The following is a 71,875-nucleotide window of genomic DNA, read 5'->3' on the forward strand; positions in this document are numbered from 1 at the left end:
CAGAGTACATGGGCCTAGCTAAGGCCCCAGCCCCCACCTGCAAGGAGGAAGCTTCAGTAGTGTTACAGGTCTCTCTTTCTCTCTCTCCCTATCTCCTTCTTTCCTTTTTAATTTATCTCCATCTCTATCAAAAGGAAGAGGAGGAGGAGAAAGACAAGTAGAAGAGAAAAAGAAAAGAAATGGTGTTCAGGAATGAGCTCTTCAAAGGAAACTGAGAGATTCCATTAAAGGCACATTCAAAAATGCATTCTCTTTCAGCAAAGAGTGAGTCCCAGCAACCTCATTCACACCTGCTGGTCCTTTAGGGCTATTCCTCTCTAACACAGGTGTGTTTTCTCCGCCTCTGCTCGTGGTAGGTTGTGGACATGCTGATAAAAGTGAGGGGGCAGGTGGAGAAGGTTCTCTGGCTTGCAGACAGAGAAGGGCCCCAGGAAGCCACTCCAGCATCCACCCCAAACAGCCACACTGTCTGCAGGCTTTGCAGGCTTCCCCTGCTCTAGAAGAAGGAGCCCAGCACAGCCTTGTCTCTTGTCCCGTTCCTGCCCCACATGAGGTTCTAAGGCCAGACAGTGCTGCAGGCTGAATTCTGAGCTGGGTGGTGGCTAGGAGCCCAGCAGAAGCCTAGGATTATGGGAGGAAAATAACAGGGAGGGGCCCTCCTAAAAAAAAAAAAAAAAAAAAAAAAAAAAGAAGGAGAAGGAGGAGGAGGAGGAGAAGAAGGAAGAAAAAAGAAAAACACAGCAAAAGGGCAGCTCAGGAAGTAGAGCAGTGACCCTGCCAGCTGCTGATTTTTATGTTCGTGTGCACCCATCGTTTCCCATGAGTCTCTGTTTCAAGAGCTAAATATGCAGTGGGAACATAACTGAAGACAGAAAAGAGAGGCACAGATATAACTGCACGGACACACAGATTCAAGACTTCAGGGACGCTTGAGTTGTGGCTCTAAAGCCGGACTCCAGGTTACTCTAAATCTGATAGGAAGCTTTACGTAGAGCCAAATGAATTCTCCTTCAAGCCAGAAGCAGGGCAGACAAAATAATTCCCCTGGATAGTGCACTGTTTTGCCATGTGCATGGCCCAGCTTCAAGCCTTGCCCCCTCTACTACCCACCCACCACCTAACTGAAGGAAGCCTGGTGTTGTGGGGTCTTATCTATCTACCTATTTATCTGAAAAAGTCAACCCGGAGCAATGAGGCCCTGCCTGGAGATGACTCAAAATAATAACAACATATATCTTGAAAGAGAGAACAAGAAGAGAAGAGGAAAAGGGAATGGGGAGGGGGGGAGAGGGCTATCAGAAGAAGAGCAGAGGAGAGGTGGTCTGGAATCTCACAGGAGCAGCCTCACATGCACGGCACACTGACCTTTGAGCAGTCAAAATAGGTCAGAGGGTTTACAGAGCCTTCCAGAAAATTCAACATGTTCATTTGCTTAGTCTGCTGCCCCACTGGTTTAGTGATCCAAGTCTTATGTTTAGCACAAGCTGGGGGTGTGAACATGCTGTGCTTATGCACTGGGGGTGGGGAGCACAGAGAGCGTGCTCTCTGCTCCAAACCCAGTTCCTCGGATTCTGAGTGTGTGTGTTGCGCTGTGCATGCGTGGGCTTGCATTTCCTGAAAAGAATCTCTTAAACATTGAGGGGGGGAGTGTCCCCTGCCCCACTCAATACACAGCATTTAGAAATAGAGTAAAATAGTCTAGATCCTGGGCGGCCCTGCTTCCTCTGTCTTACAGAAATAGAACAGAAGATATTGGCACCTACAAATTATAGTAATGACTTGGACAAAAGGGAGGGCAGGGCTTGCCTGCTCCCAGTACTCAGGGCTTCACAGCAGACAGCAGCTTTTCCCTTCCCTGGATAGAAAGCCACAGGGGAGCCCCAAGACTGTTCCAGGCACTTGATTCCCAAGATTTGTGGGGAAACCTTTGGCCTCACAGATGGAGTTTTCTACCTGGGTCCTCAGTTGCCTTGGGAAAAGCTAGTTCTCCAAAGTGAATTCTCTAATTTTTTCATTTTAAATATCTAATTTATATTGCATCGAGACAGATCAACTGAGAGGGGAGGGAGAGGTTGAGAGAGGAGAGACATACCTATAGCACTACTTCACCACGTGTGAAGCTTCCTCCTGCCTAAAGTTGAGGACTGGGGGCTTGAACCCAGGTCTTATAACATGTGCACTTAACCAGGCCTGCTGCCATGCAGCCCCTTACTTTTTTCTTTCTTTTTCTTTTCTTTTCTCTTCTTCTTCTTTTTTTTTTTTTAACCTATCAGGCCAGTTTCAGGCTCTTTGAAGCCCTTTCTTTTTGAGTTTCCAGTGCCTTTTCTTACCCATTTCATTTGACTCATTTAAAATAATAATAATAATTGGGGCCATGCAGTGGCATACTAGGCTAAGCACACATAGTACAAAGTGTCGCTGTCGGCCCGCAACAACGACACGGACACCAGAGTCTTCTTCCTCAATTCCCTTTATTTCCTTCTTATGGCCACCTTAAGTACCTTTCACTGTTACATAGTCAGCCAATGGGCATTAAGCAAGCATACAGCATTCATAGATCATGCAGCCTTCTACCAATCATAAAACAGTTCACGTGTATAGCACGCAGTCTGTGAAGTTGGATCGTCCAACTTCCACAAAGTTGTTTACCACTTTACTGGTTTAGCCACCACGTGGCCGGTGCCATCTTAGGGGCATGATGTGCAGTGTCATTATGGCTCCCGACACAAAGCACAAGGATACCAATACAAGTCCCCCAGTTCCCCACCTGCAAGGGGAATTGCTTCACAAGTAGTGAAGCAAGTCCGCAGGTGTTTGTCTATCTTTCTCTATCTCCCCTGCCCCTCTCAATTTCTCTCTGTCATATCCAATAAAAGGGGAGGAGGGTAGCCACCAGGAGCAGTGGGTTCATAGTGCAGGCACAAAGCCCTAACAATAACCCTGGAGATAAAATAAATAGGTTAAAATAAAATAAATAAAAAAATAACAATGTCAAGGACAAATTTAGCGTTATAATGTGGAAGAAATACCTTAATGGAATGAACTTTAAAAATAAAAACACTGAGAACACTCAAGATCAGTCTAATGCCTTAGCAAAAGATGCCTAAGGTATCAAAACACTTAAGAAGCAACTAATATACACATATATGAAAGTCAGCCATGTGTTCCTGATCTTCAAAACAGGAATTTTAGACAAATAGCCTTTTTAGCTGAACTGCCTTGAGATCAGTTTCCCAGAGGAGTCTGCACTCTCTTTTAATGAAGACGCTTCCTGTTGACCATTGGGATCCTCACTACCTCCTCCACTGTCCTGTTGTTTCTTTCCATTCATTAAATTACTTACTGACTCACTTGGTCAAGCACCTGCTGTGTAACAAGCACTGTATATAGAAACATTGAGCAGACCCAACAGAAAAAACAAGGGATTTGGGGTAAGACCCACAGACATGAGAACACACAGTGTATGGGAGGGGTGGCCTTCCTGGAGGTGGTGATGCCCAAACAAATTGTTGAAGGATAACAGAGAGGTCTGCTGGCGAAGTGTGAGAGAACTGTGTTGCAGATAAAGAAGCACAGCCTCCCCTCACTCAATTCCAGTTGTAAAACTGCAAATAATTGAGGGTGGCTGGGAATGTGGAGCCGATGATTAAGGGAGTGTAGTGGCACAAGGATGGGGCGTGGAGTGGCGTGCAGCCATCAGATTCCAAGGTCCTGGAATGCTGTCTAAAGGGGCTGGGCTTATCAAAGGACAGGGAGGAGGATTTGAAGCCTTTAAGTAGCACCATCAGATTTACTCTCCCAGAAGATGGCTCTGGCAGCTTGATCACTCTGCCAGTGTGGCTGTGAGCTGAACAGAGGCAATGCCACAGCAAGGAGGAAAAGGAGAAGGAAAATGATAAGAGCTGTGACCATCCATCTCAACCCTCTCTAGGGTCTGTCTCTGTGCTAAATATGTTACTTATCTCTTTTTTTAAACTTTTTTAAAAGTATTTTATTTATTTTGTTTTTGAGAGAAATGCAGAGAGAAAAAGGCACAGAGAGAAACATGGCAAACGCTAGAAGAAGAGAGAAACATCAGAGCACTGCTCAGCTCTGGCTTATGGTGGTGCGGGGGATAGAACCTGGGTCTTCGGAGCCTCAGACATGACAGTCTCTTGGCAGAGCCATTATGCTGTCCATCCCTGCCTGTTACTTGTCGCTTCACATTCAATCTTCATAGTGATCATGTGAGTGATCATAGCAATCAGAAGTGGAGCTTCAGAGTGATTCAGCAACCAGAGACTCTGTCTGGCAAGTGGTCCAACTGGGGTCTGACTCAGTATGGACACACCTGAGCTTGAGCTCCTAACCTCTACTGCCTGAGAGAAAGTCCTTGGTGTCAGCCCTGCTGTCCTCAGTGACCACAAGAGAAGTAACTGCCTAAGGGCATCAGGCCCCTTAGGCTCCATGGGGCTCCCGAGGGTCTGTGAGGCTGCTTGCTTGGGAATGCCATTCAGACTTGGTGTGGAAGACCCTAAGGGATAGAAGCTCTCTCTAGAGCTGCCTGTTTAGATGGCGTCTACTCTGTGTGCAGATAATAACATCATGATAACAGTGCTTGGGGAAGGGGCTGTTTTGCCCAGAACCAGACGAAAGTGACCCAAAAAGGCATGTGGATGCTGGAGCCAACCTTTCTGGGCTGGAATCCTAACTCAGTCTCTCACTGCTGTGTGTCCTTGAGCAAGTGACCTAACTTTTTACTACTCTCCTCTGCAAACCAGAGATAATAAATGTACCTGTTGTACAAAGCTGTTCTGAAATTTCAATGGATATGTAATGAGATCATATCCAGTGCCTGGCAGAGCATAAGGACCAGTACATATTAGGGGAGGTGTTAGCATTATCATCATTATGATGGGTTTTGATGCCCCTCCCCACAGAAGATGGGACCAGGTCCATATGAGGCCATTAGGGTGAGTGATAATCCAATGTGATTGTGTCCTTGGAGAGTGGGGATCTTTGGACAGGAGACACACACATAGAGGGAGAACATTGTGAAGACACAAGGAAGCTAAAAGAGACACATGGAACAGACTGCTCCTTATAACCCTTAAAAGGAACCACTGGATTTGGTCATTCTTTGTGACCATTGATTAAAAGTTGAGTAGCATCTAGGACCCAGTGGCACTCAAGGGTGCCACCTTCTGCCTTTTTCACTACAGTAGCGCACTCTGTGCTCCCCTCAAGAAATTAATTCCATTTCTTTTCTCATCTGCTAGTAGCTAATTAGCTTCTCTAATCGTCTACCTTGTGTTCGTCCCTCCTGTTAGGTACTAGTGCTGTCCACACGCCTCCTGAAGCCACTGAACATTCCTGAGCTGCTGTTCACAGCTGATCGGCTTCATCCAGACCTGGGATTCTGAGGATCTCCTGAGATGAGAACCACCTGAGCTGGGATCACCTCGACCCTTGTTTGTCATCATTCAGAACTTACCTCCAAATCCAGCATCTGTGTTCACAGCTTCAGGTTTTGATTGAATTCTACCCAAAGGGTTTTGGTGACTGTACAATGAAGGACTGTCCTTGGATTGCTGTGATTCTTTGAAAAATATATATATTTTTGTTTTTCTAAAGGAGCCAAACTGCTTTTCAGTTAGCAAGACTTCTCATCTACCCTGAACCCTCTGTGATTTTCCTAACTGTGCCTAGAAGTTCATTCATTTTAAATCGATGTGTATTGGTGAGAATGGCTGGATTGCAAGCCCTTTGATCTGCCCCTGCTCAAGGGCTCAGATGTGCTTTAGGATTATGAGTATGAGGAAAGTTTGACCGGCGTAAGGATCCCGGTTCGAGCCCAGGCTCCCCACCTGCAGGGGAGTCGCTTCACAAGCGGTGAAGCAGGCCTGCAGGTGTCTGTCTTTCTCTTCCCCTCTCTGTCTTCCCCTCCTCTCTCCACTTCTCTGTCCTATCCAACAATGACAACATCAATAACAATAACAATAATAACTATGACAATAAAGCGAGGGCAACAAAAGGGAATAATAAATAAATTAATTAATTAAATATTTGAAAAAAAAGGAAAGTTCGGTGTGTCTTGAGATTGTATGACAGAGGAGGGACCATTGCAAGTAGAATATACAGCTTTCTCTCCCTTCCTTTGAGATGTTTCTAGCATAGCACTCGTAATTAGCCTGCCTGGGAAATGGCCCTCCCCTGACACAGCTTGAATTCACTCACCAGCCCACTGGATGGTGGCGTGAGAGAGAGATGGGTTACAGGGCTATCACCGCCCATAGAAGGTGTCCTCTCCCAAAGGGAAGCATCACTAAGGATATCTGTTCCCTAGATATCTAGATGGGAACTCCAGCCCCTCTTGACTTCCTCAATTTAGTTTCTACTGAAATATGAAATTTTCTTTAAGTCTCTTATACCTTCCTTCTGGCCAAAGCAGAAACATTTGCCCCCCCTCCCACCTAATGATAACATATAGGAACACCAGCAACTGTTCAGTACTTAGAGCTCAGGCACTCATAGGTGTGTGGTAGGTGGAAAATTCTAGCATCTCTAAAAGATGATTGTAACAATTAAGTTAGAAAAAGGTGTCTAGCGTGAATTAAACAAACAGAGAAAATAAAGTGCAAACCAACACATACACATGTCTCTTTTTTAGTTGACTACACAGCTCTATCACATGATGACAAACAAAAAACCTCTAAAGCTGGAAATCATTCTGTAACATGATAAAAGCAGGTTTTGTAAGATGCCAACATTCCATTTCTTGGCCAAGTATATTTCTCACTCAATACCAGTTCTGCCTTGGTACAAATGATTACAGATCTCAAGGGCTTGTTTCATGCCCCTAATCTAGAAATCTTGGACTTGAATAAGGAAGAAAATGGCAGTAACCTCCCCTCACGATAACCAAAGCAAATGTGGCTTTTTAAAAAATAAAGAAGTCATGTTGTATGTTTCAAATCCACGTTCATCCATTTCCAGATATCCAGTGAGTAGGGTACGTTCCAGGCCGTCTGCTAAGCTCCAGGTCACGGCATTACAGGAGCCATACTTGCATGTCAACTCTGTGGCTCTCACAGGAGGAGAAGCTGCCACCTCTCCTAGTGCTCAAATAAGGCTTAAACTATATGTTTAAGAGAAAAATATTCAAAAAGGTCTTCATCTGAAATGATACAAAGAGGGACTTCCTGTAAATGCTAATCTTTAAGCAGTGATTATATCCCCAAATGACCCAGATACTGTGTTACACAGGAAGTTTCTTGGGGTGGGGGGGGGGAGGGAGCAATATCAAAAGTTTGATTCACAATTTTTGTCCAATTGCTGGCCACTGATTGGAGGAACTGAACTAAGCAGACAGTGTGATGAGGTCATGGAAGGGTCTGGAGAAAAAGTGCGTTGGAAGAAGTTGATGGTGTCTAGGGTTTGGTTTGAGTAGGAAGGTAGGAGACACAGGACAGAGCACAGTCCCTTGACAGGGAACATCATAGAAACTTGATAAAAACTTTGCAGAGGACCTTTAACAAACACAGGGAAAGATAGGGCTCAGGAGATAGGAACATGGTGGTGGTGTGTGTGGTAGAGCACACACATCACATTGTGCAAGGACCCAGGTTCAAATCCCTGTTCTCCACCTGCAGGGAGGAAGAAGCTTCACTCTCAGTGAAGCAGTGCTGGGGGTGTCTCTTTTTTTCTCACTCTATCTCCCCGTTCCTTCTCCATTTCTCTCTGCCTCTACCCAATAATGTTTTTCTTCTCTTAAAGAACACTGTCTCCTTGGGAGTATGGCTCAATCTGCCAACATCCATTGGAGAAGCATTTACTAAAGCCAGAACTCCCACCTTTTGCACCTCATAAAGAATTTTGGTCCATACTCCCAGATGGGGTAAATGTTAGGGGAAGACTACCAGAGAACTCTGAATGCCAATTCCATCAGGACCTGGAGAGAGAAGAGAAAAAAAGGAGGAACATTCAGAATGAGCAATCGGTGTAGGTGTGACTTAGAAAGGAAGGGAATATAGACCCATAGGAAAAAAAATGTATATATATGTAAACCTGTATCTGTGACCTTAACTACTTCAGTTTTGCAGTGGAGGGAATAGGGACACAGAACTCTGGTAGTAGTGTGTAATTATAGCCCTGTTATCTCACAATTTTATAAATCAATATTAAGTCACTAATGAAAAGATCAGGACAGGATTAGATCTCACGGGGGGGGGGAACACAGTCTATTAAAAAGGAGGGCAAGAAAGCAGGGGAGAAAGAAAGAGAGATACTTGCATCATTGCTTCACCTTTCATGGAGCTTCCCCTCTGCACGTGGGAGCCAGGAGCTTAAACCCAGGTCCTTGGTCATGTAAATATGTGCACTTTATTGGTGTGTTGCTGCTTGAATGCTATATATTTTTTCTTTTTGTATATGCTTTTGTGTCTTATATGAGAACTCTTTGCTTAGCCTGAAGTTACAAAGATGTTTTTTAGTTAGAGACAGAGTGTAAAAGAGACACAACACTGAAACTTCCAAATAAGATAAAATAAAAAGAGCACTATCTTTTGACAGTACCTCCTGAAGTCTTTTGGATAACCAGTTTTCTTGAGACAACAAGAGCACTACTCTGGAACATGCAGTGTCAGGAATAGAAGCGGGAATCTTAGGCATGAATGATACAATGGAACCATTTGCTTAGCTTCAAAGAATTAGAATGTATAGAGAGTTTAAATGTGCCAGATGGTACATTAGCTCAGCTGATCTGAAGACTCCTGTAAGGAAGGTAATTACTAACACCTCATCAGTTGAAAGATGAGAAAATGGAGTCTCAGATTAAATTACCCATGGAAGGCCACAGGAAGTGACAACTGTTGTTTCTACTTATTGGAGACCTACATGAGGCTGTAGGAGTCATCTAAAATAACTCACATTCTGCATACCCATCCTGCAACCCATCTTTAGTTCCTTCTACAGATGGGTAGAAAGGAGACTTCCAAGAATGAATGAACTGGCCCAGCTCCCAACTGACAGGCTCAGGACTCCACCCAAGATATCTGATGCCACAGAGACATTCAGGGACCCAGCCTGCAGCCTCTCAGGCCCACTCCTCCAAGCAGAGCCCCTCTTTGGGGCTTTCTTTGGCTTTGTCTTGCAAAGACATCATCCACCTCCTGCCTTGGCCCATGTGCATTTTCCCCAGTCTCCCTTTTGCTTCTGTGGGCTCCTGGCTCCTCCGGGCCCCGCCCGCCCGCCCAGCTGCCTGGGTCACATCTGCTGTTGCCATCAGCTGGCCGCTCGCAGGCCTTCGGTCCCAGCTCAGTAGTAAAGATGTCCGGTGGGGCGGGGTCCGCAGCCCACGGGTCTGCTTAGAACCGGATCCATGTCTGTGGTGATGTCTGGCTCTCTAGTTTCCTCCCTGCTGCAAATCAAAACCATTCAGAACACCCTGGCCTAGCTTGAGACTGTCTCTCCCACCCTCCCAGTCCTGAAGCTGTGGGTGTGTTTCTAGTGAACCCCATTCTGATGAAAAATGGGATTTTGACATTCATCTTACATTTCAAGAAGGAGAAGGCATTTTGGGAGCAAGTGAACTAGCTTATGGGCAAATCCCTCACTGCTGAGCAGTTGGGTTACTCCTGGTCTTGCCCCTCCTCTTATGACATACTAGGCTTTGGGGTTCATGGGGCTGCTCTCTTTGTGGGTAACTTAACCCAGGGCCTCAGAGAATGCTCCAGATGGAATTACAGGACTTTATTATAATAAATAATCCAGGAAAAGGGATGTTTTCTGGACTCCTTCAGAGACTTCCAGAAAATTAGTCTCCTTCTGATAGGAAGCAAGGAGGCAGAGTGAAAGAGGACATAGTTACTAAGCTTCCTTCAGAGCTGTGGGGGCTGGGCTTGAATTTGGGTCACTCAGGTGGCAAAGCAGCCCTCTTTCCAGAAAATTCTTATTGCCCTACCTATTCTAACTTGGAAGAAAAACACGATTGGGGTTTATCCTTGATGACGGCAAGACCCCAGTTGCCACCCTCCACCCTCACTTCTCAACTATCTATGCTTCACAGTCTGCTTTTACCTTATAACATTCTTTTTAAAATAGAGGGGGAGTTTCTGGTGTTTTCTGGTCCCAGACACTCAATTAACATTTGTAATACTGGACTGTTTGTTGTTGAGATCCTATGTCTGGTAACTAGGGTAAATAAATAAAGTGGTCTTGGGGGAGCTTGTGGAATTCTTTGTTGTTGGGATGAGATTGTAATGGAGGGCCCTGGTATAAACAGAGTCACAGAGCCACTTCCACAGGCCCTGGCCCTCTGAGGACAACCCTTAGCTGACGCAGTTCCTGAAGCACTTCCAAACACTTTGTTGTGCCTACTCTGTTTGCAGGGAAGTGGACTCCAGAAGGAAGACTTAGAAGGAAGAAGTCAATTGCTGCAGAGTATTTACACCTCTGTCAATTGTGTTTATAATTGTGAAGTCCTTGGCAGATGATTTGCATTTGTATGTGCTTGTTTTGGCTCTGACCAGCCAGAGTTTAGATGGCAAACACTCAGACCTGGGATCAAGAGCAGAAAATCAAGCATTACCATTCAGCTCAATCTTTTAAACTACTTTGAGATGGCCGGGAAGAAGGAAATCCCTTTAGAGTTGGTGCACTGGAGGAGGTAGAAATGGTAAGTCTAGGATGTCAACTTCAAAAACTACATGGCTACTTTGAGGCTTACATAAATGATATGGAAAGTTCTATCAAAGACAACCACCAGATGTTTGCTCCCCGCAGTGCTCCTTCTTATATGCTCTTGGCCCATTTGTCACGTGCCATGTTCGAAATGTTTTACACATATCAACTACTTTCATTCTCACAACCACCTGGTATGGTAGTGAAATAATAGGCAACTTTGTCCTATCATTCTCCAATTTCAAAGTCACCTGAGGCCAGGAGGCCTCACTATAGTGAGGGAGATGGGGAACCCATGTTAGCCAATTAGGCCCCAGATCCTGCTCCTTGTCTCTGGGATTGACTACCCTGGAAATATTTGGAAACAGCCTATTATTTCTCCTCTATTTGCTCATCTCCCTGTGAACCCCAGGAATGCCTCTGAACTTTCTTCCAGTTGACTTTATTCCCCTGTTGACACTATCATTCTGTAAGGGAATTTCTTTTGGCATCTTCATTAGTAGAAACCATATTCCTCGGTGCCATATGCTAGCACTGTACTAGAGGGGGTTCCCCTTAGGACACCCTCCTCCTGGGCTGGTGCAACTCATTATCCTCTGTGTTTTGCAGATGTGCACACTTTGCAATGCAGAGAGGTCTCTGCATCCACTTATCTTTACAGGGAGCAGGACAAGTACTTCTTGCCCTCTCCCCCCCAAACCTGGGCAATAAGCCTTTCTCCATTTCATGTGAAACTCTCATATGTAATAAATCTTAAAAATGCTAGAGCCAGGCAGGAGAGACAGCATAATGAGGACTTCATATCTGAGGCTCCAAAGTCCCAGGTTCAATCATCTGCACCACAATAAACCAGAGCTGAGCAGTGCTCTGGTCTTAGTCTCTGTCTTTCTTATTAAAATAAAACAAATAAAATATGTTGAAAAAATGCTAAGGCTGGCAAAGCACGTCACTTGGATAGTGTGCTGCTTTGCCATGTGCACAACCCAGGTTCAAGCCCTGGCCCCCACTGGAGGATTTAGAGGAAACTTCAGCTGTGGTCTCTTTCTCTTTCTCTCTGCCTGTTTGTTTCTGTCTCTGAGGGGGAGAAGGGGGACCTTTTTCCTTTCTTCACTACCCTGACCTACACCACACACACATCCACCCCTCCATTTATGCTCCTGTGGAGTATCTCCAACCCAGCTTAGGGAGATGAGGACTGTTCCTCAGTGCCACAGGACTTGAGTTCCAAAATATAAAAAGAGAGGGTGAATTAGTAAGGAATACAGTTGTTAAAAGCATGAGCAAAAGAAATGAAACAGGAAGCTGAATTCAGAGGGGGAAATTGATGGCATATTCAAGAACAATAAACATAAGTCAGCCTGGGACAGTGGACAGAACTGAAACTTGGGTGGTTTCCAGTAGGACTCTCTCCCTGTGGCCTTGAACAAACTATCCCACTGAATGGAGTGGAGCTCCAGACTAAATGTCTAAGGTGAAGTATGAGCAGTTGAATGAAAAAGTGAGGGGCAGCCCTGTAATGCTGGTATGTCGAGGAGCTGAGAGGAAAGGGATTTAAGTCAGTCTGCTCAGCACCTTGACAAGATAAAGCCTGCAGGAAAGCTCTTTCTCTTGTTTAATTCCAGAACCTGGATCGAGACCATTGCTAAGCACATAGAGGATAACCCCTCATTCACTGGACAGTACTAATGCAACTACAGTGAATGAAGAGAATCAATGTGAGCTGAGTCTAGTCTGGAAAGCCGGTCACTCCCATCGAAATGGCACGCTCTGTAGAGTCCTGAGTTAGCGCCCTTTCCCACCCTGCCCCCAGCACACATACGTTCTTAGAGGTTAGGCTGGGCTTGAACTACAGACAATTGTCCCTCCACAAAAGGAAGATTGGACAACCCCAGGAACCCTGTCAAAATTAGGCTCCATAGGGAGGAAACCTTTCAAAGTCTGCCTTGATATCCCACTAGACCCTCAGCAGCTATTCATGTGGCGTGCTCCCTCGGGTCCCCCAGCCCTCTGTATGCAACACTATCTCACACATGAAATATAAAGACGAAAGGACAGTGAATGTATACAGGAGTCCTTTGTGTGAATTTGAGAACATCACTCAAACCTCAGCACCTGTTTTTCTCCTCTGCAAAGTGGTAGCATTCCCTCCCCCACCCTCACCCTCCTCCCAGGGTTCTCCTGAGGATTAAATGAGATCAGATATGTGAAAGCAGAGCTCAAACAAATAGGTGTGATTATTTGCCCATAAAGATGGTGACTCACTGAGCTTGCATGAAAGGTCCAGGTGGGGGCAGGAGAATGGCCTGGCAGCTTCAGTGCAGACACTTGTGGCTGAAGCTCCCTGAGAAGGGTCCTTGTCAGCCCCAGATCAAAGGTTACAAGTCTCTACCACGAATGGAGAACACACTTTTTGAAAGCAGCAATGGCCCCACAAAGAGACTTGCCAAATAAAGCATGTGTGTTTTTGTGCCGAAGCAGTAATCTTGGGTGGAAGCTGTCATATTTTCAAAGCTTAACAGAGAGATCTCTGAACAGCATAATGCAGAGGCAGACATCCACCCCACGTTTGCCTGCAGGATCAGGAAGGAAATGAGCAGAAGAGATGTTCCTCTTGAAGTCAAAGCTGCGAATTACAAGTCATCGCACCCACTGGCTGCAGCCTATGGAAACCCATTTGAGTGGTTTGTAGCCCTATTTCCCCCTCTGTAAAAGGGGAATCATAATAGAAGGCACCTCGCTGACTGACTGTGAGGTGAAGGATGGTGTAATCCCTGACTCAACATGCCCAATAACCATAAAATACTGAGTAATACATTTGTCTACAGGACACAAGGTGAACCCTACAATACAGGCCAACTCAGACATCTGTGCTTTCAAAATGAGATTTATTGTACATAAAATAAATTAATTACAGTTCATGCCAAAGCATGAGTGGCTTTGTAAAGTGCATCTGTGTAGGGGTTTGGGCAGGGCCCTCCTCATCCGGTCACTTGCTGGAACATAGTGTTTTCCTATCTCAGCCACCCACAACTCCACGACTCAGCCGGGCCTAGGGAGCAACCCAACGTCACTGCCATGTGCCGTTTACACAAATCACACCCAAATCAATGGATACTTTTTTTTTCTTTTTCCTGTACCTGCTATAAGTTTTTGTTTTTTGTTAAGACACAGTAGCATAAATACTTAAAGTCTAGGGCTAAGGAATTTAAGTTCTTAACCACTCAGCATATGCCCAACTAAGTATTCTCATGCTGAGTCAGAAGCCTATGAGCTTCCAGATGTCTGTACCCACATCTGGGCCCACAAACTCCACTCTTCGTGTATGGGGTGGTGGAGGAGGGTAGCTTCTCCCTTGATCTTTAAAAATATATATGGATACCCTTTAGGTTAGAAACATTCTTTAAGGAATAGTCTTCCAGAGATGCGAATCAAACTTCTCAGAAAAAAGCAATTCTTCCTCTTGGGGTGTGGGGGAGGGGAAGGAGAAAGGGAGGGTAGCCTTGAGAGTCTCATCTGATCTTTCATTCCCACTCACATCACATCAGTATATTTGGTGAAACTACAAACGGACCACAATTTACATGGAAGTAAAGAACAAAACCCAAAGCAACAGACTCCCCCCTCTGCATCCCAGAAAAAAACAACTGTGAGGTATATTTCACAGATTCAGAGTGACAGTGGGGACTCCTTCAAGCCTCCTCAGTTCTGTCCCCCTGCTCAGATCAGCCCTTCTGTGGCTGCAGCAGTTCCGCAGGCCCTCCTGGCCCTGTGCTCCAGCCCTTTCTGGAACAAGAATCACTGCCAGCATTCAGAGTTCCTGCACTGGAAGAACCCTAGGCCCTCTCCCTGGGAAAACCAAGCCCCCTGGAGTGCCCCTGCTTCAAACTGAAGTGACAGTCCGCACTTTGGCAGACAGGGCTTGCTTGAACCGCCTCTTCAGGTCCTGCATGTTGGGGGACTTGGGCCTGGGGATGAGTGAGGTCCTGCGCTTCTCTGGTGTACTGCTGGGCTGCTGCTTGTGACTCACTTCCTTGCAGAGGACGTGGAAGGCATTGTAGACGTCGTTGTAGTTCTCGCTGACGGACACTTCATAGAATGAGCAGCCCAGCATGCTGGCCAGCTGCAGTCCAAGCTGGGGGTCCACCTGCTTGACGTGAAGCAGGTCAGCTTTGTTGGCCACAACCACCACTGGCAGCCGAGTGCCCAGATGGAGCTGCTGCACGTGTTGGTGGAGCTGGCTGATGAGTTCATAGCTCTTGTAGTCTGTGATGGAGAACACGATGACCACAGCGTCAGCCCAGCGGATACACCGGTTCAGCTGTTCCGTGCAGCTCAAGCCATTCTCGTGGACCTGAAAAGAAGGGGTGGTGGCAAGGTGAATGGAGGGTGCAGCCAGAGGGCCCTGACTGGGCAGTGAGAAAATTCAAAAGAAGCCTTGACAAGCAGGCCAGGTTGCCAGTCATAAACAAGATCTATCCACACACACACCAGCTTTCTTGACAATATGTTGATCCAGCTGCACAGACTTGGAATAAATAACAGTGCAGCTCACCACACTCAAGTGGAAAATTGACCTGCAAAGAACTCCATGCGGAGTGACTTTGTAGTTGCACAAAATGGGAAATTAACTGGCTAGACAGTAAGTCTGGGGAAGTAAAGATAGGAGCTGGAAGCATTTAAACCTGGATAACTGCCCAGTTCAAGAATGGGGGGAAACCCACACACACTAGCATTGGCTCTTTTGTCTATAGAGTAACTTTCCACAATGTTAAAGCGATTCCAAGAATTTGGAGACTATACCTAGATGTCTGATTTTTGAAAGCCAAAAATGCAAATGTACAAACTGCCCCCTTTTAGCCATATCAAAATCCAGTATGTCTGGTTTGTTCTTTCCTCCAGATAGAACAATCCTAAGAGATTTCTGCCAAATTGCCCAAATTAAGCTAAGCTCAGACTAACCAATAGATATAATTGAGGTATCAAATAGCATATAAAAACCCTGGGCTTTCTCTCCTTCGTGAGATAATCTGAGAAGAACTGAACAATTCCAAGGGCAAACAGACTCTGCTCTCACAAAGTCACAAATCTCAGAGCTCACCTGAATACCTGGAGTATCTTGGACCTGAATAGCCAGTGTTTCACCTTCAATTTGAACTTGTCTGGTATAGAGATTACCTGCAAGAACACACATAAAAAGATTATGCTCTTCTTTTTGTTAGGACTGTTAGAATGCTGTTGTTTATTTTTAACTTAGAAAATAAGCTGTAGAACAACCTAGTTTATGGGCTTATTCAGATTTTTAAACTACTCTAAACTTAACCCCATGTTTCTGGATTTATCAAACAAAGGTAAATTGGTGTGTCTGATTTTAAAGGCGCTTCCATATTTACAGTATTTCCATAAAGCAAATTTTCTTAGCATGTGTGAGATTTCTATTTCATTTTAGGACAAGACCAGTCTCTGTCATAAATTTATACATTACCCATTAGAGATGACTCAGTAGGCAAATACTGTCAGTAAATGTACAGCCAAGATTATTTGCACTAATAAAAATGGGACATGAAAGCCAACTCTACATCAAAGCAGGCAGTTGCCAGGATGGGATGGTTTATTTAATGCATTTAAATAATCCCCTATAGGTGCCTCATATGGTCTAAGGAATTAAGCAATTTGCTAACAGAGCATAGGTAGGAAGCCCTTAAACCTGTCCTGTGTCTACTCTTAATCAGAGAGACTGAAATGTGTCCTCTCTTTATTCATGGGCTTTCCTCCTAAAATTCAACCACCTAGTTATTTTTCTTTGTTGAGAACTTTAGGTTTACAACTGCTCTGTTTTGCCCTTTGCTTTAAAAGGTCATCCCTGAAAGGCAGCCAACAGTGAGGCGGGGGAGGAGCTGGCCACTTTTTTTTTTTTAATGCCTTTTGCGGGAATGTTTTGAAGGGAGAGGCTCTAGAGTACAAAGGGTGCTTCCAACTGGGGTCCCTATAGTTAAAACATACCAAGGAGAATACTTTCAGGCACTTGATCAAATGATGAATGGGCCTGGAATGGCGTGAAGCCAGATGGCAATTATGGGGGGTGTCATGGGAGGGGCCCAAGCCAAGTTGGGAGTGGCAGAGTACAAGAACCTGCCCCAGAGATGTAGGGGACCCAGGGATAGCAGAACTGGAGCAAGATGACAGCCTTTTCCTCACCTGCATTTCTTTCATAATCGCCAATGAACCGTTTGGTGAGGAAGCGGACCACCAGAGCTGTCAGGACAAGAGAGAAACAGTGGGTTAAAAAGCTGGTGAAAGAGGTTACATTAGTGTCCCTCACCGCACCCCAACCTGGAAAACAGCACTTCCAGACAAAATCAGTCTGGTCAGCGAGTAAATTCCTACCCTACTCCTCTTTGACCCTTCTTCCAGACACAATGGGGAGAAGGGGCAGAAGGTATGGAAGGCCTGTGAGTTAGGGCTCCGTCCAGAGCTGTAGGGGGCCATGAGCCCACTCTCTTCCACTGAGCCATAAGACTTCCAGCAGACCTCCAGGAAGGGGGTGCCAGGTTCTACTGGAGGCTCAAGAATCCCAAAGTTCTAATCCCAGATCACCCTGGACCCCAGTTTTTGTCATCTGTTTGAAGGTGGGGGTGGAGGCAATGCCGGCTAAGGTCTTTCCCGGGTACAGTGGGTCAATGGTGGTGGTTGGGGGTGGGGGGTGGCCCTGCTACAGCTGCACGTCTTTCTTCCCCACGCCTCGTTCAGCCGCCACTCCGGGCGGGGGAGCCCACCGCCACCCGGAGATGAGCAGCTTGTCTCCGCAGCGCCAGGACTCACCGGTCTTGCCCACACCGCTGGCCCCCACCACCGCGATTTTGACCAGACGGCGACCCGCCGCTCCCAGACAGCACTCTGCTCCCGCGGCGCTGCCCGAGGCAGGGTACTCGGCAATGGTGCACATGTTCTGAATGAGGCGCATCGTCGCTCCAGTCGGGGTTGGACCTGGGTGTGTACGGAGGCCTGCTCTGAGCCGGAGGCTCCGCGGTTTAAAAAAAAAAAAAAAAAAAAAAAAACACCGCAGAGCTGAGCCGCACCAGCTGAAAGGTCGAGCTCCGGGCTGGGCACCCAGCTTGCGAGCGCGCTGTTTTCTCCCGGGCTCGTCCCGCCCCTGGCCTATTGCGGCCAATCCAGGGGCTCCCTGAGCGAGGCCCCGCCCCCGGCGCCAGGCTGCGCGCGCCGCGCCCCCAAAGCGCCCAGAGCCAATGCGGGCCTGGGTGAGACTCGCGGAAAGTGGGGCAACAGGCTGGAGGGTGGGGGCCGTATGTGGGCTGGAGCCCACGGGCGCAGCCGCTGGTGGGCACCCGGGAGGCCAGCGCTGTGCACCTCGCTTGGATCCTGCTGCGCGGGCACGGGGCAGATGCTGTGGATGCCAGGGTGCAGGGCTGGGGACCCAGCAGGCTCCAGGGAACGCGGCAGGCAGGTATAGGGGCTGCCTGTGTCCAAAGAACGGCTCCCAGACATATATCGCCGCCCGGGTCCTCGTGCACCCGCTCTCTGCTTGCAATCGCTGACCTCTTGGCCACGGCCCACCCCACCCTCACGGACCTAAGCCAAGACCACTCCAGGTCCCGAGCTTCTGTCTTGCTGCCTTGGCTTCGTGCTCGTTACTTTGTTTGTACTAAGTTGGGTGCATCCAGCAGGGTATCCTGGATCATGGATTTGGTCTCAGGCAATCAAACAAAGGCCTTCCCATAAACCACTACAAGGAAAAGTGATGTTAAATTTTGGGGTAAAATAATGTCAGCCTCTAGACCCACGTTCTCGGGCTCTAATGGACTGCCTGGTAGATCACTCACTCTTAACAAGCTCACACAGGGTCGGGAGCAAGCATAGCACACTCGGAGGCAAATTATAGAACAAGCTTTCTAGCGCCTTACATAGTCACACCTCCTCCAAGAGCTGTGAAATTGAAAGAAAACAGTTACCCCAGCTGTCTCTAGATTCCGCCTAAATTGAGAGGCAGACGCTGGACTCTCGGTCTCTCTGGTCATAAGGAATAGCTTGAGTTACTGACGTAACTTAATACGAAGAAGACGTGAGATTGCACTCATAAAATCCCAGCCTCCTGCCCCTGACATTTGCTTCCGGGAAAGGCGTCGTTGATAGTAGGCTAAACTCCCTGTCCAAGCAGCATTCCAACTGGAACTGACTGCAAAGCCTCACTGAACACTCGGGCAAGTCACTTTCCGGCACCAGTCCCCACCCCCAACCCCCTCTCCAATCTTCTAACACTGTAGCCCCTACACTGTACCAGAGGCTTTTAGGGGGGGGGGGGGCTTAGGCAACAAACACTGTGACTTTGTGACCCCCGTACATTAAAAGTTGAAATATAAAACTAAAATAAACCAATACCCTTATCTACACATCAGGCTTCTAGTTTGACTCTCCTTCCACTTAATTGATCACGTATTTGACAGGACTTTATGATTCTGACCCCATTCAGACGCTGAGATAAACCCTCTGCTAATTATAGATTAGATGTGTGCAGGAATTCATGAAGAAAAACAGAAAGATAATAGCAAAATGCCTTGGTGGCAAGTTTTCTAGGATAACCAACATAATGAGCAAGATATACAGCCTTTGCAATAAAAAGTAATAAGCTGATGACTTCTAGGGAGTTTATTAGAATGAAATAAATTCAGTCATTTGCGTCAGATGTCAAAAGAGCATTTCCACTATGTGCCATGTCTTTCTGCATGGTTTCAATCAAACTTGAATTTTACTGTTCTATAAAATCAAACTGAGCAAGACTATAATTACAGGTAACTGTACTTTTCAAGTCTCTTCCCTACACTCAAAAGAAAAGCTTATGTGCTTACATGGTGAAATAAATGTGTAGTCTAAAGTTTTTGTTTAATTGTATTCTGTTTAAATGTACATGCACACAGGTACACACAGTCACACACACACACACACACACACACACACACACAATTGTCAATAAAATTTTTGCTTTGAATCATTTAGTGTCTGAGATTTGTTTTTTATTTTTATTTCCATAAATCTGTACCAAGCCTATGCTTTTTCTGTCTGAAAGACAGAAGCTGAATCTGGTATTCTTATTTTAAGCCTTGAAGATCTGGCCATGCTTTAAAGGAAAAGAAAGAAACGAGAAAGATGGAGACAAGAAAAGGGAGCTATTCCCATTGTGAGTCTCTAATAGCTCCTCCACACACTGCCTCCAGTGATGACAGTTACCCTGTTACCATACTATGAAGAAAAGGAAAGGGGAAGGAGGGCCAGCAAGATAGCTCACCTGGATAGTTTTATGCTTTGCCAAGTGTACTACCCAGTTTCAAGCCCAGCCCCTACCCACTGCACTGGAGGAAGCTTTGGTGCTGTGGTCTCTTTCACTCTCTACCTCTCTGCTTCAAGTGTCTCTTTCTCTCTCTCTCTCTCTTCCTCTTCCCCTTTTAATTTTTCTCTGTCTCTATCCAATAAAATAAAATAAGTAAATAAAAATAGTGACATTAAAAAATTTCCCCCAAGTCACACATCCCATAAGGGACATGGACTTCTAAAGGTAAATAACAAAAAGAGCATAGCATGCACAATAAGATGGGATTCAAGGATGAAATGCCTCAAAGTAAATTGAACTGTGCTCTCCCTTCTCCCCCCACCCTGCCTTAAGTTAAAAGATGTGAACTTGGAGGCCTAAAAATGTGTCAAACATTGAGAAGGAAGAAAGATTTTTGCCAAGTTCCTATTTTGCCTCAGCACCTGGAGTTTCAATCACTTTCTTTAATCTCCAGAGCTGATCTTTGATCTGAGACCCTCCAGAGACCACCTGAGTTTCTAGAAGCCCTTAAGACACTAGCATATGAAGTCAGTAGGTATTTATTGACTGCGTCCTAGGTATACCAGGCTCTACACTGACAAGCCAGAGTGACACACCCTGGGCCATCACTGTAGCTCCAACTAGCATGGGAGACAGAAATGAATAAGTGATTTTAATTCAGCATGTGAACATGCTGGTAGGAGAAATCCACAAACTCTGGCACAACATGGTAGGACTTGAAACCCAGATGTCAAGGAAGAAAGTTTATGTGGTTATGTACAGGCATGTGTGTGTGTGCGTGTGTGTGCGCACACACGCACACACATATATCTGAGTATGAAGTAGGAACTATGGAGATCCAGAGGGTGGACTGAGGTAGAAGTTGCACTTGCCATAAACAGCAGGTACTCAGTAGATAGTTGTGGACTGTGAATGGATGAGTGCCTGAAAGCAAAGACCTCAGCCTGAAAAAATGAATTTAAAGAGCAAGAGGACACTTCCCAATGGGTGGACAGAGGGAAGATGTGATCATTCCTCAGAAAGGACACACACATGGACAAACTAAGTCCCCAAAGCTGTGTAGTTCCACTTTTTTCATTGCAGATCATGGTCCATGGAAACAAAACCAGCTTCTCCTACACACACACAAAAAAAAAACCACACCTTTTTGTTTAAGTTTTTATCAGTCCTGCCTATTTAGAACCAGCAAACAGACACTTCTTTAGCTATTTTATTTTATTTTATTTTACATTGATAGAGACAAAAGGGCAGATAAAGAATGAAAGAAGCGGGGCTGGGTGGTGATACACCTGGCTGAGAGCATATGTTACAACGCTCAAGGACCCAGGTTCCAGAAATTATCCTCATGGAGGAATATAATTTGGAATCGACCAAGTGGACATGGGGGCTACGGAACCATACTGGGGCACAGTATTCTGCAGTGGAATAGCATAATGCCAGAGATGATGATCGTAGTGTGGAAGCGCTCGCGCCCCATGAGGAGCTGGCCAGTCTTGCAATGATGTTATTCCTCGCGCCCACCTTTGCTGCAGTTTTTATGAGATGTTCGTGAAATGACAGAGTGCGATCGAGAGTAACGCCAAGATAGACTGGCTGGGCTTCATGCCGGATTCTCATATCGTCAAGCTGCACATTAAGCTCACGCGAGGCCGAGGCATGGTGTAGATGGAAAACAGATGATACCGTTTTTGCAGTGCTAGGGATTAGTCGCCATTTTTTACAGTAATCAGATATCAGAGACATGTCTTTCGTGAGTGTTTCCTCGAGGATGTCAGCTCCTCATGGGGCGCGAGCGCTTCCACACTACGATCATCATCTCTGGCATTATGCTATTCCACTGCAGAATACTGTGCCCCGGTATGGTTCCGCAGCCCCCATGTCCACTTGGTCGATTCCAAATTATATTCCTCCATGAGGATAATTTCTGGAACCATCCGTTCCACCCCGGTTCCATGGCTGCCAGTTCTTAGCAACATCGCCCCGCCAGATATTCGTCGGGATGCGGCATCATCTAAGTTCATTTCCCACGTCTACGCTCGACCGGACCTGCCAATATACGCGGATATCTTCGCCCACCCTGTCCAACGCTTGACGTCTCGTCATCCAATCTGGTCCCCTACACCTACACTGAACTTCTCTGTTCCAGTCTCTTGGAAACAGAGTTGGCAGTCAGCTGAGGTAAAGAACAAACACCTCATCACAGACCCCTGCAAGCGTCAACCCGGCTTTGACCTAGCACGTTATGATTGGGCCCTCCTCAATCGCTATCGAACAGGCCATGGCCGGTGCGCCGCTATGTTCCATCGCTGGGGAGCCAGAGACGACCCGAACTGCCCCTGCGGCTACAGACTATGACCCACATAGTCAACGACTGCCACCTCTCCAGATTCAAAGGAGGTCTCGAAACTTGACATCAGGCTCAACCTGATGCTGTTGACTGGCTACGGAAGAAGGGCAAACGCTAGGAGAAGAAGGACCCAGGTTCAAATCCTGGCCCCTACCTGTAGAGGGAAAGCTTTGCGGGTGTGAAGTAGTGTTGCAGGTGTCTCACTGTCTCTCCCTCCCTATTTCCCCTTTCCCTATCTATTTCTGGCTGTCTCTATCTAATAAATAAAGATAGTACAAAATTTTTTTAAAAGAGTGAAAGAGGCCACAGCGCTGAAACTACCTGCAGTTCAGTGGGAGCCAGGCTTGAACCTGGATAGCAGACACGGCAAATCAGCACACTAAGTGAGCTATTTTACTAACCCTCTTTAGCTACTTTAAACTAAAAACTATTTAATATATGGAATAACCTGTACTTAATATTGTTAGAAGGGATGGAGCAATGGGCTCTAGGCTGATCTACTAAAATTACTCCCAGAGGTATGGAACTGGTCTACCCAGGAAGTTTCTGCTTCTATTTATTTGCTTATTTATTTATTGGATAGAAATGTGTGAGATCAAACTTGGAGCATCACACATGCCAAGAACATGCTTACCTACTTAGCCACTTCCTTCACCAGTAGAAAATAGCTGGTTTGCTCAGGAATGCTAAGATTTATCCTATATAGCAATGTCCACTTCTCTTACATTTTTTTTTCTATTCGGTGCCAGGGATGGAACCACCTCTCTGAGCCACCTTCTCTGTTAAACACATGTCACTATACATTTGTTCAGACCTACAGAACGCACACTTCTAAGGGTGAATGCTGGTGTGAACTATGCAAGCCGAGTGACACAGGGCAGCAAAAGTACCACTCTCGTGGGAGAAAGTAATGCTTGCGTGGGAGCAGGTGAAGTAAAGAAAGTGACATACCTTCCTCTCAATTCCACTGTGAGTCTAGGACCACTATAAAGACAGTCTCTTCAACTACTTCTGGTTTCAATCACATGTGAAATCTAGAGAACGGAAACACGTGAACTTGCCACAACAAAACAAAAAACCAGAAGTAACCAAACTTTGTGAGAACCATGGTGGTTACAGTTGGGAGGATGGGGACACAGAACTTTGGTAGTGGAGGCCGTGTGGAAATCTATACCCTGTAATCTTACAAGCTCGTAAACCACTATTAACCACATGTTTTTAAAAAAATGGCTTAAAAAAAAGATAGTCTGCTGTTCAAGTATATTATATTTAGAAGGAGTGCTGTAGGACATCTGGTCTAATTCCTCCTCTGAGTTTTGAATCCCTGATACCATGTCCCTGCTAAGAGGCTGCCCAGCCTGGTGTGTGTATGTGTGTGTGTGTGTATGTGTGTGTGTGTGTGTGTGTGTGTGTGTGTGTGTGTGTGTGTGTGTAGGTGGGTTGCTCCACCCCTCCAGCCACAGTGCCACACTCACAATGAGCTGGTATCTGTTCTCTGCTAGCCTCCTTCCCAGAAGACAGAAGCAAGGTGACTTGGCAGCTTTCTGAAGAGTGGATCCATTGCTGTTTGCCTTTTTTGGGAGTTGAGGAAGGATAGAACTGGTGAGGGCAGGGAGGGGTGACTACCTGTGATATGGAATGGTGGCAATATAGGCAGAAGGCCTGTTCATAGCACCTGTATCAAGGATGACTTATAACAGCATTTTTGACATTCCACTTTAGAAAATTAAAAATAAATGGACAGTGGAAAACCTGGTTGAGTTTACACATTACTATGCATAAGGACCGAGGTTCACAACCCCAAGCCCTACCTGCAGGGGGGAAGCTTCATAAGCAGTAAAGTAGATCTGTAGGTGTCTCTCTGTCTCTTTCCTTCTCTCTGTCTCCCACCCCCCTCAATTTCTCTCTGTCCTATCAAATAGTAATAATTGAAATAAAAAGTGAAGAGATTAAAAAAAGAAAGAAATTTTAAAAAGAAACATGGGGTCAGCCAGACAGCTGTCCCGGGAGAGCTCCAGCTTTCCTATGCGCGCAACCCATATTCTAACTCCAGGTACACAATGTGGAGGTGGGAAGACTACAGTGCTTGGGAAAGCTTTGGTATTGCGGTCTCTCTGTCTCTCTTCCCCTTCCTTTCAAAAAAGTAAAAATAAAAAGTTGGCTCATAGTGGCAGAGCCCTAGAGATGAAAAAATAAATAGAGCCATAGCTGAGAAGTAGGGAGGACATCTCATTTTGGGCTGTCTATTTTCTAAGAGATCTCGGAGGTTAGAAGTAGGGATAGACAGATCTAACAAAGCATAATACAATAGAGGGTTTCCAGCCAGTGGCTCTGTGCAATGTGTGTTAGATGTTGTGCAGTTCTGTGCATTCCTCTACAGGGAGCTGTGTCTGCTACACAGTGAGTGCTCAATGAATTTTGTCTTGTCAACCTTTTTATTTGAGGCTGAATTGGAAAAAAAAAAAAAATCATTAAAGGTTGAAGACAAAATAGGAGGGAGAGCAGATTGAAACTTCAACATTCACACACGTGTACACACACACACCTTGTCATTTAAAAGACTGCCTATTAAACAGAACACTTAACTTTGAAAAACGTTCAGATTTCTAAATTCCCCCAGTGGGCCCTGCCCCCCTCTCCCACATACCTTGGCTGGTTTCTATGGAAGCAAATGGCCCACTTTCCCCCCTCTCCACACTCAAGGAGAAAGAAAGACTAGTATTCTGCAATGATATTCCCTTGCCACTCTGTCAGATTTTATCTTTCTTCTTTTGGAAGATTTTCTCCATGTTCATTCTCCATTTTGATGTAGTATATAAACTGAAGGTAAGAGAAAAGTGAAAGGTTTCATTCAAGGTAGAATCTGGCTTCTTGATGAATGATTTGAGTCTTAATAACCCAAGTCATATTTTTCTGAGAACATAGAATACCTATTTAATGAGCTATCTGTTGACAATACTCAGAATAAATTCAAGTGTTAAACATTATTTTGGAACAGCTTGTGAATTTCCACTTTGTTTTCATTGACAGGAGAAAAGCTCATGATGCTTGTTTTCCTAGAGCCTTTCAGAACACTGAACATTAAAAACTGACCTTGCTGCATTATTAATAAAGCCATTGCTGGGTGTTCCCTTAGTTACATGAAAGGCATAACAACACTACAGTTGGATAGTACTAATATTCCTTTAGGTCATTCACTTCTTTCCTTCAGCAAGAAGAATCTAGGTTCCTGATTATTAAACAAATTGTCCTGCTTTATGTCTGTCTTCTTTCCAGTTGCAGATACTACCATGAGGCCAGCCTGACTTCCCTGGGCAGACGACCTCACCAGTGTGTCCTGGAACCTTGTCTCCCCAAGAGCCCTTTCTGATACAGGCTGGGAGTATGGATTGACCTGTCAACATCCGTGTCCAGTGAAGAAGCAATTATAGAAGCCAGACCTTCACCTTTTGTACCCCATAATGATCCTGGGTCCATACTCCCAGACAGATAAAAAATAGGAAACCTTCCAATGGAGAAGATGGGTTGTGGTACTCTGGTGGTGGGAATTGTATGGACTTGTACCCCTCTTATCATATAAATCTTGTCAATCATTATTAAATCACTAATAAAGAAAATATGAAGAGAGAAAAAAGAATCTAGCAGCCCTGTCCACCTGTCCCTTCTCCCTCTAGTACACTGTTTGCATAGAAGAGAAAAGAGCAGAGAAAATAAGTATTGTCCTTGTTCCCCTTGGAATGAGTGCTCTTGGGATAAAGTATACAAGTAGAGAAGGTTCAGGAGCTTTCAAACAAGTGAGCCAAATAGTTAACAGAAGAAGCCTTCAGCTTCAAATTCCTGAGCAGATTGTACACACCTATTTGCCCTCTAGTTTGCCCTGGAGGATGCCTGAAAGGTCCCCTGAGGATGTTTCAGGCATCCTTGATGTCTGCATGGAAGGCAAAGTCTCAGCTCCTTAGCATGAAGTACTGTTAAACTAAAAAGAAATCAAAGTTCTTCATTAACATTTCCCTATGATAACTTTACTCCCCCACCCCCATCCCTCAAGTCAGTCTTATTTGAAGTCAGAACAATTGATTTTATTTTCTTCTTTAATTTTTTATTTATAAAAAGGACACATTGACAAAACCATAGGATAAGAGGGGTACAACTTCGCACAATTCCCACCACCAGAACTCCATATCCCATCCCATCCCCTCCCCTGATAGCTTTCCTATTCTTTAATCCTCTGGGAGTATGGAACCCAAGATCACTGTGGGATACAGAAGGTTGAAGGTCTGGCTTCTGTAGTTGCTTCCCCACATTGACATGGGCATTGACAGGTTGATCCATACTCCCAGCCTGTCTCTCTCTTTCCCTAGTAGGGAGGGCTCTGGGGAAGCGAAGCTCCAAGGCCCATTGGTGGGGTTGTCTGTCCAGGGAAGTCTGGTAGGCATCATGCTAGCATCTGGAACCTGGTGGCTGAAAAGAGAGTTAACATACAAAGCCAAACAAATTGTTGAACAATCATGGACCTAAAGGCTGGAATAGTGCAGATGAAGTGTTGGGGGGGGGGGTCCTCCATTTTGTAGATAGCTAGTAGGCATATTTTAGTTATATTTCAAAGGGCCTGTAACTATACTACTGGTTTGTTTGTTTGTTTTTTGCCTGAACCTGAAATCTGATATGCAGGTGGATCCTAATTATTGTCTGGGGAGATGATATCATGGCTGGAAAAAGGACCAGAAAGTTGGATCAGGGAAGAGAGTAGCTCCTTAATATGGGAAAGGGGTATAAATATTGTTGATTGTAAACACCATCGATTTGATGTGATCTGGGGCCCATAATTAGCTTAGAAGCCTGTGTGACCTCTGCATCCCTCTAGATCTGAGCTCACATTCTGTAGTCATGAGTAGGAAGGAACATTCCATGCTGTCCCAATATCAACCCATCTTTCATTGTTTTATCTGGCTCTCAAAATTATAATAGCTATCCAATACTAATTGCACATCAACTACTAAGCCAAAAATGCATTAATAGGAAGTCCTAATTAGCACCACTGTCCCCAGATCATTCAGTAGTGCACAAAGTACCATAGATTGGTGTTGGGTGGTGGCACACTTAGTAGAACACACATATTACAATGTACTAGGACCCCAGTTCAAGCTTTCTCCCCACCTGCAGGGGAGAAAGCTTCACGAGTAATGCTGTATATGTGTGTCTCTCTCTCTCTCTCCGTCTCCTCCTTCAATCTCAATTTCTATATCTATCCACAAATACACAGATAAAGAAAAGTGTGAAATAAAACACCATTGGTAATAATATGAATTGTCAAAAGTTCCAAGTACACAGGGGCATGCGCATTACTTGGTGAGTGAAAATGGAAATGGCCCCTGTGCTGTTTTTGAAACACATAGGAAATTCAGTCATTACCAAACAACATTGTCTTTGTACCAGCTGTCTATAACAAATTAAGATTTTCATTGAGTTACATGCATTGTCAGTGTATTTTCTTCCTGATTAAAAAATATAACAAAAGAGGGGAAAAATGATGTGATGGCTTTTAAGAAATGCACAAATGACTAATGTACTCACTTGATTTGACAAGAGTGCTGGCTTCTATATTTAGAAACAACTTAGGCCCAAAATAGAAGTCACACAGAACAAAATGCAGTTTGAAGAGGAATCACACATTCCAGGCCTGAGTAAGATGGAGCTTGGTATGCTGGGGCATCTCTGCTGGGAGGCTTATGTGTAGTCCATTATTCATTCACATGGAATGTAAGGCTGTCCACTCCAAGACCTCAAGTGTTTCAACGTAAGAAAGCTCTTAAGGAGTTTGAGATCATTCTTAACTGGCTTTAAAACCAACCACAACAACAAACCCTTAATTCTTTGCAAAGAATCTGTACCCTGTGCTAACTTGGAAATATATTTACATCAAGGGTAAATAAACCATCTAGCCTACTTCACTCCATACAATACATCAACTATGCACTTCTTCTTCTAGCGTTTGCCCTTCTTCCGTAGCCAGTCAACAGCATCAGGTTGAGCCTGATGTCTGCTTGTTGCTGGCTTTGAAAGTGACTGGGATCCATGTGGATTCAGTCGGCTAAGAAGGATCGTCAGTTTCCCCAATAAATGGGTACTCACGGGATGCACCATGAGAAGGTCGATCCAATGCATCCCATCTATGCACTGAGATCAGGCATGGGAAAGATTCTGTAACTATTAAATATTGACTACTTTTATTTAATTTTTTTAATATTTATTTTATTTGACAGAAAGAGAGAGAAATTGAGAGGTGAGAGAGAGAAAAAGAGACACCTGCAGCATTGCTTCACTGCTTGTGAAGCTTGACCCCTGCAGATGGGGACTAAAGGCTTGAACCCCGTCTCTCACATAAGGTAACTTGTGTGCCCAACTTGTGTACACCACTGCCCTAGTCTCCCCCCCCCCCCATAGAACTGCTAAATTCTTGCTTATGGAGGGGTGGGAGATTGAACCTGAGACTCTAGAACCTCAGGCATGAACGTTTTTTTGCATAACCAATATGCTATCTCCCCTACCTCTAAGATTAATTCTTTTGTTTTTCATTTTATTTATTATTTGATAGGACAGAGAGAAATTGAGAGGGACAGGGGAGACAGAGAATGACGGAGAGAGTCCTGCAGTAATACTTAACCACGCATAAAAACTATCTCTCTTCATGTGGAGACTGGGGGTTTGAACTACTATCATTGCTCTTAGTAATATGTTCACTCAATCTGCAGTGATACTGCCTGCCCCTAAGGTTAATGCCTTTATATATCTTTATAATGAGAGCGAAGAAAAGAGTTTCTTTTCTAACCTAGGTTGTCCCTATCAAATATTAATAAATGGTATATTTAACTTGGGGTAGATAGCATAATGGTTATGCAAAGAGACTTTCATGCCTGAGGCTGCAAAGTCCCAGGTTCAATCCCCTGCACCACCATAAGCCAGAGCTGAATAGTGCTCTGGTAAAAACAAACAAATGAAAAAAGAAAATAAAGAAAGAAATGTTATGTTTATAACATAATCAAATTCTCTCCCAAAGTACTCCTTACCTGGGTCTTGATAAGCTGTGAAGACCACTCAGAAGTCTTTCTTGTGTTCATCTGCCAAAACACACAATAGAGCCAAGAGCCAAGGCATTTCTCTCTTCCCTATCCACAAGCATGAGATAAAATCACATCTTTTGGACAATGTACTGCACCATGTTATCAACCAAACTGAGTGGTTTCAGGGCTGAATGCAGCAGGCTCCCTGCAATTACATGTAAGCAGGAAACAAGATGGAGAACAACATCCCGACTGCTGTGTCATGTGGCTGCAGGTTCTGTGAGTTTCTCAACAAGTTGGCCAAGCAACAGGGCACTTGCAGCTGCTCCCTCACTGTTAGAAAACAACTAGACTCCCAGGAGACCCACACCTGGACAAGGCAATCACCAGTAAACACACACACACACACACACACACACACACACACACACACACCACTTCACCACCAGGCCCAGACTCCTAGTTTGAGATTTTCCACTTTTCACCATTTGATTACTACACTGATTATGGTTCAAGTCTCCACACTAATGTGGACCCCAGAAGAATAAAAGCTTGTTTTCTTCCCCTTCACTGCTGTAGCTCCAAAAACTAGAAGAGTACTTAGCACGTAATAATACTTCGAGGCTTTTTTTAAAAAGTGTTTTCTTCCCTTTTTAAAAAACTTTATTTTATTTGATAGAACGAAGAGAAATTGAGAGGGAGGAGAAATAGAGAGGGAGAGACAGAGAGGCTGCAGCATGGCTTCACCACTCATGAAGTGTCTTCTCTGTAGAAGGGGATTGGGAGCTTGAACCTGGGTAATACATGCACTTAGCCATCCCTGGCCCTGCACACAGTAGCACTTAACAAATGTTTGTGGAATGGATGAATGGATGAATGAATGAATTCTCTATTCATTAAGAAAGGAGGCAGTGAAGAGAGCTTAGGAAGCTGGAATTGTGGAAAGGGGTGGCTGGAGAAGCTAGGTCTGACTGGAGTGGAGGAAAGGATGGGGAGAATGCAGTCTGACTTGGAAGGTGAGAATTGCTGGCTGCTTCCATCACCAGCTTAACCTTGGCCCAGGCTTTGCACCAAAGCTTATCAAAGAATAAGGTTTCTCTAAGATGGATTTGCAGTCCAGTGACTGAAAGAAGGAAAAGGTGAAGAGAGAGCTGCTGGTGACTGGTGGCTGTTTCAGGGAAGTAGAATGGAGTTCAGCTACCCAGAATAGAAATAGAACTCTAGGGCATGGGGGCCAGGAGGTGACTCACCTCACAGAGTGCACGCTTCCAAGTCCCTGGCCCCCACATGGGAGCATATGCTAACGGGAAGCTTCACAAGTGGTGGAGCAGTGCCATAGTGTCGCCCCTTCTTTTTCTGTTGTTTCTCTACCTCCTACGCGCCAACTGAAATAAATAAATAAATAAATAAATCCACCAGGAGTGGTGGGATCATGCAGGTACAAAGCACTACTGAAGCCCTGGAAGAAAAACAAACAAACAAACAAAATAATAAAGACAAAACCAAAAAACAAAACCTTAGGGGATACAAGTGAGAATGGCTTGCAGAGAACAGACCAGCTATTCGCTTTCACTAAATGTGCTTCAAAGAACTAATGAGGCAAAAGGAATGTGGTGTTGGCTCAAGCTGACTGCACAGTGAACTCACAAGGACAAGGAAGTTACGGTTTTTGTCTCCCTCTATATTCTCAGCTTCCAGCAAGAGTCTGATACATACTAGGTCCTCAATAAACAGTTGCTGAGTTCAACTAAAAAAAAACAAAAAAACCCAGATTTGCTTCTGTGAGCAAACTGGCTAGAGGCTTGTGTTGTTCACAGTTTTCCGTGGGCTGTGCTCTGGCTGTTGGGGGACTGACATGCCTTCCCCAGTAATGAAAACTGACCCTAGGTAGGCTCCTAATGTATCCCTGGCACTCTTCCAACTGTTTTACACATACACACTCATTTCACTGTCATCCCCAAACCTATAAGACAAGGCTAATAGTTTTAGCTTCCCTGTTTACAGATCCTGAATCCAGGTCTAGAGAAGTCACACCATTTTTCCTCAATAATACAACTGGAAGTGGGAAAGACAGCATTTGAACCCCAACAGTTCGGCTCTAGAGATCCCCAGCTCAAACCTGCTGCCCACTTGGTTGCTAGGCTCGGGTGCCTAGCAACGGGGGCAAGGTCTCCTTTATCCTTGGCCTTTATCTCCCTCTTCATCTTTCATGCAACCTGCAGGTGGAGGTTTGTACTTGGAATGGAATGTGTGAAATGCAAGGATGAAGAGGGCAGCAGATTGAGAAGAAACCTGGAGTTCCAAGATCGTGTGTGTGTGTGTGTGTGTGTGTGTGTGTGTGTGTGTGTGTGTGTGTGTGTGTGTGGTGAAAGGGGCAGCAGTTGCGAAAAAAATAACTTCTTTTGTACCTGCCCCAGGGATAAGAACATTTTCCCCCCAGAGTTGTGTTGGTCACAGCTAGAAGACAGTATTTCACCAGGATATGCTCATTCTTGCTTTTATAAAACCCAGAAAGTCTAAAATTTGTTGCCCCTCCCCACAAAAAAACCAGCACCAAAACCAGGCTTTCCAACCTGCTTCCAGTAGAAGAGTAAGAAAGGATGTTGCTTCTTGCATTTAACTTAAAACAGTTCAGCCACCACTTTAGTTTACCCAAGAGTCCTAGAGCCTGAAAAAAGAAATCACTTAGAATTGAGTCTGGAGTGGAATTCAATTTAATAACAACCATGAGCAAGTCACTCTTCAAGGTGCTTGAAAATAGGAAAAGTGGCTTGCGTGCATGTTACGATGTTTGTTTTCTTCTACCTTCTGTCCTGTTACATAATACCAACCCCATTCAGAGTCTTTCTAGTAGGTGATGCCAGCCCCATTCAGAGGAAGACAAAGCTTCACAATAGACCCCGGGCTTGGTGATCGGAGGTACATTTGCTGAGTGCCAGTGGCTGTTGACAAATGTCACAGTTCCACTTAAGCATTTAATTATCCTCAGAACCTATGACTGCATCATATGCTCCGTCCATGTGACTGTTATGTACGAGGGACAGACTCAGCTGGTTGGGGGCTGGTGGAGAGGCTTTTGTTTCTTTCTTGAATAGAAACTTCTATCTATTTTCCTGGCAAACAACAAATATGCTTACCTGGAATCATCATCCTCACTGTGATATTGAAAAGTTGGTGCTTTTTAAATGTTAATATATATATAGGCTGAGTGGTGGCATACTCAGCTGAGTGCATGTTACCATGCATGAAAGACCCAGATTCAAGCCCCTGGTCCCCAGTTGCAGGAGACAAGTTTCATGAGCAGTGAAGCAGTGCTGCAGGTGATTCTCTTTCTCCCTCTTCTCCTTCCATCTCAGTTTCATTCTGTCTCTATCCAATAAATGAATGAATAAATAATTTTTTATTTCTTTTCTTTATTTTGCCTCCAGGGCTATTGCTCATACTTGGTACCTGCACTATGAATCTATTGCTCCCGGAGGTCATTTTTTTCTTTTGTTGCCCTTGTTGTTTATTGTTGTTGTTGTTGTTATTGTTGTTGTCATTGTTGTTTGATAGGACAGAGAGAAGTCAAGAGAGGACGGGAAGACAGAGAGGGGGAAAGAAAGATAGACACCTACAGGCCTCCTTCACCGCTTGTGAAGTGACCCTTCCTGCAGGTGGGGAACCGGGGGTCAAACTGGGATCCTTGTGCTTGGCGCCATGTGTGCTTAACCCATTGCGCTACTGTCCAGCCCCCATAAATAAATATTTTTAAATGTTAAAAAGCAACAAATTTAACAGTTGCATAAACCAACAGACTTGCATGCTTGAAGTTTCATTTTGATCACGGTAACTGCATGAAACAGAGTAGTATGCTCTGACTACTCTCTCTCTACATAAATCTCTCTCTCTCTATATATATATATATACATACATATATGTATATTTATAGTTGTATCTCCACATATGTAACCATATACATATATATATTGAGCTTTCTCATACAATAAGTAAAATGAATCTTAATAAAAATAAAACGGTACTCCAGAAATACTAGGAATTTAGCTAGCAAGACCAATCAGGTTTATTTGTTTAAATCCCTGTGCATGTGTGAGGCAAGGTGAAAGCCACTGAAATAACCAGATCCCTATCTCTAAGGGATTTATAGTCTTATAAGGAAGGCAGACTCTACAGAAGAAAAGAGGATATGCAAAGATATAACATGACATGATATGCATAAACAATATGTCAAAAGCTGGTGAAATAGTTTTCTTGGAGAGTGAGCTGCTTTGCCATGTGCATAAGCTAGGTTTGAGCCAGGCTTCCATTGCATTGAAAGATGCTTTCATGTTCTCTCCCTGCCCCCTTTCTTCCCTTCCTCCCTATCACTCTCCCTCTCTGTCATGATCTAAAACACACACACACACACACACACACACACACACACACACACACACACACACACAAACACTATGTCAGATTGTACTAGGGAGGAAAAGGAGGATCAACAAGGATGGTGCGGTCAAAAAAAGGCTACTGGGAGGAGCTGGAGGTTTAGCTGGACCTTGAGGGATAAGTGAGCTTTGGATAGTACATTTGAAGGAGGAATGAACATAACATTGGAGAGGGGTGGAGAGGGCAGCATTGGCTAAAGGAATTGTGTTTTGAGAACACAATTTAGATAAGCATGTTGCCAGATTACAAAAGGACTTACATGTTATAAGGCTTAGGCCAAACTTGACCAGAAACTAGAACAAGGATTCAAACAGCCTTAACAGTAGGTAGATAGAACTGGAAACAGAATCCATCAAGAGGCTGAGAGCATCCTGCTGATATTTATGATGAGGATTTTAGAAGAAAGCTAGTAAAAAGGAGAATCCTGAGTATCCAAAGACAGAAGCCAAACTATGATCAGCCAGGATGTCAGTTATTCATTTATTTATTTATTCATTCATTCATTCAAATATACACTTATCTGTTCATTTGTCTATTTACCAACAAAATACATTAAGTGCAGAGACTGAAGTATCCAATTACAGCAAATCCTACTGGCACTGTATATATAAATGAGATGCCCCACCCCTCAGGCCACTGTGTGGAATAACTGACTGTTGCCTTATGTACTAAGCACTATTGCAGGTGTGAATAAATCTAGATTCAGGAGCAAGGTCAAGAGTAGGAACCAGGTAACTAGTCAAGGTTGGAGTTGGGAATAGCAAAGATAGGCAGAAGAGGAGCTGTGTATGCACACAGCCCAAAGCAAAGCCTCCAGACCCCAGCTCTTGTTTGTACCTGCTCATATCCACCCTTCCATTTATAGAGTAGATGTGAAAAACAGCAGAAGGTGGAGGAGAGGTACTAAAGAGAGAGAGAGAGGGTGGCAAATTAAAGCGTGTTCAGACAAATGTTAGATTTATAAGTCAAAGCCCCCTTTCAGGCTGGCTTCCTTCCATGATTAAAGGTCAGCATGAGCACAAACAGCACTAACATCTCTGGAGGCAGCCCTGACTGATGCCCCAAATGGTTGGATTCACAGTTGGCAATGCTGCGGAAGAGAGAAAGGGCTCCAACCCCTTTGGAAAGCTGATGGTGGAACGTGTAATGGCAAAGGTGTGATGACACCTTTCTACCTCATTAAACACTTGCTTGAGTAAAGAAGGTGAAGTCAGTCGAAATTGATGGACTGCCTTGGTCCAGTTTCTGCAGAATTTCAGCTTTTCCTACATGTTGGCTGGATGGGTGGCTGCGCATGCGCTCAGGGAGGTTTTGCAGAAGTTGAAGCTGATGTCACACTGGTGATAATAAACTCACCACAGTGTCATTGCAGGTATCTAGGAGAAAGAAAAGAGAGAAAGAGAGAGACAGACAGACAGAGAGAGAGAAAAGAAATTCAGGGAGTCAGGTGGTAGCACAGTGGGTTAAGCGCAGGTGGTGCAAAGAGCAAGGACCAGCTAAGAATTCCGGTTCGAGCCCCAGCTCCCCACCTGCAGGCGGTGAAGCAGGTCTGCAGGTGTCTATCTTTCTCGCCCCCTCTCTGTCTTCCCCTCCTCTCTCCATTTCTCTCTGTCCTATCTAACAACGACGACATCAATAACAATAATAACTACAACAACAATGAAAAACAACAAGGGCAACAAAAGGGAAAATAAATATTAAAAAATTAAAAAAAAAGAAACTCAGAGAAAGAAAAGGAGAAAAGAAGAGAAAGGGAGAGAGAAAAGGGTCAGGTGGTGGAACACTCAGTTGAGTGCCCACGACAGCAAGATTAAGGACCCAAGTTCAAGTCCCTGGTCCCCACCTACAGGGAGGAAGCTTCATGAGCAGTGAAGCAAAGCTACAGGAGTCTCTCTTTCTCTCTGTCTTCCCATCCCCTCTCAATTTCTCTCTGTCTCTAACCAAAATAAATAAATAAAATATTTTCATAAAAAGGAGTTTTCACACAAATACAACAGTCCAGCAAATGAAAGCCTGAGTCTTTTCCATAGGAAAACCTCTACTTGTGACTGTCACCCACCTAAGCTGTAATTCCTCCATCCTTGAGGGATTGTTGGAGGCAGGGAAAACTTTGATGCTGAAGAAGAATCTACAATATGTCAGCATAAGAGACGGGACCTGTGTTCACCCTGAGCTGAGAAGCAGAGGAGCAATGCTGGCTTTGGTGGCATGTGTTTCACCTAGGAAGAATAGGAAAGGAACGTTTTTTTTTTTTATTTCAAATTAGAATATTACCTGAAGAAGAAAAAATAAACTCAATCTAAAGTGGTGTAAGGATCAAATGGGCATAATGGGTTTGTATCAGTGGCATATCCAGAGGTAGATGTGGTAGGATTGAGCCTGGCAGAGTTTGTAGATCCCAGTGGAGTCTGTAAGTCAACAAGTCTGAACTAGCTCATCCTTCCTTACTTGTGTTGACCAGGTAGGTTCTGTTCTGATGTTTTTTTCTGGAAGTCACATCAATTGTATGTCAGTCACAAAATTTGCAAGTCTCAGCCAAATTCCAGAATTGAGTTTCATTGACCTGGACCAGGTTACATGCACAACTCAGATTCAGTTAGCTTAAGCTTAAGCTGACTAGTAAGGGTTAAGTTGTGTGCCTCTTGATATGAACAGAATATGTACTACAGAAGAGATACAAAAGACCAACAGACATATGTGAAATTGCTCCAAGTCACTAATTGTCAGAGAAATGCAAATAAAGACAACGAGAGGTCTGGCAATAACACATCGGGTTAGGTACACATGGTGCAAAGCGCAAAGGACCTGCGTAAGGATCCCAGTTTGAGCCCCCAGCTCCTTACCTGCAGTGGAGTTGCTTCACGGGCAGTGAAGCAGGGTCTGCTGGTATCTGTCTTTCTCTCCACCTCTGTCTCCCCTCCTATCTCGATTTCTCTCTGTCCTATCCAACAACAACAGCAGCAATGACAACAACAACAACAAGGGTAGCAACAAAAAAATGGGGAAAAAAAAACAAACACTACCTCACCCCTGTGAGAATAACATACATCAGAAATGATAGCAACAACAAATGCTGGAGAGGTTGTGGGGAAAAAAAAAAATCCCTCCTGCACTGCCGGAGGGAATGTAAACTGGTCCAACCCTTGTGGAGAACAGTCTGGAGAACCCTCACAAGGATAGAAATAGACCTTCCTTGTGACCCAATAATTCATCTCCTAGGAATATATCCTAAAGAATCAAACACAGCCATCCAAAAAGATGTGTACAGCCATGTTCATAGCAGCACAATTTGTAATAGCCAAAACTTGGAAACAACCCAGGTGCCCAACAACAGATGAGTGACTGAGAAAGTGTGGTATATATACAAAATGGAAAACTACTCAGCTATTAAGAATAATAAACCCACCTTCTCTGACTCATCTTGGATGTTAAGTGAGATAAGTCAAGAAAGAGAAAGAGAAAGACAGTGGATGATCCCACTCATAAACAGAAACTGAGAAAGAAAAGAATGTGAAACACAAAGCGGAATTTGACTGAGTTTGGAGTATCACACCAAAGTAAAAAGCTCTAGATGGTGGGTGAGGGTAGATTTTCAGCTTCAGTACAGGGGGGAGCGGGAAGGGACACAGACCTTAGGCGGCAGGAATGTGGCCATATCTACAGGGCTGTTTTCACTTCTTCCACAGTGGCACTGTGACAAATGCAGAGTCCCTGGAGTTTGCTACTTACCCTTCACACTTCCTCATAGTTAGCTGGTGAGCATTTCTCACTGTTCACAATGACTTTCTTTTTTTTTGTATCTTTTTTTATATAATTTATTTCTTTATTGGGGAATTAATGTTTTATATTCAACAGTAAATACAATAGTTTGTACATGCATAACATTCCCCAGTTTCCCATTTAACAATACAACCCCCACTAGACACAATGACTTTCTAAGGGGCCCACTGGTTACTCCCAACTTCTAGGGCTCCACACAAGTGCCTCTGTAGTTATGTGACTTCAGTGTGACAATAGCTAGAGCAGCTACTGCCGTGCCCCTTCCTGAAGGACCTCCAGGACACAGAGGATCTGAGCAAGTCATAGAGCTCAAACCTTGCTTGTTTTATGAACCTAGTTGATGGACTGGGGAGACACCCTCTCATGCTATGTTCTCCCAGGAAGCTCAGGTCTGCAGCTCAAGCTTGAATGAATGTATACTCCTTACCCTAAATATTCCAGTCCAACTATTTCACACCCTCATTGCTAAGCCTCTGTACTTTTGTCATTGTTTTTTATTTTTACTTTTTTAACTTTTACAAAAATTTTTATATTTATTTATCTTCCCTTTTGTTGCTCTTGTTTTTTTATTATTGTTGTAGTTATTATTGATGTTGTCATTGTTAGATAGGACAGAGAGAAATGGAGAGAGGAGGGGAAGACAGAGGGGATAGAGAAAGATAGACACCTGCAGACCTGCTTCACCACTTATGAAGCTTTTCCCTTGCAGGTGGGTACCAGGGGCTTGAACCTGAGTCCTTGTGCACCGTAGTGTGTGTGCTTAACTAGGTGTGTCACTGCATAGCCCCCATGTTTTTTTTTTTACTTTAAGATCTTTTAAAAGTTTCATTGACATTTTCTATTAGTGACTGAATAATAGTTTAGAAGATTACAGGTTGCAGTTCCACACTGCACCACTCACCACCAAAATTCTATGATGCCCTCTCTTCCCACAGTAACTACCAACATCTTTTTTTAAAAAATAAACCAACATCAAGTCCCAACATAAATAAGCGGGTGAAAGAATAAGAGGGAACACTTAGGAAGATCAAAAGCAAACACTTATGTTTAAGTTGTAGGGATACTGAGTCCAGTATATTTAATGATGTGGGCAGAAGTGGAAGGACTGTACCATCCATGCAGAGGTGGGGAAAGCAAGTCCATCAACAGATGACAGTGGGGATGAAGGAGTTAGGAGCTGAGAAGGGAGGACAGAGTGTGAAATGGTCACAAGGCAGGGCACTGGAGTAAAGTCACGGGGGCCACAAAGCAGGACTATTGGGTGGACTTGGAATGGTAAGCCCAGCCTGTTGGTTGAGTGTTTTTCCTCCAGCCTTGTCTACAGGCCTATATGCAAACATGAAATAGGACTTAGTGCCATCTAACCCACTGAGACCTGAGAATGTAAGATGCGCTATGAAGACAAGGAAGCTGCAAGAGTGGAAAGTGATGGCCAAAGTTGGGAGGCGCTTGAGACTGAGATGAAGAAGGAGTTGCAGTAGTTGGTCATGAATAGTCACGACAAAGATGCAGTCGGTAGAGGAGAAAATCCAAGCTAAAAGTGATTATGCTTTCTTCCTTCCTTGAACTGACGTATTCAGATATAGGTTCAGAAACCCCCAAAGTACTATCCTCCCACTTCTCACCAAAAGGACACATATGCACCCTTAATTGGAAGCCTTTCTCCCAGTGGCAGAGCTGCACAGCTTCTCTCCTTCCCTTCAAATCAGGATGAACCCAGCCCTAAAGTCTCTCAGGAAGAGGTTTTGGGGGTCCTGGAGAAAATGGAGGCTGAGGTGAGAGTTCAGGAACAAGAAGTGGTTGCCAGACCAAGGGATGCTAGAGAAATGAAAAGCCTCACTCCTTCATCCAGGCTGGGGAGTGCCCAAGTGGGAGGTGCAGGTGATAGTAGAGGAATCAGACAAAGCTGAGCCTGACTGAATGAACCAGAAGGTGAAAGGTGGCGGGAGAAGTGGACATAGTGTGTCTGGATTCCAGAGCTGGAAGGGACTGTGTAAGGCATGGGCTAATGCTAGCTTCACCTGCACAGAACAGAAGCCTTTAGTGGTCATTGCAGGCTGCCCAGCCAGACTACAACTGTCAAGGTCCTGGGTTCATTTTTTCACTCCCCACTCCCCTACCTGTGGCTTCCATTCTAATGATGCCATCTTAGGTAAATGCCCCCCCCCCTTCTCTCTCTCTTGGTAGAGACAGAGGGAGAAAGAGGGAGAGAGGGAGACCACAACACTGAAGTTTCCTTCACTGTGGCGTGGGCTGGCTCAAACGTGGGTTGTGCACATGGCAAAACAGGACAGTATTCAAGTAAGCTATATCACCTCCTCCCCTCTCATTTCATTGAAAGGTCAATGGTTAACAGCACTGTTACTGACACATGAGTGAAAATCTCAGCTCGTTATGGTAGGTGTCTGCAGAACACTCTCACTCCTAACTTCGATTCTTTTCCAGCATCATGCACTAGAACCCCAAAGAGCACCCCCACCCTCACCCCAACCCTCTCACTATTCTCCTTCCCCAGAGTCCTTTGCTTTGGTGCAATACATTACACCCTGTCCAGGTGTTACTCTGAGTTTTCGCTTTCTGTCCTCATTTCTTCAGTTCCACCCGTAGGTGAGATCATCTGGTACTCATTCTTCTCTTTTTCCATCTTATCTTTCTAAGGCTGCGTTTCTTCATCTAAAGTGTATCACTAATAATGCCTATTTCAGCTAAGATGAGCAGGCTGATTAAGAGAACACAGAAAAAGTATTTTTGGACCAGTACCCAACACAATAAATCTTGGCTATTATTAACTCAGTTTTCAAAACTAGTGCAGTGCTGCATATACAGCTGGCAGTTGATATTTATTAATTTACCATCACTCTAAGTGTATTTGTCATCATTATTGTTGTTACTACCCAACCGTCACTAGATATATCCAGACACCCACCCCCACCCCATACACACAACACAAACACATTTACACAGCACCTAGGGAGAGCCTACTATGCTGGAACTCATCTTTACTTTTTGCAGTCCAATTGCTTAAATTGTAACTGGCCTGGGAGCAACTGTCAACTGGCAGCTGATGGCGGAACCAGACAGGTCGGTCCTGGGTCCAGCAGAGCCCAAGGACCACAGCCTTCACCAGACTAGACGAGACCAGACGCTGCTAATGGCTTTTGTCCGCTTGCCAAATTCCCCAGCCGGCCAGCCGCCTGCCCGCCTGCTCAGGGAGAAAAAGCAGACAGGACTGAGTCCTGGGAGGCCTGCACAGGCCAAAGTCAGGGAGCCTGGAAGTGGGCGAGGAGACAGTTACTGAAGAAAGCTGTTTTGGGGGGAGGATCCCTTAATGGAGGCTCAGAAATTGTTTTCTACTGCGTGTGCAGAAGTGGCTTCCGAAGGCTTGCGTTTCCCTCCCTTCTCGCAGGGGCTGAGGCGAGAGCGCGCACGGAAGTCAAAACAAACCCGCTGATGAGAAAACCATATGAAAAATTGGCAAGGCCCCATTTCAGCCTAATGGACCTCCAAGACGTCACACAGCCCACCAGACAGTGACCCCTTTGTGAGGTCGGGAGTGGAGGGGCTTGGCTCCCTCACCCCCATTCCACAGAGACATGATTAAAAAGGAAAAAGAAACAAGGAAGCTGCCAAGTCTCGGTTCCAGCATCTCTGTACTGCTGAGACCTCAGAGACACGGTGACGTCAGGCACTCCAGGGACGAGCAGATCTCCAGCACTTGCAACCTGCCAGGCGAAAGCTTAATGCTCTCAATTCTTATTTCTCTCACCTTCTTATCTTGTTCTCTTTACAAAGCTGAGGTTTTTGAGACTTTTGGAGGTCACTGAAGCAAGTACACAGCTAACAAGCGGTGGAACTGCCAGCTGGGGTTCAAGTGCAGGTCCCTCTGACTGAAAACCTTGACCATTATCTACTAAGAATGCTGCTTTCTAGAACCTTTACACATGGGCTTGCAATATATATATATATATATATATATATATATAAATTCAGAAACTAAACTGTCACCAAAACTTTTGAGGACTATGGTGGTTATCACTGGGGAGGTTGGGGGGCACAGAACTTTGGTGGTGAGTTCAGTGGGGAACCTGTAGATACCCTGTAATCTTATAATATTCTAAACCACTGTATCTCTCTCTCTCTCTCTCTCTCTCACACACACACACACACACACACACACACACACACACACACGGCTACCTACCTCTCAGATAACCTTCTTAACCTGTTTGGTATTTCAAACCAATTTGCCAGCATCCAAAATTTTGCTTCACAGCTTAGCTATCAGGAAAAAGGTGGGGCCAGACAGTGGTGCACCTAATTAAGCACACACACTGCAGTATGCAAGGACCCTGGTTTAAGCCCCTGGTTCCCACCTGCAGGGAGAAAGCTGCAGGTGTCTCTCTGTCTCTCTCCCTCTCTATCTCCCCTCCTTTCTCAATTCCTGTCTCTATCAAATAATAAATAAACATTTTAAAAGGAAAAAATTATTTCTCATTTGACAGGGAAGTTAAGAAAATATTTTTTCTATCTGATATTATTTAATCTTCTTTGGACAATATTCCAACTAGTCAGATGTTATTTATGCCTAAAGTTACTGCAATCAAAGCTTGCTGGAGTGGAAAGGAACCTGTTATTCAGAGCCATTGTTAATGGGGTGCTAAAATTAAGTGTTCTTTCAAAGCAAGTGGGAAGGTGGGAAGCCCAGGAATGAAATAATGGTTCTGCAGGGTTAAGGTCTTGCTCTTTGGATTCCCAAAGACCTGAAAAAGCAGCTTGATATGGAAATCCATAATGCAAACTATGATCTGTCTGTAATCTCCAGTTTGTAATGTACCCACAACATATCTGCTCAGGGTAGTCATTTCTTGAACATAATTTACATATGTCTTAAATCTTGCCAAACTTTCATAATTCTGACAAAGCCTTGGGGTTGTAAATTTCTTTTGCCTGAAGTTTACCACAGCAACCTGGAGATATATCATCTGAGTTACTTCAGTCCTGATCATTTCTGAATCTGAAAGGGTCAGTTTCAGCTGCCTCTTAAAAAGACTCAGGGTGTCTGGGTACACATATGTTCTTAGCGGCACAATTTGTAATACCCAGAAACTGGAAGCAACCCAGGTGTCCAACAACAGATGAGTGGCTGAGCAAGTTGTGGTCTATATACACAATGGAATAATACTCAGCTATTTAAAATGGTGACTTCACCATTTTCAGCTGATCTTAGATGGACCTTGAAAAATTCATTTTAAGTGAAATAAGTCAGAAACAGAAGGATGAATGTGGGATGATCTCACTCTCAGGCTGAAGTTGAAAAACAAGATCACAAGAGAAAACACAAGTAGAACCTGAATTGGAATTGGCGTATTTCACCAAAGTAAAAGACTCTGGGGGTAGGAGGTGAGAATACAGGTCCAAAAAGGATGACAGAGGACCTAGTGGGGGTTGTATTATTATATAGAAAACTGGGAAATATTATGCATGTACAAACTATTGTATTTACTGTCAGATGTAAAACAGTAATTCCCCAATAAAGAAATTAAAAAAAAAAAAAAAAAGACTCAGGGCCTTCCTACTTAACCAAGATGAAAGGGATATGGGAGCTAAAGCAGTGAAAGTAGAGGGAGTGAAACAACCCAAATGTCCCCCTTTTAAAAAATATTTATTAACATGAGGGGAGGAGAACTAAAGAGAACCGTAGTATCAGCCTAGTGCATGTGATAGCAGAAATCATACTCAGGACCTCATCCTTTTAAATCAGTGCTCCAGCCATACCTAGCACAGCTCCCAGATGGCCCCAAATGTCCCTCTAAAGAACCACACATCACCCAGGCAAAAGAAACCATACAGCTCTTGAGAATAAACTGGATCCATAGGGATTAATAATGAACAAACTTTTAATTTACAGCAAATCTTTAAGAAAAGGGGGGGTAGAAAGAGTGAGTGTTCATGTTACCATGTGAAAGGACCCAGATTCAAGCCCTGAGTCCCCACCTGCAGAGGGAAAGCTTCATGAGTGGTGAAGTAGTGCTGCAGGTGTCTCTCTGTCTTCCTCTCTACTTCCCCCTCTCCTCTCAATTTCTCTCTTTCTCAGTCCAATAAATAAATAAAAATTCTTTTTAAAGAAGAAATGCTTGTTGAGGCCAGAGGTGTAGCTCACCAGACAAGCAAGTGCCTTGTTATATATGTAGCCCAAATCAAATCCTGACACCGCATGGGAGTATTATGGTACCAGAGGAAGCTCAAATGCTGTGGTGTCTTCTCTTTTCTCTCTCTCTCTGAATAAAAAAAAATAGCCTAGAGCAGTGAAATTACATATGCACAGGCCCCAGCTTGACACATGCAAACACACACACACACATACACTACAGGCATAATGCAGGTTTATAATATTAGATAGGTTTCAGGTATATGGCATTATCATGTGACATTTGTCTGTATATACTACATATAATCCCCATCAAAGTCCAGCTTTCACTCTCCACTGTGCCTCTGACTTGCCCACCACCATTCATTACCTCTCTTATAACTACCATTTCCTTCTCCTAATCTAAGAGGCTTTTTTGTTTTATAAGAAATATCTTAGGGCAACAAAAGTGGGGAAAAAATAAATCTCTTTAAAAAAAGATCCATCCCCTAGGCAGCTACAACAAATATTTTCCAAAGATTATTTTATTTATTTCATATGAGATAGAGTTTCAGATGAGAGTGGGGCAGAGACAGGAAGAGTGAGAAAGAAACCAGAGCTCCAGCATCCAGCTGTGGGATGAAGGCCATGCAAGTCTAATGCTCTCCCAGCTGCGTGCGGTGCCCCCTGGCCACCCAACAGATGTGTCCTTGGTACTTTTATTTAAGTACAGACAGGTAGGTAATAGTTACTATTTTTTAATTTGGGGTCATATCTGTCTATAATTTTTCTTTCTCTCCACTTGTATGTATCTATGTAACTCCCTGTATATGAGTACACTTTCAGTATTTCTTGACTGGCAAACGCTAGAAGAAGATTTCTTGACTGATATGTGGTAAACTGGTAACAAGGTTTGCTTCTGGCAGTAAAATTAGAAGCCTGAAGATCAGATTTAAAATTAAAGAAGGCAGAGGAGGAGGAGGAGAAGAAGAGGAGGAGGAGGACGAGGACAACCACTTTTCAATATTTACAATGTTTGAATTTTTTTAATTAATTAATTTACTAGGTAGAGACAGGGAGAAATTGAGAGGGGAGGGGGAAGATAGTGAGGGACAGAGACAGAGAGATGCCTGCAGCATTGCTTCACCACTCATGAAGCTGCAGGTGGGGACCAGGGGCTTGAACCTGGGTCCTTGTGCGCTGTAACATGAGTGTCTAACCAGGTGTGCCACCACCTGGCCCCTTTATTTTATATTTTTACCAGAGCACTGTTTGACTCTGGTTTATGGTGGTGCTTGGGATTGAACCTGGGAGCTCAAAGCCTCCAGAATGAAAGTATTTTGAGTAACCACTACACTATTCTCCTCAGCCACACTGTTTGACCTTTAGAACTAAGGAATTCTTTTTACCATCCCTAACACTGGTTTCACACACCTTACAAACCAAGCACGTACTTTTCACACGTGAACTCATTTTCTCCTCACCACACCCCCTGACCATTTTACAGATGCAGAGACCAAGGTACAGAGATAACAGCCCAGTAAGGGTAGACTGGGTAGGACTAGTAGGGGTGGTGAGACTGTGGTGAGGCCTGTGAATAGCTGAAAACTGAACCGTCTCTCACCACCAGTTTCCTCATTGCATTAAAATAGCACATTGTGTTTGTCTAAATCAGTGGTCGGGGCTACGGGGTAAATGGCATTCTCGCCATAGTCACTGTAACCCCGCATCGAGTGTGGCTGCCAGGACATCTGGCCACAAACCCCACAGTACTGTACTTGTACTCGAAGCAGTACTAATTGTCTTGTTAACAGAGCTCCTCTCAAGAGAATGAAACTTAAGCAGAAGAATATCAGAGCGTGATTTCAAGAAAAGTGAGCTGATCCAGAAACCGATAGTACTGCCAACAACCAAAGTCTCAGAAGGCACACCGGGCACATAAAAGAGCATTTTAATGGTATTGTCAGGAGGAGACGACTTGTCAAGGCAGATTTGCAAACAGGAAAAGGGGCTGAGACCATTCTTGTCTAGACATCTGATTAGGGGGGAAACTGTAGGATTATGAGGCGTGCAGATTTTTCTGGCTGCCATCTCTGAGGTCAGGCTTTCTGCACAAGGGCGAGATGAGAGAAACATTTGTCTCTGGTAGAAAATGCTGACTGCTTCTGATCCTCTCTTGAGCTCCAGAGACCATTCCAGACCCGGGAATGTAGCAGGAGATTTAAGCCTGCTGCTGCTGCCACTGCCTGGTGCAGTGGATTACTGAGAGGGTCTGGGTTAGAACAAGAGAATCACTGCCCACAGCACAGCTGAACTTGACCTCCTTCCTGCCTTTTTCATTTCCCTCCCAACTTGTTTTCTGACCTTGTTGCTAGCTGATGAACTGAACTTGAACCCCACTGCACTCAACCTTTTCCCCCTCACCCCATGCTAGACACCCTGGAAAACACAACACTTTTGGGGTGGGGGGACAAGCAGACAAATAATTCGTGGCTTGAATAATGATGAGGCGAGGTGTGTGTGGTGGACTTGGGCAACGGGTTGGACTCTGGAGGTGAGAGCTAGGTTCTGAAAGGAAATAGATTTGGGGTTAGGAACCTGGAGGTTCCAGGACAGGTTGCTCATCTCTAAAGGGAGAATGTTTGCATCACATTTGCTGTTTCTGTTCAGCCTGAGCACTTTCTGTGTGGGGCTGTCAGCCACTGCTGCCCGCAGTCCTGGGCTGTGTGCTTCGGCCATGATGTAAGATGGGGCACAGATGGGACCTATTTATGAGAAAGTCACAGCCCAGCTCCATGTCAGAAGGGACACTACATCAAAAGCAATTGTTGGTGTTGAAAACCATAAATATATCAGTCGGAGTCAAGCTATGAAGAGGGAAACCATTCTGGACTGAAAACAGGCTATTGACAATTTTATAAGGGAGGCAGAAAAAGAAGATGAGGAAGATGAAGAAGGAGGAAAAGAAACGTGAAGTTGCTGTATTGCACTAAAGTAAAAGATTGTTGAGAGGGTGGGTGAGGGAGGGTTCAGGTCCTGGAACATGATGGCAGAGGGCCTAGTGGGGATTGTGTTGTTATGTGGAAAACTGGGAAATGTTATGCATATACAAACTATTGTATTTACTGTCTACTATAAAACATTAATCCCCTAAAAAAGAAAAATAATAATATAGAGAAATATGTAGAACCCCCCAAAAAAAAGAGAAAAAGAAGAGGGGGGAGGAAAAGAATAAAGGAGAAAACATAAACAAAACTGCTATAAACATTTTTAAAAGCCACAGCAGGGGACTTGGGCGGTAGCACAGCGGGTTAAGCCACTGGGCTTGCATGGCGTCAAACCCAAGGACCAGCATAAGGATCCCTGTTCAAGGCTCTGGCTCCCCACCTGCAGGGGAGTTGTTTCACAGGTGGTGAAGCAGATCTGCAGGTGTCTATTTTTCTCTCCCCCTCTCTGTCTTCCCCTCCTCTCTCCATTTCTCTCTGTCCTATCCAACAACGACAACAACAATAATAAATACAACAATAAAAAACAAGGGCAACAAAAGGGAATAAATAAATAAATATTAAAAAACAAAAAAGCCTTTGAGAGAGTCAACATACCAAAGACTCAGCCTGTGTATTGAAAAGAGTCTGTGCATTAAAAAGTTTGAGACATACAGCTTGGAATGTTCCTACTCACGACCACAGAATGTGAGCTCAGATCTACAGGGATGCAGAGGTCACATAGGCTCCTAAGTTGAATATGGGCCTAAGACCAAATAAAATCAATGGGGTTTATAGTCAACAATATTTATACCCCTTCCCCATATTAGGGAGCTACTCTCTTCCCTGATCCAACTTTTTGTCCCTTTTCCAGCCATTATATCACCTCCCCAGACAATAACTTGGATCCATCTGCATATCAGATTTCAGGCTCAGAGAAAAAAAAAAAAACTAGTATAGCCACAGGCCCTTTGAAATATAACTAACATATGCCTACTAGCTATCTACAAAATGGAGGACCCCCCCCCCAACACTTCATCTGCACTATTCCAGCCTTTAGATCCATGATTGTTCAATAATTTGTTTGGCTTTGTATGTTAACTCTCTCTTCAGCCACCAGGTTCCAGATGCTAGCATGATGCCTACCGGACTTCCCTGGACAGACGACCCCACCAATGTGTCCTGGAGCTCCACTTCCCCAGAGCCCCACCCTACTAGGGAAAGAGAGAGGCATACTGGAAGTATGGATCGACCAGTCAACGCCCATGTTCAGTGGGGAAGCAATTACAGAAGCCAGATCTTCCACCTTCTGCATCCCACAATGTCCTTGGGTCCACACTCTCAGAGGCATAAAGAATAGGAAAGCTATCAGGGGAGGGAATGGGATATAGAGATCTAGTGGTGGGAATTGTGTGGAGTTGTACCCCTCTTATCCTATGGTTTTGTTACTGTCTCCTTTTTTAAATAAATAAAAAAATAAAAATAAAAATAAAAAGCTAGGGAGTCGGGCAGTAGTGCAGAGGTTAAGCACAGGTGGCACAAAGCATAAGGACCTGTGTAAGGATCACTGTTCGAGACCCTGGCTCCCCACCTGCAGGGGAGTCGCCTCACAAGTGGTGAAGCAGGTCTGCAGGTGTCTATCTTTCTCTCCCCCTCTCTGTCTTCCCCTCCTCTCTCCATTTCTCTCTGTCCTATCTAACAATGACGACATTAATAACTACAACAACAATAATTAAAAAACAACAACAAGGGCAACAAAAGGGAAAATAAATATTTTTTTAAATTAAAAAAAAAAAAGCCACAGCAGACCACTAAACACACTAAACCACAGAAACATGCACACACTTACTAAGGAGTAGGACTCTCTGGTTGAATGGTAGGCATCTAGTTACAAGTGTTAATCAATTATAATACTAGAGCACTGTTCAGCTCTGGTTTATGGTGGCGCTGGGAATTGAACCTGAAACCTTTGGTGCCTCAGGTATGAAAGTCTTTTTCCATAACCATTATGCTATGTTCCCCCAACCCAGACACCTATTTACAATAAATAAACAAACTTTTTCAGAATTATAATATTTGCCATTCCCACCAGCAATGTATTTTAGAACCAAACTGATCCACAACCTCACTGACACTTGGTATTATTGTCTTTCTGGTTTTAGTCACTTAAAGGGGTATGCGGAGTAAAGGACCTGTGATGGTTTTGCTTTGCCTTTTCCTGATGACTTAGGAGTAGCGCTCTGCTTTGCCATGTGCACGACCCAGGTTTGAGTCCAGTCCCAAATGCATTGGTGCTATGGTCTCAGTCTCTCTCTCTCTCTCCTTCCATCTTTAAAAGTTGGCCCACAGCAGTGAAGCCCTGGAGATGACATAAGTAATAAATAAACAAATAACCCTTAGTTATTACATTATTGTCGCTGCTGTTATTAATGAATTAACTCTGTGCCATTGAACTGGAAGACCTTGGGCAAATTAGTTCATTCCCCAAGCCCTAGAGCTCCTTCCCACATGTCCCACAGCAAAGGAGGAACTGTTTACTCCAGGCTCTGAGCTCTCTGGAGATGCCACATTGCATTTACAGAAGCTTCCATGATCAACGAGGCCCCTTCAGAAGGGGAAATTTAAGGAAGCAAGTCTCCCTTTCCCACTATGTAACAGTGTCTCCTCCCTCCTCCTCCTTTCTTTAGCACCAAAGTTCCCTGGAAAAGCTGTACAAAGTGCTCTAACCATCCTACCCTGGGCTATTGGCAGCTAGGGTTTCAAGAATCACACTGCATCCATGAGTTCCAGGAAACCAGTTCCACAGTAAACAAGCAGTCCCAACTTCTGAGAAAGCCTCTCTGTTTATGTCCATAGCTTCTGGCGGCTGTTGACATTTCTTTCTCCCTCTCTGTACTAAGCCTCCTGTTCCACCAAATACCTTACCTGGGACTTGCTGAATGAATTAGGAAGAAATTGCTCCCAGGCATCTGAGAGGAATCACAGGATACCTGGCACTTTACCAACATGGGGAGGGAAAAGCAGAGGGAGGAGGTATAAGGAATCACCTCCACTGAGGCACATAGCACCAGGGCAAGACAACCATTTGACCCCTGACTCGCTTAGAATAGTATTTATTCTCAAGCAGTAGAGGCTTGACTGTGGCACCTTAATGAGAGATTTAGTTCATATATATATCATGGTCCGGGAGGTGGTTCAGTGGATAAAACTTTGGATTCTCAACCATGAGGTCTTGAGTTCAATCCCCTGCAGCACATGTACCAGAGTGATGTCTGGTTCTCTCTATCTCTCCTTTCTCATGAATAAATAAATAAATTCTTTAAAAAAATAATCTAGGCACAAGAACTTGGTCCAAGCCTAGTCTCCACTTTCAGGGGGTGGGGTGGGTAGGTAGAATTATGAATGGTGAAGCAGTGCTGCAAGTGTCATTCTCTCTCCTTCTGTGCTCCCCGTCACCTCTCAATTTCTCTCTGTCCTATCAAATGAGAGAGAGAGAGAGAGAGAGAGAGAGAGAGAGGAAGGAAGGAAGGAAGGAAGGAAGGAAGAAAGAAAGGAAGGGGAATGAAGGAAGGAAGGAAGGAAGGAAGAAAGGAAGGGGAATGAAGGAAGGAAGGAAGGAATGAAGGAAGGAAGGAAGGAAGGAAGGAAGGAAGGAAGGAAGGAAAGAAGGAAAGAAAGAAAGGAAGGGAAAGGAAAGGAAAGAAGGAAGGAAGTCTAGAGAATGTCAATAAAGGCTTCACAATCTCACAGGGGCCCCAGGCTCGTTGTAGATTTTTGCACCGTCATCCTAGGTCATTGCTTTCATCTTTCAAGACAGCCTCATGAGCCAAAATGGCTGCTGGGGACACCAGCCGTTGTATTCATAGTCCAAGTCCAGGAAAAAGCAATCAAAAGGAGGCAAAATGGATAGAAGTCCCACCTAACAGCTCTGCTTATATCTCATAGGCCAGCACTCAGTCACACCATGGCTCCTGGCTTCAGAGGAGACCATGTTATATATGAAGAAATTGGCTGGTTTGAGGGAGAAGGAAGAATGAGACTAATTAGTAACCACACACCCTCCCCTTCCTGTCCTAAGCAACTCTGCTCTAACCCAAAACTGAACTAAAGGAAGCCCTTTGTGAAGCCCTTTATTTACTTGTAACTCAAACATCTCCCCTAGAATAGCAAAAGATTTGTTTCAAACATGTCATACTATAATGTCCAATGAAGGGAGTCTAGTAAATGGAGTTTATTCACATTGGTCCACTGCAAAGATGCTGTAGCAAAACAATAGTGTCAACATTCGCTCTAAAACCAGGTAGTCCCAGAGGCCACCTGGCAGGTGCACTCCTAAGCCTGGCTCTGCCTCAGTCCTGGGCTTGGCAATGACATTGTTGGTCTGGACCCTTTGCTTACTCAACATCGCACTAGGAAAAGGAGAGCTGGGACTGGTGTAAGCTGCGTTGCTGCATTCTCAGCACTCCCAGTCTATCAGAGCTGCTGGAAAATTCATGAATACGAATACTTCAGTGGGGTGGGGGGCTGAGTGGCCAAGTGTGAGACCCTCCTGGAAGTTCACTGGTAGGTGCTCGGACCTCCGGGGTGGGGGGTGTCACAGAAGGCTTCCACAAGGCTGACCTCCATGCTGAGAGCTGGAGGTCTAGGACAAGTTGTGCGGGTGATGGTGGGGGAAACAGCATCATGGTCATGCAAAAAAGACTTTGATGCCTAAGGCTCCAGATTCCAAGCCAGAGCTGAGCAGTATTCTGGTCTCTCTGTAATCTCTTATTAAAATAAAATACATTAAAGAAGAGGAGGAGGAGGAAGAAGAGGAGGAGGAGGAGGAGGAAGAAGAAGAGTAATTGGAAGAATATAGAGAATGGGTGTCTAAGAAGACTCAAAACCTGAGGACAGAAGCTCATTCTGGCCATGATGCAGAGAATGAATCAGAGGAGCAGGTGTGGAGGAAGGGAAGCCAGAGGGAGGCCTCTACTTCATCCATGAGAGCAGAAGAGAGGCAGGGTGCTGCGGTGCAGGACAGAGTCATCTGGGGAAGGGCTTGGGAGAACTAGGGCATAGTTTCATGAGGAGGAACCATTAAGTTTGGAAGGAGAGAGACTAACATGACAGCCGATTTCTGGCTTCAGAAACTCTGGATGGGGAGTCAGGCGGTAGCAAAGCAGGTTAAGCACAGGTGGCGTAAAGCACAAAGACCAGCATAAGGATCCCGGTTCGAAGCCCGGTCTCCCCACCTGCAGGGGAGTCGCTTCACAAGTGGTGAAGCAGGTCTGCAGGTGTCTTTCTGTCCTACTCTCTGTCTTCCCCTCCTCTCTCCATTTCTCTCTGTTCTATCCAACAACAACAATAATAACTACAACAATAAAAAAAAAATGGCAACAAAAGGGAATAAAATAAATAAATAAATAAATACGAAACTCTGGATAATGGTGTGTCATGGAGCTGGGGGACACTCCAGCACCAGTGGCCAAAGTCTGGTCCTCCACCAGCATCCTGGGGAGCCCACTTCCCATGCATCCTCTCCTACACAAGAGCTGCCCAATAACAGACACTCCCAGGGGCCTGACCAGGACCCCACAACTCACAAATGATGCAAGAAGCTGGGAGCTGTTTGGGTGGGGGATTCCAGGGTGGCACCGGTCCTAGGTGGCCTTGTAGGAAAGGGTACAGCCAGAAGACAGCAAGAGGACCTTAACATGTCCCCAAGACTGCTGTTGAGGAATCATGTTCCAGAGCAGTAGTATGAGGGAAAAGCTTATGAATGTGTATGTGTGTGTTGGGATGGGGTGGGGGTGTCAATACTAAGTTTAATCCAGTCAAGGTATTTGGGATGACTAGGGTATCAGCGGGAATGTCATTCTTCAGACACAGCAAAGAGTTTTGGAGTCACACATTTGTCATCTCACCTTCCTCACCCTCAGTCACAGATAGGGCTAAGTGGGCTGCAGGACGTGGACTCTGCAGCTCCTTCTTACATTCTCTGTGCCACCAACTAGCTCCCCACATCTCTGCCTTATCCCTGGCCAGCAGACCCCATGGGGGTAAAGCCTGAGGGGCCCAGCCCAACCCCAGTCACTGACATTTTGTAATCAGTTTAGTTACACACAGAAATTCAGATCAGAGTGAGGATTAGCAGAGGGAGCTTGTGAATGGTGCTTTGAACTTCACAGACAAAAGCCCCCTCCCCTGCCTAGACAAAGAGAGCCCCGAGGTATTAAACATGACATCAACCCATCGCATAGCCACCCCCTAGCCTCCCTCCTGCCAGGCCAAGCAGCGGCTGGGTGATCAGGTGGCATCCAGTCTGCCTCCCCCCACAGCATTCCACTGGGGTCATGGGGGGGGGGGTTGGGTTCTGTCCTCAGCCTGCTGCTCCTGGAATTGCAAGTATTCAGTGAGTCCTGCCTTCTCCAGGACCCCTGCATGCAGCTGAGTAACCAGGGACCCCCAATTTTTTGCCACTTCCCATCTCACTGGGGGAGCACAGCAGAGCCTGGAGCCCGGCAGCCCTGGGCAAGGCCTGGCCTGCAGCTCTGGGGTGATTGTTCCCATATGGAGCCTGTCAAAGCCAGTCAGCCTCAGATCCCCAGAAAAGCGTGGCATCTGCATTCCCAGGATGTGTGGCTGCCCCACATCACCTTCTGCAGCCCTCTATTCAATAACACATCAAGTTCCTTCAGGCTCACCAGCCTCTATAAACCTTCTTGCCCATTGTGGCCAGCTACCGGGAGGCCTGTGCAGCAGGAGCAGAGTTCAGGGAGTTGTCTGAGCCAGTGGAATTCACCTGCTAGTGCTGGTCTCGGATGAGCCTGGCACTCCAGGGCACGGTTGACAATGCTGGCTGGGTCTGACAGGGGACAGGCAGCCACGACACCTAGGGGATGGAGCACAATAATTTAGCATGGTGCTTTTCAGCTCAAGATCTAGCTGCTGGCATCACAAAAGGCCCTGTCAGAGATTGCTGGAGGCATCCTTGTGTACCCCATTTCCCCCTTTACACAGCACCCCCCAACCCCGTCCTGTCTTTGCCTCTCAGAGTAGAGATGTAACTCCCATGCTAGCTCTCCCCACCCCATGAGTCTCTTCTCTGAAGCTAATCTGAAAGGCACAAGGCTCTTGTTCAAATAGTATGGAATCTGTTTCACAGGGTACAGAGAGCACCAGGGGCCAAGGCAACTCACAGAGGGTCACAGAGCAGACAACTGTGGATCTGTGTCTCAGAACTTTGGCTTTCCATCTGTTGTAGTGGAATGGTGCCCCTCACCATCCACCCCAAAGTCATGTTGAAGTTCTAGCCCCCATAAATGTAGCTTTATTTGGAGGTAAAATCATTGCAGATGTGCCCAGACATGACATTACTAGGGTGACTCTAGTCTAGTATGACTGGGACAGAGACACACATGGAGAGGAAAGGGTCATGTGAAGATGTGCTGCACCATCTCAAGCTAAAGACTACATAAATGAGGTGGCTGGGAGCTGGGAAAGACAGGAAAGGTCTCCTCGGAGACCTAATCAGAGGGCCAGTCCTTCCCAACACCTTGGTTTCAGACATCTGACATCCAGAGTCGAGAGAATCAAATTTTACTGTTTCCAGGCTCCTGTTTTAAGTGTTTTTGTCCCAGAAGCCCTAGAAGATGAATACACTGTCCCACAGCACTTGCTATACATCAACTAGTGACCTGCGTGGAAATGCAGTTCCCTGGAAGCAATGGCAGATGGCTCACCACGGATGGGAATCCAGAGTACCTGCCAGACTGCAGTCAGTATGCAAATCATCTTTGAGGAAACAAAACTGTCTTTTCTCACCCTAAGAAGCACTCTCTATGGGCTGGGGAGATAGCACAGTGGTTATACAATAGACTCATGCCTGAGGCTCTGAGGCACCAAGTTCAGTCCCTTGAAGTACCAGAAGCCAGAGATGAGTAGTGATTTGGTATCTCTCTCTTCCTTTTTCTCTCTCTTTCTTTCTCTGTAACTGTCTCTCTTTCATTAAAATTAATTTCAAATTAATTTTTTTTTCTTTTTTTACTTATTTTCCCTTTTGTTGCCCTTGTTTTTTATTGTTGTTGTAATTATTATTGTTGTTGTTATTGATGTCATCGTTGTTAGATAGGACAGAGAAAAATGGAGAGAGGAGGGGAAGACAGAGAGGGGAAGAGAAAGACACCTGCAGACCTACTTCACCACCTGTGAAGCGACTCACCCACAGGTGGGGAGCTGGGGCTCAAACCAGGATCCTTACACTGGTCCTTGCACTTCACACCATGTGCACTTAACCCACTGCACTACCACCTGATTCCCTAGAGTAAATCTTAAAAGAAAAGAAAAAGAAAGATTTCCCATCAAAGCCCAATGATATGTGCTCCTTATAAATTTTTTTCAGATTTTTTTCTTATAATCTCTGGGGTTTTACTTCTCCAGGTTGACTTTTTTCAAAAGAAAGAGAGACAGATGGAGAGAAAGACACTACAGCACCTAAGCTTCCTCCATTGTGGTACATGACAAAACAGGTGCACTACTCAGGTGAGCAATTTTGCCTGCCCTCCTTACCAGTTTTTGGAATTTAATATATGAACAGATGTAAAATCAGAGGGACTTATGCTGGGCTAGCTTCATGGGAGAGAGACCAGGAACACATGGCGGTGTGGTAATACAATTCTTTATTCATTCGGGAGCCCCAGAGTCGGGTGTGAGCACAGCAGGTTAAGTCATGTGGTGCCAAACCACAATGGCTGCCTCCCACTCTGCACGCCGGCCCTTCTCCAGGTCAGGACACGGGAGAGAAAAGAGTGCAAAACCAGGAACAGAAGTCACTTTTATGGGATAAAACCAGAAGTGGCAAGTCAGGAACAGAGATAGCTAGGAAAGGAGATGGAGAAAAGAAAAAGGAATGCTGGGAACTTCCTTAGCTACATTTGCTATGGTTTTAGCTGGTGGGAATTAGCAATACCCTGAGGGGATAATGTGGTGGGGAGGAGACCTTTAGTCATTTATAAGACAAAGCAGAAGATTGATATGTAGATAAAGGGACTGGCCATACTAGCATAGGGTGGTTTGTGGGCCCTGCCTAACTCAACCACATCTACACAATTTCCCAACATCTCCCCTTTCTTTTTATCTAATGGCCATAGTATCAGGAATGTGGGGTGCTTTGTGAGGCAGGAAATCTGATAGGACGAGGTATACCTTTGAGGTTACTACTGACCGTCCTTGCTCAACCTCTCAGTAGAGAGAGAGACTAACAGGATAGACACACTCCTCAGGTTCAAGCCCTGCCAAGCTCAACCACATCCTCACAATTTCCCGACATCTCCCTTTTTCTTAATGGTCATATATAAATGGGTCAATGTCTGTAAAAGACTCCATTTCTGTCAGAGGAATAGCAGTGTAGGGGTGAACAGAAACCTATATCATGCAGGCATTTTTCTTTTTTCTTTTTCATTTAAGAAAGGAGACATTAACAAACCATAGGATAGGAGGGGTACAAATCAACACAATTCCCATCACCCAATCTCCATATCCCATCCCCTCCCCTGATAGCTTTCCCATTCTCTATCCCTCTGGGAGTATGGACCCAGGGTCATTGTGAGTTGGCGTTTTTAAAAGAATTGGAATAAGACAGGGAGTGATAAGTAAAAGTAGCAAGGGACAGTGTGAGACTGAGGAGAGGCCTGGTAGGCAGAGAGGGGCTGCCTGATGGGCAGAGAGGATGGGGCCTAATGGCGAAGGGGCATCTCCTGCCGACTAAGGGCAGGGCCTAACAGCCAGGGGGTGTTTCCTGCCTCTCAGGGCAGGGCCTGATAGCAAGGGGCATTTTCTGCCTCTGATGGTCAGAGCCTACAGGCGATGGGGCATGTGGCTTGCCAGGCGAAGGGGCTTGTGGCCTGCCAGGTGAAGGGGCTATTCAGCACTGTAGAGTCCCAAGAAAGCTGGCTACAAAGTCCATGGACTGCTGCAGTCAGTCTTTGAGAAGCCCAGCAGCATAAAGGGAGTGTCCAAGAGGTGTACCAGCAAGTCTGATAGAAGTGTCAGTCTAATGCCAATGACCAGGGGTAGAAACGCTGCACGTCTATCTCGATGGGGGAGGACAGCCACTGGAATTCTGCTTTTCTGTAGAGAGTGAGCTGAAACCACCAAAAGGTGACAGATGAAGCAGAAGCAGGAAGGGCAGACAGTGATGGGCAAGAGAAAGGCAGTAAGAAAGTTCTGTGCTTGGAGTCTGTGAATCAGATTCTTTAGATCATGTCAGGTCACATCATTGGTTTCAGAGGGGGGGCTCTGTAGTTGTGCCATCTAGTGGGTGATGTCAGAGTGTGCAGGGGTTCAGATGGTTTTCCGGGGATTCCTGTGAAAGAAATACAAACAAATATGCTTCCCATGGTTAGCAGGGCATCTGGTTCAAATTTTAATAAATATTAAAAGAGGTTTAATGTAGTTATTGCCTTAGCCAACTGAATATTGGGAGGATGTATCCCCCTTTTTTTCTTTATTTAATTGGGCCTAGGTGTTTGGCGGGCCTTCTCAACAACCGTTTGCCTTTGGGGGTTGCAAGGGATATCTGTGGTATGGTGATATTATAAAGGAAAAAAGTCTTTAAATTGTTGGCTGATAAGGGCAGGCCTATAGTGGCAAAATGAGATACACCAGTTAAGTGTAGAAAAATATGTGAATGTTGTTGTTAATTTACATAAGTTGTATATGGCAGGACTTCTATATAGTTTAATACCTTACCATATGAGCAGATGCTTCCTCATGTGAAGGCTTGACAGCTGTAATTCACTTGTGAAAAAAAAAAACTTGTAACAAGTTAGAAGTTTATTATAATTGATAACTCAATGATTATAATTGGTTTAAGTATCTTTATAATTTTGGAAGGCCTTTCTAGTATGATTTTAAGGCTGTTTAAACAATTTAAGTGCAATAAAATGTGGTCAGTTAAAGAGAAGAACCATTGTTAGAAGCCTCAAGCATGAGAATCATTAGCATAACCATTGTGTGATCTATCATTCACCCAGGCTGGTACTACCTCTTCAATTGAGAAGATATATGAGAGCTTTACATATCAATAGTGTCTTTTCTACCTTTAGTTACACCCATTTAAGATGGAGACACACCCCAGGTGTGTGCAGGATCTTCAGACCAGATTTAGTTAAAATATATTGATTTTTAACTAATTTTTACGTTAGACTTTAAACAAACTCAGGTTACTTTTACCTTAAATACTCAGTTACTTTAGCAAATTAATTTTACCTTTATGAGAATCATGTTGAAAACTCCTTCATTTAACTCTGCCTGGTAAGAATGTAGCTTCAAAGTTACACTTTTAACCTTAAAGTTAATGTTTACCAAACTTGAAACACACACATAAACATGTAGTCTTTAACACACAAGAGGAGAAAAACTTTTGTTATGAAGACATATCATTTCAAAAACAAATTTAGATCTATACTGTCTTAGTTGAATCATTTTTACTCACACAGTTTAAGACTAAACGTTTCACATTTATACCAAGACTAAAAAAATCAAAAGAGAAAAAAAAAAATTTTTTTTTAGGATTGTTTCTGGACATCTCCAGAAATCATGGATGCATCCAGCATTTTTCTGATCAAAATGTGTCATACAAAAACTTCAGCCATTCAAATCACTCTCTTACAAAACACAACTGAAAGCAGAGGGGGTAGACAGCAAACTTAAGATATTCAGAGAGAATGAGTTGGGGGATAGAGAAGTGGTAGGGAGATTTTGTTTTTGGGCTCTGTGAACCAGATTTTTCAAATCCCACCATGTCGTATTATGGGTCCTGGGGATAGCAGCACCATCTTGTTCTTCAGGGATAGCAGCGCCATCTTGCGGGTATTGCCTAACATGGCGGGCAGGAAGCCAGAAAGGTTTTGAGTAACCCTGCTGAAACACGCATGCAAAAAAAAAAAAAAAAAACCTATCCCATGGTCAATAAGGGGTTAGGTCATTTCCAAATTTTATCGAGGGGGTCTCTCCATATACCTTTAATAGCTGGGAGGGTGGATGGTGTTTGCCAATGAAGAGTAATAGAAGGTTGGTTCAAATTTTTGCAAATATTAAAGAGGTTTAATGTAGTTAAAGCTTTTGTCAGCTGGATTTAGGAGGATTATATTCCCCCTTTTACTTTTTAAGGTTGACATAGGTCAGGGAATGGAAGTCAGCAGGATCAGAGGTGGGGATTAACAATGTAGGTACTGTCAGAAAAATAGATTAAAGCATCCAGGTACAGCCTTTAAAGCTAGAAGGACAACGTAAAGTTCTTTTATACTGCCGGCGTCACCAGAGAGCAAGAGAGATGGCAGCGCTCACGTGGACTGCAGGGTGCGACCCTGGGTGGGAGCAGAGTAGAGAGCAGAGCTGCCCTGAGGAGGTGAGGTCCCTGCCTGGTTCGCCGGTGCCACTGTGGGAAGTGGGTGGGAAGTTTAATGAAAAGAGGTGTGGGGGCTGAGGCTTATCTCGTGGGGGGTGTTAACTGCTCCCACACTTGTAATGCAGAGGCATACTTGATCAAAATAGCGGGGGGGGGGGGCTGAGGAAGTCCCAGAGGAAATATCCTGGGTCTCCTTGGAGGGGGCCCTGCACATCTTCCAAAAGCTACGATCACAGTCAAGAGGAACCAAGGTGTGGCCCAGAGCAAAATGTCCCAGAGACAGAAAACCTGTCTCATGAAAAAAGAGTAGAGGGTTTGGGAAACCTCTTCACAAGGAGGAAGGTCACCCATGGCGGAGGGGTCTCAGAAAAATTCTAAGAAGAGGGAGAAAAGGAACCACAGTGCCTTCGTTAAACACAAGGCTGCAGAGAGCCAAGTGGCTGTATACTTATCTGGGCTCTTTTGTATGTCTGTGACTTGTGTGGAGCTGGTGGCCCCATGTTGGGCGCCAGAATGCTGGGATAGCTTCATGGGAGAGAGACCAGGAACTTGTGGTGGCATGGTTATACAATTCTTTATTCATGCGGGAGCCCCAGAGTCGGGTGTGAGCACAGCAGGTTAAGTCATGTGGTGCCAAACCACAATGGCTGCCTCCCACTCTGCACGCCAGCCCTTTTCCAGGTCAGGACATGGGAGAGAAAAGAGTGCAAAACCAGGAACAGAAGTCGCTTTTATGGGATAAAACCAGAAATGGCAAGTCGGGAACAAAGATGGCTAGGAAAGGAAATGGAGAAAAGAAAAAGGAACTATGCAGCTATCAAGAACAATGAACCCACCTTCTCTGACCCATCTTGGACAGAGCTAGAAGGAATTATGTTAAGTGAACTAAGTCAGAAAGATAAAGATGAGTATGGGATGATCCCACTCATCAACAGAAGCTGACTTAGAAGATCTGAAAGGGAAACTAAAAGCAGGACCTGATCAAATTGTAAGTAGGGCACCAAAGTAAAAACCCAGTGGTGAGGGGTAGACATGTAGCTTCCTGGGCCAGTGGGGGGTGGGAGTGGGCGGGAGGGATGGGTCACAGTCCTTTGGTGGTGGGAATGGTGTTTATGTACACTCCTAGCAAAATGTAGACATATAAATCAGTAGTTAATTAATATGAGAGGGGGAAATCAATTGTATGTCTCAAAGTTTCTCAAAACACAAACTGAATCTTTTTAATATATAGGCTATGTATTTGATATACAGACTCTCTCAAAAGCCTAGACCAAGTAGATTAGAAGCTTCCAATAGCACAGCTATATACAAGATACTGGGTACTGTACAGCAAACCACAACAAAGGGACTTTTCAAAGTTAACCCAATTAACAAATAATGTGATGATAATATTAACTATCGATTGTCTTTTTGAACCCTAAGACAGCAGGAACCTCACATCTTCACTATAGAGCCCCTACTTCCCCCAGTCCTGGAACCCTTGGATAGGGCCCACTTTCCCGTATACATCTCCCAATCCAAACCAAATAATATTGCATCCGCCGATCACAACCTAACCAAAGCAACGATTGCCATCTCAACATGCTTCACCTCAGACTGTATCCAGAGACTTCACGTGTGGAATGACAACCCTTCAGCTTCATTACTCGGGTGAGACCTTTCCTTTAATAGTACACTCTAATTTCATCTCAGGTAGTTCACTTTCTAACAAAGTCCCATAACCTAGATATACACCAGTTTCTGTGAGAGAAAGCTTATGTGCACACGTATCCATAAACTACTGCAAAATATATACCTGAAAGCAGGATTACACTAGAGTTTGCAGTGAGTACCTCCCTAACACTTCCTCTCCACTATTCCAAGCTTGGGATCCATGATTGCTCAACAAATTGTTTGGCTTCATATGTTAACTCTCTTTTCAATCACCAGGTTCCAGATGCCACCAGGATGCTGGCTAGGCTTCCCTGGATTGAAGACCCCACCAATGTGTCCTGGAGCTCAGCTTCCCCAGAGACACACCCTACTAGGGAAAGAGAGAGGCAGACTGGGGGTATGGACCGACCAGTCAACGCCCATGTTCAGCGGGGAAGCAATTACAGAAGCCAGACCTTCTACCTTCTGCAACCCTCAACGACCCTGGGTCCATGCTCCCAGAGGGATAGAGAATGGGAAAGCTACCATGGGAGGGAGTGGGTTATGGGGATTGGGTGTTGGGAATTGTGTGGAGTTGTACCCCTCCTACCTTATGCTTTTGTTCACTAATCCTTTCTTAAATAAAAAATTTAAAAAAAAAAAAAAAAAGAAAAAGGAATGCTGGGAACTTCCTTAGCTACTGTTGCTATGGTTTTAGCTGGCAGAAATTAGCAATACACTAAGGGGATAATGTGGTGGGAAGGAGACCTTTAGTCATTTATAAGACAAAGCAGAAGATTGATATGTAGATAAAGGGACTGGCCATACTAGCATAGGGTGGTTTGTGGGCCCTGCCTAACTCAACCACATCTGCACAGTTTCCCAACAGACTTAGACTGTCTCTCATGATTCACTTATAGTTAAGTGGCCTTCCTGTTTGAGGGATTTCAGGACACTGAGCAGAATCTGAGGGTCTTGAAAGTGGCCTTGGGAGTTGGGAATTCTTGGTTGACATCTGCCTGATGACCTGAGGTTGACAGGTCCCAGTGACTCCATGAAAAAGTTATTAAGTTTACCAGCCTTAGTAAAGAGATTAGAGCTGGCACAGAAGACCTGACTGTGGGCTGTGGGTTTGGGCAAATGGCTTCTCTGTAGTTAACTTTCATATTTATCCTGATTCTCCAGAGATGGGGATTCTGGGGTGGTCATTTCCTGAGATGCTATTGGCCACATCAGTCTGAGCCTGTGCTGCTTCTGACCAGGAAATCAGTAGGTAGTTTGCATCAAGGGATGGCTGGGTGTTCACACTTTGATGCTCAACCATCCTGGCCAAACAGAACCCTCAAGCCTGCTGCCTCAGTCAGCCTCATGCATTGGCTGAAGTCAGATGCCCAAACTCCAGATCTCATAATTGTATAATTTGGGGAATAACTGTCCTAATCAGCATGTTCTATTCTCTTGCCTCACTGCTCACTGCTGAAGCTTCTTGTATACTATGAAGCACTAGGAATCTAAACATATCAAGGGGCAGTTCTTCCTGCCCCACAGAGCATGAGCTGAGCTAAGTGGAACCATACCTCTGCTTTCCTCCCAAGCTAACAGGGTGGAACCAATTTAAAAGCTCATGATCATGTGATGCAAGTACAGAGACTCCCTGGTGCTTTTTAATGTGCCTCCTCCAAAGGACACAATGTTCTTCCTTGCATATTATCTACCAAAGACAGACACTAGGGCAACAGCTCCAAACAACTGGCCACTGCTTAAACCAGTCCTGGCATATCCATACAGCACACCCTCATGCAGTCAAGTCATGCTTTGGAAGCAAACTGAATAACATGGGGAAATGTTTATGGCCTCCTCTTAAGTGAGGAAGGCTGCGTACAACAATAATGCAAAAATCATGGACGCAACTGTAGAAAATCTGGGAGGGTCTATTCTAAAATGTAAATGTAGATGAAACACATAGAGCCGTGAAGGTGCAATGGCCCAGTTTGCAAGATGCAGGGGCATCTGCTCAGAAGAACAAAGCAGTGCTGGCGAAGTGCTGTGGCTGCAGGGATGTCCATCTAACTTGAATCATACTCAGTACTGTGTGCATTAGCTTCAGCCCTGAGTGATTGGGAGGTGATTCCAAAGCTTCTTCTATGTGCTTCTGTGTATTTTCAGAAAGTTTGCCAAAGAGCATATGCTCCTTTTGTGTCATGTAAAGAAAAAAAAAAGTCACTTTTAAACAACCATTTTTAAAAACATTTTATTTATTCTATTTTGTTGCCCTTGTTTTATCATTGTAGTTGTTATTGACGTCATTGTTATTGCATAGGACAGAGAGAAATGGAGAGAGGAGAAGACAGAGAGGGGGAGAGAAAGACAGACAGCTGCAGACCTGCTTCACCACTTGTGAAGCGACTCCCCTGCAGGTGGGGAGCTGGGCGCTTGAACTGGGATCCTTACACCGGTTCTTGCGCTTTGCGCCATGTGCGCTTAACCCACTGTGCTACCACCAGACTCCTTAAACAACCATTTTTAAAGGTAATTAGGTGGTACACCTGGTAGAGCACACGTATCACTAAGCCCATAGACCTGGGTTCAATTCTTGGTCCCTACCTGCAGGGGGAGAAGTTTCACGAATAGTGAAACAGTGCTACAAGTATCTTTCTCTCTCCTTCTCTGTCTCCCCCTACCCTCTCAATTTCTCTCTGTTCTAAATAAATACATACAATTGAACTTAAGTTCACTTTGAAAAAAACAAAGTTAGGTGGTCTGGGAGGTGGCACAATAGATAAAGCAATGTACTCTCAAGCATGAGGTCCCAAGCTCCATCTTCAGCTGCACATGAGCCAAAGTGACGTCTGGTTCTTTCTTTCTCCTCCTACCTTTCTCATTAATAAATAAATAATATTTTTCAAAAATTTAATTGGTAAAAATTTGAATAGTGATCACACATTTGATATTTATAGATTATTTCCATTTTAGGTGTACTGATGATATTGTGGTTATACTTGTATTTTACTAATTTAATTCAGTTTAACTTAATTAATTTATTTAAATATTTGACCAGAGCATTGCTTTTTTCTGGCGTTTGGTGGTACTAAGATTGAACCTGGGACTTTGGAGCCTCAAGCATGAAAGCCTTTTGAACAACCATTATGCTATCTTCCCAGTCTTGTGATTATACTTCTAATGCAGTATGGGGGCATTGAGCATGCCTACCACTACCAATCCTGGCTATTTTTATTTCAGATAGAAAAAAGAAAGGGGGTGACACAACATCACAGTATCACTCCACTATCCATGGAGCACCCACATGGTGCAAAGCCTTGAGTCTAGAGTCTTAAACATGGTAAGATATGAACTCAGTATTCTAGTTATATATTGCTATATTTGTTGTTGCTTTTGCATCAACATTCCAGGTCAACTTTTTCAGATATAAAGACACAAAGTAAAAGAGAGAGCAAGAGTGATAGCATAATGCTTATGCAAGAGACTCTCATGCCTGAAGCTCCCAGGTTCCAGATTTAATCCACCACACCACCATCAGCAGACCATTATGCTCTCTCTACTGACCTCCTTCATCTTTGCTTTTGACAGAACCTGCAGACCCACAGCCCTCCTGAGTGTACCTTCCTGTGTATGTGTGTATGTTGGAGGGTCTGTGATGACTGGTGAGGGGACAATGCCCACCTGCTAAGCGCTGCCAAGGAGGAAAGTGGCAGGACACATGCCACCTACCCACTTCTGCAAGCCACTGAGAGCTCTGGCAAAGTAGTGGCTTTGAGGAACTAAAGTGCAGCCAGTAACAAATGTCATCACATATCCTTTAGCTTCCTCTTGCAAACATTGAGACCCAGCCAGTCTCTGGAGCCACAGAAACAACATAGGAGGGAAAAACATTAATCTGATGTAGGAGGGATTAGATTTAAGGGAGATGGGGAAAACTAAGTACAAGTAAGAGAATGGTAAGTAAACATAGAATTTATTACTTCAGCTAGGAATACTTCTAGCTAAGAAACAATATATTTAGATCCCAACAGTAGTTTAAGCCAGAAGTTCATTTATCAATTAGTTAACAAGTGGTCAACAGGAAGGAAGTCTCAGGGTGGCCCTGTAACCAGTCCATGATGATATCAAGAAATCAAGTTCTCTCTACCCTTCTCTTCTTTTTCCCCCTTTGATCTGATTTTTTTTTTAAACAAAAAAAATTGCTCATTCACCCATTCGTTTTCATGAGAGAGAGACAGAGATCAGAGCCCTGCTCTGGCTGAGGTGGTACTAGAGATAGAACCTGGGGCCTTGGGTATGTGTGTCCTATGTCTCTAACACTAAGCTATTTTTAACTGTTATACAAATTGCCTCAAGGTTACAGGATAGCTGCAGAAGCTCCAAATGTAATCTTATGTGACCACATCTAAAAGTGCAGGGAAAAGAGCAAGAAAAAGTGCTCCTGTGATTACACTTAGCCAAATAAGTAAAGAGATGGAAGATAACTACCAAATGGTTTCACTGATGCGTGCAATCTAGAGAACTGAAACACATGAAATTGCAAAAACAAACAAAAAACAGAAGCGAACAAACTGTCTCTAGCACTTTGCAAGTACTATAGTGGTTATCATTGGGAGAAAGTACAGGCCTTTAGTGGTGGGTGCAGTGTGAAGCTACACTCTAGAATTTTACAATTTTGTAAACCACTAGTAATCAGAATTTTTTTTTTTAAAGTTCTTCTGTGCTTCTTTCTTTTCTTTCTTATTTATTTATTTATTTATTTATTTATTTATTTATTTATTTCTCTTGATTTTTTTTTCCCCTCCAGGGTTATTGCTGGGCTCGGTGCCTGCACCATGAATCCACCGCTCCTGGAGGCCATTTTTCCCCCTTTTTGTTGCCCTAGTTGTTGCAGCCTTGTTGCGGTTATTATTATTGCCATTGTTGACGTTGCTTTGTTGTTGGATAGGACAGAGAGAAATGGAGAGAGGAGGGGAAGACAGAGAGAGAGGGGAGAGAAAGATAGACACCTGCAGACCTGCTTCACCGCCTGTGAAGCGACTCCCCTGCAGGTGGGGAGCCGGGGGCTCAAACCGGGATCCTTACGCCAGTCCCTGCGCATTGCGCCACGTGCGCTTAACCCACTGCGCCACCGCCCGACCCCCTCTTTCTTTTTTTTTTTTTTTTTTTTTTTTGGTCTTCCCAGAAAGGGCAACTTGCTGTGAAGTCCCCCAGAAGATTTGGTTTTCTATCATTTGGAATATGGATGTTTGGTTGCTTGGTCATCTCCAGCTTCAAGGTAAATTACAGAACTGAGTGTCTGGCTCTTTAAAGTCTGACAGGAAAAAAGACAAGAATCCAGACAGCCTACCAGAAGAGGCTGCCATGGTTAGAGACCAGAGCAATCACATATCTTTCCTCATTACTAACAATATTTTTGCTAATTCTAAAATTATCTTAAATGTAGAAAATTACCTATATACCTATAACTATATCACCCCCCCAAAAAAAAATCCACTGTTAGCATCTTGGTGCAGGAGTTTGATGAAGATAGGTCTCCTTTGCTGAGTACATGAAGCCAAGTGGAAACAGAGAGCGGTTCTACCCCAGGGCTCTCAGGTCATTCCTAGACTAGTGAGTCAAAATAAACAACTGTCTTGACTTATTTTCCTTTTCCTTTTTTTTTTTTTTTTTTGCCTCCAGGTTATTGCTGGAGCTCAGTGTCTACACTATGAATCCACTGCTCCTGGAGGCAATATTTTCCCTTTTGTTGCCCTTGTTGTTTATCGTTGTTGTTGCTATTATTGTTGTTGTTGTTGCTGTTATTATTGTTGCATAGAATAGAGAGAAATGGAGAGGGATGGGGAAGACAGAGAGGGGGAGAGAAAGATAGACACCTACAGACTTGCTTCACTGCCTGTGAAACGACCCCCCTGTAGGTTGAGAGCTGGAGGCTCGAACCGGGATCCTTAGTCTGGTCCTTGCTCGGGTCGCATCGCACCATGTGCACTTAGCCAGCTTGCTTAGCCCACCCCCCCATCTGGATGTTTTACACCCTTCCAAGAATAGAGGATTCTGAGAGAGCTTATTAGTTATGCTTTGCTACATAACAAACCACCCAATGATAATCAAAATAATCAAATAATAATCATTTTTAATGCTTGCAATTCTGTGGTTCAGGAACTTGGGCAGAACTGTGAGGCTTCTGCTACTGCACTGGCTGCTTTACTCCTGAGACTGCATTCAGCTAATGACTCAGCTAAACTGCAAGATCCAAGGCAGTGCCTCCCATCTGTCTGGAGCCTCTGTACTGCCTGTCTCCTGAGATGCCTCAGTTCTCCCTGTTGTCCCTCTGGATTCACTCTCCCTGGTCCTCTAGAGTTTCTCTCCTCAGCATAATAACCCCAACTTCTCTAGATGGTGGCTGTTTTCCCTAACTGAAAGCAGAGCTAAAAGCCTCTTAAGGTGTGGAGTTAGAAATTCCACAACTTAATTTCCGTTATACTCGAACTGGTGAGAGCAAATCTCAAAATAGCCCAGATTAAAGGGAGAGGGGGAAATGCAAAACAAAGCAAGCAAACAAATAAAGCAACTCCACCTCTTGATGGAGGAAAAGCAAAGCGCAAGTTAAATGGGAGATGATCAACCACCTCTGAAACATACAGGTGACATATACCAACAAATCTTGTGTTGAGAGAAATTAAAGCACACACACACATGCACTAAAAATTCAAAACTGGACACCTTTCACCTTTGGGGGTGTATCAACTGAAACTTAAATTCTTCACAGTCAAAGGTATTTAAGTGTGTTGAGGAATCTCTGTCTGAATGAATCTCTCATTCATGAAAGTGAAGTACTTAGTAACAAAAACCTCACAGCTAAAGTTTAATGCCCAGGTTTATTCCCAGGCCTAGCACATTTAGCCCCGTGATTTTAGGCAAGTTATTTACCTTTGCCTGTTTGCAAAAAGGAGATAATCCTGCTAACCTTAGAGGTAACTGTCAGGATTACGTGAGTGAATATATAAATATAGAGCAGGCACAACAGATGTGCTTGATTTACTGTATCCATTTGTACCTAAGAATGCAGGGCTTCCTTTCTGTGATGTTACTGATTGCCTTTTAGTATAAATTATGGAGGGGGAGTCGTGCACAGCAGATTAACTGCACGTGGCACAAGGACTGGCACAAGGATCCGGGTTCCAGCCCTGGCTCCGGGTTCCAGCCCTGGCTCTACACATGCAGAAGAGTCGCTTCACAAGTGGTGAAGCAGGTCTGCAGGTGTCTCTTTTTCTCTCCCCTCTTCTCTCCATTTCTCTCTGTCCTACCAACAATGACATCAACAATAACAATAATAACTACAACAATAAAACAATAAGGGCAACAAAAGGGAAAATAAATAATAATAAAAAAGAAGTTATTTAAAAAAAAGATAAATTATGAAATAGTTTTTTTTTCCAGCTTTGCAAGTGGCAACTGGACCCTTGTTCCTGTTTCTCTCTCTCTCTCTCTTTCTTTATTGGGGGATTAATGATTTACAGTCAATAATAAAATACAGTAACAAAAAATAAAATACAATAGTTTCTACATGTATATAACATTTCTCAGTTTTCCACATACCAATTCAACCTTCTCTAAATGCTCTCATATCATATTCCAGGACCTGAACCCTACCCCCCCCCAGAGTCAATTACTTTTGTGTCATACACCAAGGAATAGGTTTTTAAAGTGCTCTCTGCAATAAAACCACTGACATCTTTTGCTTAATTTGAAATTTTAAACTATAGATAATTGATACATCAACATAGTGGACTCCTCAACAGCATCTGACAATTAGTTGTTTGTATTCACACCTCTTGGTCTCCATGGCACTTGGCTTCCCTCTTGGGTCTCTAACTCCTGTATTTCCTTGTTGCTTCTCTAAATATTGAGACTCCTGGACTGTCTTCTCTTCTGATTCTAAACTTTCTAATATATATATATATATGCATTTTCTTGCCTTTAAGCATTACATCATAAGCTGAAATCCCTAAAAAAGATATATTAGCATGAATGCTCCTAGTCTCCTAAGTCATAGGTTCTGACATCTCTATTCAGAGGTTAATCAAAAATTTCCAGCCTCACACCTATAAATTGTCTTCCCAATCCTTCAGCCCCAGCCCTTGTCCATCTTCAATATCCCCACCTCAGGAAAAAGCATTTCCACAGGCTGCTGCTAAACCCAGAAAGTGGGTTTTAACATCCTCCCTTCCTCACCTTCCAAGCTCAATCCATTACCAAGTCCTGCCAATATTAGCCCAAAACAGATGAAACTGTCATTTATGTAAGTACAAAATAACCAAGTACTGGCAATTTCATTTGGAAGCATACTAATACTTCCAGAATATCTCTTAAACCTGGCCCCTTCTCTACATTTCCACTGACATCCCACCAGTAAGGTCACCAAGGACCACTGTGAAGACTTCCCCACTTCTTCCTCTGCTTCCCTCCCTACCACCAGAACGCAGTTTTCATAGTCAGTATCATCTCAAATGTGTACTGAAAGCTGTCTCTCCCTTGCATTCGGTGTTCTCTCTGGCCCCATCTTGTGCCGCTCCCTCTCTCGCCTCCCACCAACCACATTCTTTCAAGACATGGATTTCCTGGGGATTTTATGTGCCCCAGTAAAGCCCCAACCACATTCTTCCAAGTGGCTCACCAATTTCTTTCCTAGAATTTTTTTTCTTTTTTCTATTCACTCCTATATGTTCCTCTTCATTGAAGGGAATAATTACCTTTTTGCTAACTTTCCATTTCTAATTCAGTGGCCTGAAGGGGCTGGACAGTTTGTCCTATGATTGCATTTCACTATAACCTAACTTTGCACTTTTATAGTTGGTATGTGATGTATTTTTAATTAACTTTTGAATAAGCTATGAGGATTATGTTGAATTTCTTTCCTTTTATGCATATAGATGCTCAATGGGTCAAACACCACTCGAGCCTACACATTCTCCACTGACCTACCTTTGCCAAAAACCAATCGGTCATACTTATGTGGGTCTGTTCCTACACATTCTCTTCTGTTCTACTGATCTCTGTGTCTATCACTTTGCTAACAGACACATCACTAACTGCATAGTGCTCTGATGATTATAGACTATCCATGACAATTTTAAATTGTGTAGCATGATTCCTCCAAATTTAGCCTTTTTTTTTTTTTTTTACCTCCAGGGTTATTGCTGGAGCTCAGTGCCTGCACTACAAACCCACTACTCCTGGGCGCTATTTTTTTCCATTTTGTTGCCCTTGTTGTTTATCATTGTTGTTGTTATTATTATTATTATTGTTGTTGTTGTTGGATTGAACAGAGAGAAGTGGAGAGAGGACAGGAAGACAGAGAGGGGGAGAGAAAGATAGACATCTACAGACCTGCTTCACCACCTGTGAAGCAACCCCCCTGAAGGTGGGGAGCCGGGGCGCTCAAACAGGGCTGGTCAAAAAGTGCTGGTCCTTGCACTTTGCACCATATGCGCTTAACCTGGTGCACTACTGTTCAGTCCCTAAATTTAGCCTTTTTAAAAACTAATTTTGAGGGTCTGATGGTGATGCATCTGGTTGAGGACACATTACACTGCACAAGGACCTGGGTTTGAGCCTCCAGTCCCCACATGCAGGGGGAAAGCTTTGCAAGTGGTGAAGCAATGTTGCATGTGTCTCTGTCTCTTTCCCTCTCTGTTACCCCTTACCTCTTGATTTCTGGCTGTCTCTATAAAATAAAGATAAAACCCCCCAAAAAAGATTTAAAAAAACTAATTTTGACTATTCTAGTTGTTTGTCTTTCTATAAAGTTTAACATAAGCTTATTTACAGCTTACAGTCCTATTAAGTGCCAGAAAAATAACTCACTTAGCACACATTTTTATAAATGGTTATTTATTTATTTATTTATTTATTGGATTGAAACAGCCAGAAATTGAGAGGAGGGGAAGGCAGAGAGGGAGAGAGACACCTGCAGCCCTGCTTCACCACTCGCAAAGCTTTCCCCCTGCAGGTGGGGACTGGAGGCTCGAACCTGGGTCCTTGTGCCTTGTAACATATGCACTCAACCAGGTGTGCCACCACCCGGCCCCAACACACTTTTTTTTTGCCACAGGTGTGACCAAGGTTCAAGCCTGGCCCCCACCACATTGAAGGAAACTTTGATGTCGTGGTCTCTTCAACACTCTTCCTCTCTATCTCTATTAAATACATAAATAATCTACATAACTTATAAAAGATAAATGAAAGTAAGCACACATAGAATGCCAAGGAGTATCAGCAATCTAGAAACTAGGCATAAATCATTCTCCCATCTTTATTTTTTGTGGGCTCTTTAGTTTGCTCAGCTTGGGCCATCAGTGACTCTGATTTATAATTTTCTCCAGCATTCAGTTGCTTTGGAGGAACTATTTTTGGTCATCATCCTCATTGGTGTGATTAATTATACCTCATTAAGAGATCAAGAGAAAGTCTCTACAAGTGCAACCTGTTCTAATTCTGGGGGAGTCATTTTCAGCTCAGTCACATCAGGAGTCAGTTGGCACTGAATCATCAGTGGAGAGTCACAGCTCCTACAGCGGGCAGCGCAGCATACAGGAGTCTCGTGACAAAAACAAAAAAAATAATAATTTAGGAAGAGAGTCACTTGACCTCTCCAGTTAGACAGAGAGAGACTTAAGACACACAGACAAGTCAGGCAGAGACTAGCAATGCCAAAATAAGAGAAAAGAAACAGGAAGAGGCGAGGACAGGTACTCTTCCAATGCCCATGAAGGCACTGTGACTATGGAGCTCTGGTCCCTAAGTTGTGTCTGCTGGGTGTAAGCCATCCAGTTTATGGAACTCTGACTCTGCAGTCCTAGGAAGCTAGTGCATATGGTTAGAATAAATGTCTTATTTCAGGTTCGACTTGTGTTTTCTTTTCTAATCTTGTTTTTCAACTTCAGCCTGAGAGTGAGATCATCCCGTATTCATCCTTCTGTTTCTGACTTATTTCACTCAACATGATTTTTTCAAGGTCCATCCAAGATCGGCTGAAAACGGTGAAGTCACCATTTTTTACAGCTGAGTAGTATTCCATTGTGTATATATACCACAACTTGCTCAGTCTGAAATGGAAT

General features: G+C 44.3%; 2 protein-coding genes and 1 long non-coding RNA gene across 3 annotated transcripts in view; 1 reads left to right on the forward strand and 2 right to left on the reverse strand.

Annotated features, from left to right (window-relative positions):
- SCFD2 (sec1 family domain containing 2) overlaps nucleotides 1-8,531 on the forward strand; it is a 421,358-nt gene extending 412,827 nt beyond the window's left edge. Inside the window, exon 9 of the mRNA XM_007539707.3 lies at nucleotides 5,310-8,531. Coding sequence (XP_007539769.1) covers nucleotides 5,310-5,402 — 93 coding nt within the window. The 3' untranslated portion in view covers nucleotides 5,403-8,531. The remainder of the gene's footprint in view (nucleotides 1-5,309) is intronic.
- A 4,996-nt stretch (nucleotides 8,532-13,527) lies between these two features.
- On the reverse strand, nucleotides 13,528-17,771 carry RASL11B (RAS like family 11 member B). The gene is made up of 4 exons (XM_007539706.3): nucleotides 17,479-17,771; nucleotides 16,855-16,911; nucleotides 15,758-15,834; nucleotides 13,528-15,010 (listed from the first exon to the last, which is right to left on the reverse strand). The coding sequence occupies exons 1-4, from the start codon at nucleotides 17,618-17,620 to the stop codon at nucleotides 14,540-14,542; spliced, it is 747 nt and encodes a 248-aa protein (XP_007539768.1). The 5' UTR covers nucleotides 17,621-17,771; the 3' UTR covers nucleotides 13,528-14,539.
- Nucleotides 17,772-26,475: 8,704 nt separating this feature from the next.
- Nucleotides 26,476-53,676, reverse strand: LOC132537713 (uncharacterized). Its single transcript, XR_009549171.1, has 3 exons — nucleotides 53,517-53,676; nucleotides 29,414-29,464; nucleotides 26,476-26,807 (listed from the first exon to the last, which is right to left on the reverse strand). It is a non-coding gene; the product is annotated as an uncharacterized LOC132537713 (long non-coding RNA).
- Between the last annotated feature and the right edge of the window lie 18,199 nt (nucleotides 53,677-71,875).

This window comes from Erinaceus europaeus, chromosome 3 (assembly GCF_950295315.1).
Source record: "Erinaceus europaeus chromosome 3, mEriEur2.1, whole genome shotgun sequence".
NCBI classification, from domain to species: Eukaryota; Metazoa; Chordata; class Mammalia; order Eulipotyphla; family Erinaceidae; genus Erinaceus; species Erinaceus europaeus.

What these genes read in the sequence shown, in the direction of transcription:
- RASL11B (XM_007539706.3), bottom strand. Translation starts at nt 17,620, where the DNA reads ATGCGCCTCATTCAGAACATGTGCACCATTGCCGAGTACCCTGCCTCG. An exon ending in CGATTATGAAAGAAATGCAG is followed by an intron (nt 15,835 to 16,854) that starts GTGAGGAAAAGG and finishes GTGTTCTTGCAG; the next exon opens with GTAATCTCTATACCAGACAA. An exon ending in AAGATACTCCAGGTATTCAG is followed by an intron (nt 15,011 to 15,757) that starts GTGAGCTCTGAG and finishes CCTTCTTTTCAG; the next exon opens with GTCCACGAGAATGGCTTGAG.